Source organism: Caretta caretta, chromosome 1 (genome assembly GCF_965140235.1).
Source record: "Caretta caretta isolate rCarCar2 chromosome 1, rCarCar1.hap1, whole genome shotgun sequence".
Lineage (NCBI taxonomy): Eukaryota > Metazoa > Chordata > Testudines > Cheloniidae > Caretta > Caretta caretta.
Window position 1 is genome coordinate 194,512,098 of NC_134206.1, and position 71,938 is coordinate 194,584,035.

At 41.6% G+C, this 71,938-nt stretch overlaps 2 protein-coding genes across 3 annotated transcripts; both read left to right on the top strand.

The window, feature by feature from the left end:
• Positions 1-1,225: 1,225 nt before the first annotated feature.
• On the top strand, positions 1,226-12,152 carry SH2D1B (SH2 domain containing 1B). Its single transcript, XM_048870813.2, has 4 exons — positions 1,226-1,523; positions 4,534-4,597; positions 6,356-6,515; positions 9,763-12,152. The coding sequence occupies exons 1-4, from the start codon at positions 1,390-1,392 to the stop codon at positions 9,798-9,800; spliced, it is 396 nt and encodes a 131-aa protein (XP_048726770.1). The 5' UTR covers positions 1,226-1,389; the 3' UTR covers positions 9,801-12,152.
• Positions 12,153-17,943: 5,791 nt separating this feature from the next.
• On the top strand, positions 17,944-56,508 carry CIP2A (cellular inhibitor of PP2A). 2 transcript variants are annotated; one of them, XM_075118335.1, is made up of 21 exons: positions 17,944-18,227; positions 23,903-24,050; positions 25,784-25,896; positions 29,231-29,325; positions 29,978-30,074; positions 31,703-31,825; positions 31,996-32,141; positions 32,712-32,787; positions 34,716-34,943; positions 35,561-35,720; positions 38,559-38,700; positions 39,564-39,663; positions 43,576-43,694; positions 44,345-44,537; positions 46,647-46,721; positions 46,827-46,937; positions 47,903-48,099; positions 49,361-49,474; positions 52,286-52,368; positions 52,969-53,108; positions 54,211-56,508. In XM_075118335.1, the coding sequence occupies exons 1-21, from the start codon at positions 18,207-18,209 to the stop codon at positions 54,379-54,381; spliced, it is 2,652 nt and encodes an 883-aa protein (XP_074974436.1). In that variant the 5' UTR covers positions 17,944-18,206; the 3' UTR covers positions 54,382-56,508. The 2 variants fall into 2 exon arrangements, with proteins under 2 accessions (XP_074974436.1, XP_048726666.1); XM_048870709.2 differs by lacking the exon at positions 17,944-18,227 and adding an exon at positions 18,357-18,641.
• The last annotated feature ends 15,430 nt before the right edge of the window (positions 56,509-71,938 follow it).

Consider the following 71,938-nt stretch of genomic DNA (forward strand, 5'->3'; position numbering starts at 1 on the left):
TGCTGGAGCTCGTTTGCGATTCTGGGACTGCGTGATCACCTGTGCTGCTGAGCTCACCACTCTGACCAAACAGGAAATGAAATTCAAAAGTTCCCGGTGCTTTTTCTGTGTACCGGCTAGTGCATCGGAGTTGCAAGTGCTGTCCAGAGCGGTCACATTGGAGCACTCTGAGATAGCTCCCGGAGGCCAATACCATCGAATTGCACAGTGCTGCGTCTACACTACCCCAAATTAGACCCAGGAAGGTCGATTTTAGCACTACTCCCCTCATCAGGGAGGAGTACAGCAGTCCATTTTAAGAGCCCTTTAGGTCGGCAGAATGGGGTTGGTTGTGTAGACGCATTCATTATAAAATTGACATAACGTGGCTAAAATCGACCTAACCTCGTAGTGTAGACCAAGCCTTAGTCTCTTTGCTTTAGTAGTCCTAGATTCCTCCTCTGGGTTTCCCTTCTTCATCCCAATCTAATCCCTCCTTTGCCACACCCCCAAGTCTGCCTCTTGTCCCCTCTGCATTCAACTCAGAATGCTTCCTCCTTCTCCATGCTACCTGGGCAGTAAAAGGGAGACCACTGAGAGCACAGGAAAGACAAGCTCACTGCTCTCAGTTCTGCTGCTTCCGTGGCTGGGAGTAGCAATTCCAATGAAAGTTCTGCTCTGTCTCTGCATCCCTGGGCTGGCACATGCTCAGTACAGACTGAATCTTGGGCAAATTTAGCTGTCAAACTCTAAATAGTCTTTGCTGAGCATGCGTGAATTGTAACATTTTTCAAAGAGTTATAATTTGGCCAAATTTGAGTAGATTTTCTTGGGGACAGCAGAAGGGACATCCTTGACAGCAGAGCAACCCACCGCCCAGCCAAATTTCACATTCCATGTTCTAAATCTTGGCCGCACTCCAGCTGCTCCACAAAATGGTTGTGTACAATTTTTAACATGGGTAAAACATGTTTTTCTCTAATTTTGTTCTCAAATAGTTGAGCACTGTTTGCTGATACTTCCTCCTCCCCGCCCTCCCCCAAGCCTGAGGTGCACACTTGACAGGGAAAATATCAGCCCAATAGATTAAACTTTGCTATGAGCATTGGAAAACAAGGTCTTATAAGGAAGCATTGGGGGATGGGGCCTATTTCAGGTAAACTATTGGCCATTTCGCACTTCCTGTGTTAATCATATTCATTTGCTCTCTGTTGGCTAGAAAAGCTTTCCAGAATGGTCAGTAACAACCACACAGATGAACCCACTGACATACTCAATGCTTCAAGAAAAACTTCTCCTAGCACCACAGTTTCAGTTTCAACATCCTCTAGACAACTTCATTTTCATGCCAGACTGCTGAATTCACCTGGAATCAGTTATAAAGACAAGGGGTCTGGTTGCTGTTCTTCCATGGAGTTCCCATTTTATCATGGAAACATAACAAAAAAAACCTGTGAAGAATTACTAAGCAAGAAAGGCAAGGATGGCAGCTTTTTATTACGAGAGAGCGAGAGCATGACAGGAGCCTTGTGTCTTTGTGTTTTGTAAGTATTGTACTTTAAAATTGCATTAATTTTAAGACAATCACAAGTGGAAGTTATTACATCCTTAAAGGTGAATAAGTAGCAAATGTGAAAGTGATCTCACAGGCCAGAAACTTAAATAAGTTGCATAGCCCTAGTTAGCGTACAAAATATTTCTGCAGAGGAAAGGGGCACACATTGCCTCTGGCATAGGAGGGAGTGAAGACTTTGGGCATGGAAGGGGTGGGGGGTAAACATGTCTTGCATGAGGGAGGTGGCAGTAGTTAGGAGTCCCTGAAATTGAAAAGGTTGGAAGGGTGGCACACAGCATGCTTTGCATACAGTTGGCATAGTAATATGTTAAAGACCAAGTCCCATATACATCTCTAGCTGCAATCCAGCCCAATCAGATATACCCCAGGTTAAAGTGGCTGGCTCATTACCACACGTGGAATCCCCATGGGCAGCACAAGCTTTAGGGTTCTGGATAGGTTTGGACAGCCCATGTTAAAGCTCGTGCTGCCACAGCTTCATTGTTCCAGGACCTGAGCTAGCTAAATTAAAGCTAGCTTCGGTATGTCTGCTCCATCCGCAGTCGCACCAAGTGACTGCACTACAGACCGGCTCTTAGCTGTGCTGCTTCTGCAGAGGAACAAGAAGAAGATTACTTTGCACTAAGATAAGCAAATTTGGATCCTAAAACTAACTGAACAGAACTTGCATGCGAAGAAAGTGCTATTTTTACATAATCACATTTAACCAGCCTTTGTTTTTAAAACATGACTTGAAGCAACAACATCAGACAAACAGATGTCTGCTTCCAGGGTCTGAAAACTCTAGATTGATAAATTAGGATTGTTAAACAAATAAAGCAATTCATCACGAGATTAAAAATAAATCGCAATTAATCACCGGTGTAATTGCACTGTTAAACAATAATAGAATACCATTTATTTAAATATTTTTGGATGTTTTCTACATTTTCAAATATATTAATTTCAATTACAAAGTGTACAGTGCTCACTTTATATTATTATTTTTATTTCAAATATCTGTACTGTTAAAAAGACAAAAGAAATAGTATTTTTCAATTCACCTCCTACAATTACTGTAGTGCAATCTCTTTATCATGAAAGTACAACTCACAGATGTAGAATCTTTTATTTTTTTACAGAACTACACTCAAAAATAAAACAAAGTAAAACTTTATAGCCGACAAATCCACTCAGTCCTACTTCTTATTCAGCCAATCGCTAAGACAAACAAGTTTGTTTGTATTTACAGGAGATAATGATGTCCACATCTTATTTACAATGTCACCTGAAAGTCAAAACAGATGTTCACATGGCACTTTTGTAGCCAGCATTACAAGGTATTTATGTGCCAGATATGCTAAATATTTGTATGCTCCTTCATGCTTCCATGCTGATGATGCTCATTTAAAAAAGTGTTAATTAAATTTGTGACTGAACTCCTTGAGAGGAGAATTGTATGACTCCTGCTCCATGGTTTCACCTGCATTATGCCATGCATTTCATGTTATAGCAGTCTCAGATGATGGCCCAGCATATGTTGTTCGATTTAAGAACACTTTCGTTGCAGATTTGACAAAACTCAAAGAAGGTACCAGTGTGAGATTTCTAAGGATAGCTACAGCACTAGACCCCAGGTTTAAGAATCTGAAGTGCCTTCCAAAATCTGAGAGGGATTGAGGTGTGGAGCATGCTTTCAGAAGTCTTAAAAGAGCAACACTCCATTGCAGAAACTACAGAACCCGAACCACCAAAAAAAGAAAATCAACCTTCTGTTGGTGGCATCTGACTCAGGTGGAAAAAAAAAACAAAACGTGCATCAGTCCGCACTGCTTTGGATCGTTATTGAGCAGAACCTGTCATCAGCATGGATGCATGTCCTCTGGAATGGTGGTTGAAGCATGAAGGGGCATATGAATGTTTAGAATATCTGGCACGTATATATTCTGCAACACCAGCTACAAAAGTGCCATGTGAACGCCTGTTCTCACTTTCAGGGGACGTAAATAAGAAGTGGGCAGCATTATATCCTGTAATGTAAACAAACTTGTTTGTCTTAGCGATTGGTTGAACAACATTTAGGACTCAGTAGACTTGTAGGCTCTAAAGTTTTACATTGTTTTATTTTTGAGTGCAGTTATGTAAAAAAATTAAAAAATTCTACATTTGTAAGTTTCACTGTCATGATAAAGATTGCACTACGGTACTTGCATGAGGTGAATTGAAAAATACTGTTTCTTTTATCTTTTTACAGTGCAAATATCTGTAATCAAAAATAATATAAAGTGAGCATTGTATACTTTGTATTCTGTATTGTAATTGAAATAAATATATTTGAAAATGTAGAAAATATCAAAAAAAATATAATAAATTTAAATTGGTATTCTATTATTATTTAACAGTGCGATTAAAATTGTGTTTAATTGTAATTAATTTTTTAATCAAGTTAATTTGTTTTGATTTAATTGCTTGAGTTAACTGCGATTAATTGACAGCCCTAATATAAATCAAATGTAAAAGTGAATGTGTGCCCAAAACTCTCCAGTATCCTTCTTTCAATGGTAGCGCTTGAAGACAAGTGTTTATAAATGCACACAATACACTTTAAAAAGGTAAATGGACACTATTTCTGTTTTTAGGTACTCCTAAAATTTTTTTTTTTTTTTTTTTTTTTAGATTTAGGCTGCAGAGTTAGCTTTGGGGTATCTAACTTCACTAATTAAGTGGCTAAGCATTTTCTAAAATAGCTGTTTGTGCAAGTGACATACTTTGTACTTTAGAAGAGATGTAAATGGTATGTAATTGTTGTTAGCAAAAAATGTAATGACAGACATTTCCTGAGATTGGCTCCCTGGGGTTTTAGTCATTTATTGTTTTAGCTTGGTTTACATTTAAAAAAAAATACTTCCACCAAAAGGTTTAGATGTAGTGGTGTCTAGCCATTGTTGTTCCTTGAATGTTGATTAAAAAACAGTTTATGAAAGGGTATCTCTTCACAGCTTTGAACAGCTCATCTACACTTATCGAATCTTCAGGGAACATGAAGGTTACTTTAGGATTCAGGTAAAAAATTTCATTTCATCTGCAAGAGAAAATATTGTTTAATGTCATTTTCTGATTAAAAAATCATATACATAAAATCTCACCTTCACAAGGTATTTTCATACCTGCATTCTACCTCACACAACCCTTAACAACACTTTCTCTCATTACCCATTAGCTTGGAAGTAACACACTACTGCTATCTCCACAGTAATTTCTTTGTATCCATAATTTATTGCATGGCTTGCCCATAGCTACTGATTTGATCATGTCTTTTTGACAACATAAAATCTATCTCTTGAGTATCTACTCACATATTTTTTTTCGTCCTTTTTCTGATGGAATCCGCTTCCATTTCACCAAAGACATTGCTGGGTCCTGTGTACAAACACCTTGTGCTTCTGAATGTTCAGGGGTTTTGAATTTTGGAATTAGTCCTTTCCTTTTAAAAAGATCTGTATATAATATTTTTGTGCGACTGTAATGCTCCGAGAGGTGCTTTTGAGCATTACTGATTTGGGCTGGATTTCTAAGCAAGGGCATTCTGCTTTATTTATTTTATTTTATTTTGTTGCCTTCCTCTATAGCACAGGGTATAGACTGCTTGCTAGGATCATCTGGGGATATCTCACCAAACTAATTCCCTGGCATTCCAGGGGCATCAGGTATTGGTGGTGGGTATTTGAGTGGAATTTTGATGGCCTGTGTTTATTCATTGAGAAAAAGTTTCCGTCCTTTATGGTTGCAGAGCAAAGCTTGCAGACAAACTGTTCAACCTAAAGACTATGATGTCAGAAGACAAAAAGAACTCAAAAGTACTCCTTTTAAGCCAATCTCCTGATTTTGGAACACTCAGAATTGGCATTACAGCATATCCTTTTTTATAGAGGGATAACTTCCAAGCCTTATCTTTCCCACCACAACTCTCAAAAGCCTTCTCACCTCGATCACAGCAGCCTGGGCCCTCAATCACAGGCATGACACCTCCGGAGTGTCTCAGTGCTGTTTACAAGGCTGGGCAGAGGAGACTGCTATACACCCAGTTGAATGTGAGGGATGGTGTTTGGAACGTGAACTTTGATTCACTAAGGCTTTGTCTACACTACCACTTTTGTCTATAAAACTTTTGTCAGTCAGAGGTGTGAAAAAACCACTCCCCGGACCAACTTAAGTTTCACCGGCAAAAGTGCTGGTGTGGACAGTGCTACGCTGGCAGGAGAGGCTCTTCTGTCAACATAGCTAACGCCGCTTGTTGCGGGTGGTTTAATTATGCCTGCAGGAGAACTGCTGTTCTGGGGAAGCAACAAAAACATTTAGAACAGGGTGGGTCAGATTAACTATTTGAGAGATTCAGGCAAGGTGTACCCTAGAAAGTTTCCCTGGCATAAAAATGTCAGCTAAGAGTGTGATTTCTTTCTCTCTCTCTCTCTCTCTTTTCTTTTCTTTTTTTTTTTTTAACGATATTTCTTGACTGATCAAGTTGTCAAGAGCAAATGGGACAAATGCCCACTTTTGTGAAAAAAGCGGGGTGTGGAGGAATATGCGTGGAGGTGAGTGACAATGCCAGCCCCATGCAGGGGGTAGGCAGGACTCGGGCAGGGGGGCAGGCAGTGCTTGGGCAAGCAGTGACGCCAGCCCTGTGCAGGGAGTCGGGGAGCTCAGGCAAGTGGCTTGGGCCAGCCCCACGCTAGGTGGTGTCCCGTTTTCCCTTTGGGAAATATGGTCACCCTATGGATGAAACATACATGCAGTGGCAACGCTTTTTTCACTTTCTTTCAGACTTCTGAAGATGCTCCACAACGGGTCTTCAAAACAATAAATGATTTGATATACGCATATGAAAAGCCAAATCAAGGACTCATCATCAACCTTCGCTACCCAGTAAGGAGACTGAAGTCCCCAAGGAAAGCCAAGGTAGAGATGGATGAAGTTTATGATGGTAAGAGGTTTATTTCTGTCTTTTTAGCCTAGTGCTGGATTGACCGTTCTGAGAATGAATCCCTTCTGTTTCTCTTCAGTGCACAGAGAGCCCAGACAGCAGTTCTATACATTTCCTACTCAGTCCTTACCACTGTGTTTCAATAACGCTTTAAATCACATTTAAGAGAGAGAAGGGAGCTCTGTCAGCCTTTCTTAGCCTGCCAATCAAGGTACCCATTAGTAACAAGATAATGGCTACTCTCAGAATAGGTGTCCGCATCACAATGAACAGGCATGTGAAAATCAATTCGGCCTACTGCCGATGGGTAAAACTGAGACACAGAAAGGTTTGAGAATTCATCTAAACTCTCCTAGCATGTCACGGTGAGAGTCAGGAGTGATACTCAGAATTCTTGCCTCCGATGCACCCTCCGGATGGTTATAATCTTAAGTACTACCAACACAGGCTGGATCTGAACCCATGAGTTAGAGGCAAAATATTTCGCATCCCTGAATCACTGAGTCCCCTATACTTGATTTTAAACTTTCTTTTTATTTCAAGATGAAAAGCAAAAATTACATATTCTGCCTAAGTGATCAAAAACCTACCAGTGACATTAGCTAAATAGCCCCCTAACGAAAATGGGGACAAAGACATACTTAATGACTTTGATGGAGTTGGGATTTGACCCGTAATGTTTTAAGATTTAAAAAATATAAACATTGCCAGTATGCATTACTTTAGTATGGTTATTTACAATATAGTTCCTATAAGGTGCTGAGTCCACTGATTTCAGTGAGAGATCGAGTCCTAAATTACCTTCATACCAAAAATGGCACAAACTAAATTATCTTTGAGGGCCTAGGGGAGAAAATATAAACTAACTTCAAACTCATAGTTTTTTTGTTTTGCCTTGTGTTCTAACATCATAAGTAGTCTTAAATCCAAACTGTCCTAAAAATAAAAATTGGGGGAGGAAGTATTGTCCAGTGGTTAGGGCGCTGTCCTGGAATTTGTAAGTCTCAAGGTCAATCCTTGCTTTGCCATAGTCATCTTCTGTGAAGCTGGGCAACTCACTTTGTTTCTGTCTCAATTCCCCAATTATAAAATGTGCCTAATACTTCACCAAGGTGTTTAGGATAAATACATTAAAAATTGTGAGGCTTTCAGATATAGTATACTTTGATTGTAGTCATGTGTCTTTACTGTAACATGCCCTTGGTTTTGTTCGGATGAATTTAGTAAGAGTGGTAACTGTTAACCCGGACAGTGCTGTTGACACAGAGCAAAAGACTTTAAGAACTGCTGAATAATGCTTAATTGCTGAGTTAATCAGGCAGTGTGAGCTGTCATTAGAAACCGTTTCTCCATTAGAACTGCTTACCCATAAGAGTAAGTGCTTATACCAGCAAAAGTGTAGGAATCATGTATGCATGACGCAAGAGTCCTCACTTAGGAACAGTGGCTATACGAGTGTAGACTCAAGTTTCCAATCCTCTGCGTGAGTTACACCTCTTGTAGGTAGCCTGGAGCCCTGAATGGCAATCTTTGAAATAGCTCCTAATTAAAGGTGAACTGACATTTTATGTTTAAATGGCCCAGTTTTTAAGGTTCCAGATCATTAGTGCAACACCTGGGTAGACTTAAAATGACAAGTACATGCTAATAGTTAACTGAAATATATTTTTACCTGAGTCCCCCAGTAAGAGCTAAGCCCTATCCCTGGCATCTAAAGCGGTGTAAGGAATGACGCTCTTGCACTGCTTTAGAGCCTTGTCTACATTGGCACCGTGCACCTGTTTTTCAGCAATGGTGCAGCTACCCTGATTCGAACAATGGTTTAAAAAACTTAGACATCTTCAGCACAGCATCAAGAAGACTTGCTCCAGGAATCCCTTGAGCCCTATGCCTACTAGTGTTCACCATGTTGCTGGTGCCAGTGCATCTACACCATAGCCAACAATAAAGGGTAGTAAAGTTGCAGCCTTGTTTATACTAGCAGGTTTTCTTAAGCCTCCCCACAATTGCCGATAGCTGGTAGCCATGGTGGGATCACTAGGGTAGATCAGTTGCCATCTAGACCTGCTCTGAGCTGAGGTGAAAGGCATTGAGCAGGGCTCCTGGCATGGTGGCTACAGTGCTGGTCTAAACTAGAGTTCTCATCCTTGCTAGCACGCGGGGAGCTCTACTGGCAGGAGAGTAATGGTGGGAGATTTTAAGAAAAAGGCTAATCTAAAACATGCTGTAGTATCTGATGCTGAAGCTGCATCGGCTCTTGCAGGAGAAAGACTGAACCCTGAACTTGGCTTGTGGCCCGGCAAATACGTGTAGGGATTTGTCACAACACTTTGGGATTGGAAACGTAGTTTGTATTTATTTTTATACCATTTTTGTTCCTTTCTACATAAAGCTCCACTTTGCAGCAGCCTTGGCTCCCGTGTAATGCTACTGAGTTGCACAGATGAGTCGAGGTTAAAGAATAATGTTTGTTTGCCACTGGATACCTTGAGAGGCCACTGGTGCCTCTTAAAGAAAACCGCAATATCCTTTTGCCAGCTATCTGCCTAAGCTCTACAAGTAGCTGGGCCTCTACTAAACTTCCTTTCTCTTGCAAAATTTGAATGTGTGATAGTAATATACGAAATGTTCAGTGCAGATAGCAGCTTGAAAGGACATCTAAGCTAATGGAGAGGGAGATGAGGGTCTTAAGACCTCAAATCTCATCCTTGTCCCCAGCTAAATACAGAAGTTAGTTAGCATTACATTTATTATTCTCAGAGAAAAGGAGTCTTAGGTTCTCTTGCCCTACAGTTTACAATTGTCTCTCTATTTGGAACTATTGTACGTAGTGGAAGGATATGTTGTAGCATTGGCCATCAGATCCACTGACCTGTCTTGTAAACTGTTTCCACTCAGAAGCAGTTGATTATTTCTTGCTATGAGGCATTCCTAACTGTACTTCATGGACATGATAGTTCAAGAACTGAGCTGTCAGGTTCTGGAGGAGAACAATGCAGGATCTCTTCAGCTTGAGTTTCAGGCAATTTCACTCAGATCAATGGCAAAGGAGTGGTCTTGGGGGCCAAATCTGCAAGACCCTAGTCCTAACTGGAGTCATATATAATTGGTGTCCAGAACATTGAATGATTCCATCTCAAAAACCAAAATAAAATGTGTTATTTTACAACAAGCTCCTCTTTCCTCCCCCTAGAAGATCATTGGAATGTACAAATGACGACATACTGTTATGCTGCTTTCTTTACAGAAATTGAAGATGGAGATTATGTTGATGTCTTACCTTAAATCATCTGGGACCTGGTTTTTGTCAGAGGCCACCTCTTATCCTGGCCCCCATCTCAGCAGATCAAATGTAAAAAGCTTGCTTTCAGAACTTGTCCTTGCACATGCCACATCTGCTGACTGGGCATTCTCATCAGTGGACTTGTGCCTCTGAAATTCACTCTCCTGGGCAGCGCATCCAAGTAACAGACTTGTACTCTTTGGGACACAATCCAAGTTATATTTATTTTATTCATTATTAGAATAACTTATTTTTATTTTTAATTTGTTATTTTCCTTTTTGCTAACTGAAGTTCTAGCTGCCCCGGTCTGCAGCCTGTTAGAAAATAGTAAGGTAAATATGTTAATTGCATATGGGTAGATCAAATGGTAATGGCAGAGCTGAAATCTACTATGATACAAACTCTATAGACTCCACAGAATGTTAAAACCATGTTTTGTTGTGTTTTCATACTTTGTGCAAAAGACATTAGTTTTGTCTCATTTTCAGCTAACTGAATGGTGTATTCAATCAGAATCTTTACTGTCTTGAAGGAATAATATCATCCTGTAGCACTGATACAATCCAAGGCTGCTGACAAAAAAGCATTGAAAGTAGCAGCAACTGAAAATAGAGAATATACTATACAGTGTAAATAAATGACCTGGACTGTTTTCATATCTATAAATGGTAGTGTTGAAGATTTACTTTGGGACTGCAAGTTTTACACAGATACTTTTAGGAACAGTTTAATTTTTTTATATTTAATATTTGTTGCATGCATTTGACACAGCAAACAAATGGCTCTGTGGTGTCTATATTTCTTTTTTCTAACAAGAGTTGGCTTTAAAGAATTAAACCAGGGATCTGCTTATTGTATAGTTTTGTTCTGAAGGTCACTGCTTGGGGAAGTGGTATGTCTAATGGTTACCTGCCAGAAAGAGAACTCAGGACTATTGACTGGCAGAACTAAGAACGGAGAATGGATTGTTCTGTGACCTCTGGCAAGTCATATAACCTTGCTGTGTGCATTCCACATCTGTAAAATGAAGATACAGAAGCACGACAAAAATTGTTTCTTTAATGTTTGTAAAGGGCCTTGAGATCTTCAGGTAACATGCCATAGAATTGTGAAGTATCACTCTCGGCTCATTGTAAATTTAAAGTGCTGGTGATTCCACATGTTGGAATCAGAGGGTATTTGTAGTGTTATGATGCAAATAGGTGTTTAAATTAATCCGTAGACTTCCAGGTTGATTAGTGTAGACGGCCAAAACATTGATTTGTTTGAGAAAGTAAGTGGTTGCCGAAGGGGAGAAAAAAACTGTTCCGTATTGTAGGGAAAATCTTACTTTAAAGAAATATAGGGATTAATGCTTTTATATTAGCAGAGCTCCAGCAGCCTGCTCCACATTCTATCATCAGATTGCTACAGCACTGAGGTAGCACATCAGTGTACACACTCACTATAGCAAAAGGAAGGATTTTCCTATCACTGTAGTTAATCCACCTCCAGGAGAGGCAGTAGCTACGTTGGCAGAAGAATTATCCCATCAACCTAACGCTGTCTACGCCAGGGATTAGGTCATCTTGTTGGCCAAAAGCCTAATGGGAAGAAATTGTTTCAAGTAAAATTGTACTTTATTTTGCTTATTTTGCCTTATACTTTATTTTGCTAGCCTTAAATTAGTAAAAAAAAATTGTAGCCTCAAATTAAAACCACAAGCCCAAATTGTTCTGAGTTTATTCTTTACTAATTGTGTTAATAACTGTTTTTAGAAGGATAAAAATTGTATGGCTGTAATTGCCTTATTTACTGTTTGGTGTGAGCGAAGAATATATGGTAATTAACTAAGAAAGAACAGTCAGCTAGGCCAGATGGTCAAGAAGGGAGTGGAGGAGTCGAGAGGCACCAACTTTTACCCAGATGGCAAATTAACAACCCTAAAGCAAAGGCATACACCCCAAGAACAAGATAAAGAGTGAAGCCAGAGGGACAAGATAAGAAACAGCTGCGAATAACTCCCAGTAACAACCCAAATAATGCTAATTAAAGCAACCTTGAACAGGGCATACACAGCAAGGTCCAAAGACTTGTATGGGAACTTATTACTATAAAAAAAAGAGTGTATTGCCATGGGACTTTGGGTTCGTTCTGCATCAACATCAGATCTTCGAACGTGTTCGTCAGAACACAGCGCCCCCTCCCTCGTGTGCAGTTTCAGCCGACCATTGGAACTGACTGAGCAACACGAAGGACTGGTAACTATATAATCTAGCTGCAGAACCTTTGGTGGGGGAGGTGTGTGTAAATGGAAGCATATACTAATTTTAATGCTTTAACTGTACTCTCAATAAATGCGGCATATTGCCTTATCCCCTTTTTAAAAATTCTGTGTGCTTCTTATAAGCATAACAATCTTAACTATGTCACTCAGGAGTGTGGATTTTTCACTCCCCTGAGTGACGTAACTGGATCAACCTAACTTTTTAGTATCGACCCCACCTAAGTGCCAGCAGTGTTCAGGTTTCCAGATTACAGTATGCTACATCATTAGACTAAGCTCCACAAGAAGCTGTGTTCAATTCTCGATGGCTTGAAGAATAGGTCAGCCAACTACATATCCTTTGGAAGAACATGTGAGAGAACGAGGGACTCAATCTGCTGCAGCTGGAAGTAATAAGTACAGTAGATGTCAGTAGAAGCACAGAGCAGTCAGCACATTGCAGGATCGGGTCCTAAAAGAGGGGAGAGGGTAGGGAGTATAAAGATAAATTGAGCCAAAATACCCACCTGTACCCATATAGGACCCACTGGAATAGGCAGTAGTTGTTCTTTCAGCAGCGTGTGGGATTATTGGCAGGGGGAGGAATACATAGTCAGATGTCTTATTTCTAGATAATTCACGGGCCTTGAGCATCAGGAAAATGAGCCCAAGTTTCTAATACCTACATGCAAGAGGTTAAGGCCCGACCATGGTCTGTGTTATGCAGGAGGTCAGACTAGATGATAACAGTGGCCTGAAAATCAAGGAAATAATGAGTGGGGTATTAATTCTATAAAGGTTTCAGGGAAAGCTCATGACTGTATATATCAGAGGCAGCTTTATGCCAGTATCCTAGGCAGGTATTGCATTACATGTATGTTTAAAAATCGAAACAGCAAAAGAGCATCCATTTTTCTTGAAAATGATCTGAATAAAGTTCACTAAGTTAGCTCACTAACTTCACTCCTGCAGAAATCTTTGCTAGGTGTTTTCTAATGAACATATTAGGTCAGCACAGGCCATGCACACTGAATGAGAAAAACATTGTTGAAAATAAGGTTTAATTCTGGGGAAAGACTCTAGCTTGAAAGTCACAGAGAATGAGTCACTCTCTTTTCTTGACTTTTAAATAGTGTTAGAAACAGTACAGCACAGGAAACCACAAGTTTCTCCACCTCTCTTCTCCAATATACTTTAACTGTAACTTGGAAGGGCCACTTGTGAATCAAAATTGTAATATGATTTCCTGTTCAGCTTTTAGCCAATGCCGAGACTCTCAGTGTGCCAGTCACTATCAATGAAGTGATGTTGTTTTTCTGAGATAAACACTTATTCTCTAGACCAGAGCATTTCATGCTGGCTATTGAACAACTGTAGGATGGTAATGACTGTTGGTTACTACCAACCTGGGCTGGATTTGAATAGGTGACCTAAAGACGAAGGGCTTTTGTTTGTTCTTCTACTACCAGTGCTTAAAGAGTGCTGGGTCACAGGCCCAGCAAATAATATTGCTACAGCTTGAGCCAGTTAGCTGAGGGATGCAGACTTCAGCCCTGCCTGAGGGAAAAACCTTGCTGATTTCATTGTCTGCCTGCCCTCCCAAGGAAGAGCAAGGAATCAGAACTGCTGTGGGAAGGAGGAAAAAGATCTGCCTGGCTCCTCTCAGGAGCCAAAGTGGCTCTCACAGGAAGGGAGAGACGGAGCAGAAAGAGGAAGCAGCTCCTTAAGATGGCTCTGCTCCCTCCTTCCCTCCTGTGAGCAAGAGGATGGCTCTACTGTTCCTCCCCCCTCCTCTCCCTGCTGAACCCAGCCTGGAAGAGGTACAGGGGTATGACATTTCAGGGAGCAATCCAGACCAGTGAGGGGCTGTGTCACCCTTGCCCGGCAACCTGTGGTGCCTCACAATGCTTTGTAGCTGTAGCTCCCACCTAGGCCACTCACAAACAGCAGGCAGGTCACATCCTGAGAGTCTGTGTATAGCTGTAGCCTGCCAGCCACATGTTAGTCCCACTCTGGTTTTCACCAGCTTTGATTACTACTTACAGAGTGATCCCAACATATCCCCAGTCCCGAATTTTCATCCAAAACATGTATTCTGCACTGTCCAGCCCCCTCCTCACCAGTCCAGATATATTAGGTCTGTTGCCCCTCTTAGGGGATCAGTATACAACAGTTTGCTACCCTAACTGGAGTTACCCACACAATTCAGTTTAAATACAACACTGGATTACTTTTGATTAAAGAATAAAAAAGTTTATTTAATTACACAGACAGAGGTTTGAGTGAATACAAGTATAAGGCATTAAAGTCTGAAATGGTTACAAAAGAAATAAAGATAAAACTCTTCCTAGTACTAAAATTTAACAAACTAGACTTGATTCAAGGTGAAATCTCTTACCACACATTCCCAGTAACGTGGCTGATCAAATTCTCAGGCCAGGATCTCCCCAAGTCCAAAGGCTGTTTCTTTTGTCATCTTGGATGAAGGAGAGAGAGATGGACAGGGAGAGATAACTACGGGTGTTTTTGCCCCTCACTTTTATAGTTCAGTAACCCTTTGAAATGCATTTGCCTGATAAAGTTCCTTCCCGCTGTGAGGACAGCAGCAAGGTGTCTTGTTGTGAAAAGGTTTCATGCTGTTGTTTGATAAGCTGTAGATCTGTTTGTTCCCACTCCCCTTCTTTACCAAAGAATGGCCACTTGACAGGTGATGGCCCATCAGCTTTGATGACACCTGGCTAGAGGTGTCAGTTTGTCCTTTGTGTTTGAGAACCAGGCTTACCCACTCCTTAGACGTGTCTGATAAATGCACTTCAGTCATGAGTTCAGAGCACGTTCATAACTTTACATCTAATGTTGCTGTATACATCTCACCATGATATTATTGACCAGCACATTTAGTTTTTGAAATGATATCTCAAAAGGCATATTTTCACAAAGATTAGTACAACAGTGTGTAGGGTGTGAAAACCGGGGTGTATTCTGTCACAAGGGGATCCTGTTGCAGCCCATGTAGGCCTGGGAGAGGAGGTGATGAGCTCCAGGAGAAGCAGAGGTGGAGAACGCAGAATTGATATGGAGCTGGAGGGTGGTAGAACAGATTTCACTTTTATTTCTGTAGGAAAAGCCCTCCCTCCTGCCCCTCCCACATGCACTTTTTTTTTGGGGGGGGGGTGTAGTTTTTTGGATAGTTTTTGTTAAAATTAGCTAAATTTCAAAACGAAATGCTGTTTCTCAATGAAAAGCTGAAACATTTAGTTTCAAAATGGCCAAACAAAATGGTTCATTTCCAAATGGCTGAAATGAACTGTTTTGACTCTTGAAAGGTTTCTTTATTATTTTTTTTTCCAGCTGAAGCTATTTGCAAACTTGGGCCAAATTCAATGAATCATTTCAGAGCCCTGAAAAATGGATTTTTGGCAAAATTAACCATTTGCCTAAAAATTTTACCTAGCTGTAATTTTCATTTCCCCTTATCCAGCACAGGCTGAGAAACAACATAACAGAGCCAAATAAGCCTAATTTTACATTTACTCACTATTGGTTTTAACGTTTTGGAAGTCTGAGGAAAAAAAATCTTGTTCTCTCACAATTTATCTAGGAAAAATGCGTCTTCTGATACATAGGAATTGCCAGACTGCATCAAATTGAGATCCATCTACTCCAGTACACTGCCTCTCATAGTGTTCAGTACCAGATGCTTCAGAGTAAGTTATAAGAACCCCACAGTAGGCAGACGTAATGCATTTTAAATGAGGATTAAAAATATGACAAGATTCGGTTTAAAACCCTCTAAATTGCTTGGAGTCAACCTTAAGGACAACCCAGGATCTTTTGAAAACTGTTTGTAGCCATAGGAACTAGCAGTTATTTGTGGTGATTACTTAGCCCACACTGCTTGATAGTCTAATGACCCAATGTGGAATATAATGTAAAATAGAGTTGAAGTGAAAGATGATAGTGGAGGGAGCTCTGATTGTGCCAATTTCTTCAGCCTCCAGAAGGATTTCTGATTTCAATTTCTTAAGTATTTCTAACTCAGTAATCAAAGTGAGAACACCAGGTGTGTACATAAAGTAAATTAGAATCTAAAATTAGGGATGTCTTTCCTAATGAGGAACAGTTTAGAGATGATTAACTGTTTCATAATAACACCATCTGATCCTTCCTTGTAAGCCTATCTCTTACAGAGCATTCAGCAAGCCTACAGTTGTGGGACGATATAGGGCAGGGCCAGAACATTTTGTCTGCAGCTGAACTGCAGAGCTGGTGAGTTTCCACAACAACAACTGACCATAATTAAGAGATCATCCCAAAGTAAACCTTTTAAATCGATTAACAAATGTTCCATATTGGATTAAACTACACTATCATTTTCACTGGAAAGGCTTTTGATGCCAGAGGCAAACTCTTCCATGTGCAGCTCAAGCAAGGACTAGAACCTATCAAAGATTTATTAGCTTTTTCTTGAGGGATTCTGGCAAACTTCCTATCAACCGTATTACACACAAACTATTAAAAATGTTAGGTAGAAAATTCAAGCATGCAGAGATTAGCAAATGATAGATTTATGGTTGCCTGTACAGCCTTAATTCTGCTCCCCTTATGGATTCATCTGTGCACTGAATGAAGCAGGAGAGTAGTGGGAAAAAAATATATAATCGTGTAATTAAAACCTTTATCACTGTGTGTGTGCATATATACGCATGCAGTGGTGAAAATAAGCTTGCACTTGCATTTCCTAATTTTTGAGTACTTGATTCTGAAACAATGTTTATTATTTTTGTATTTGCTTTTTTATAAAAAAAGTAAAACTAAATTTTGTGTTCAACTTTAACAACTAATTTCTCCTTAGGAGTCATAGAAGGATTTGAGCCTTAAACCATCACTATTCTAGTACAGACTGCTATCATATGAGTTAAAAGGTTAACAAAAAACATTTAATCCAAAGAGAAGGCTGTTTTTCTAGAGGGTAGGACAGGAGGGATGGGTTACTATCTTGAGAAAATTGTAGGGGTGAAACCCATGGCAGCCTGTTTTCCACTGTCTTCTGCCCCTTGATTTAAATCAGGAGAGGTCCTGTCCCTTGTATTAGCTGAGCTCTCCCCCTTCTGGCCTAACATGTTGCTACCCACTCTCCTGCCTATCACACTTTCCCTATGGACTCATTCTACTGTGCTGTACATTTGAAGGACATAAAGTGTCAAGACGTGGTATCTTTTATTGGCCCAACCTCTATTGGTGCAAAAAAGATGCTTTCATGCTCTCACAAAGCAGAAGATGACATAAAGAAGAGCTGTGAGTGGCTCAAAGGTTTGTCTCTCAACAACAGCACTTGGTCCAATAAACAATATTACTTCACCCACCTTGTCTCTCTAATATTGTCAGATCAACACCCCAACAACTCTGCATACAGAAAGCATTATGCTGGTTTTCAGATGCCTACAGCCCACAATGCTTTACTCAGGATGCAAAATTATACCGTGGTCTCACTGCCCGGGATACTTTCTGTCAGTGCTACTTTCACGTGCCATAGAGCAGGTGTCATGTTAACTGGCCAGGGCAGGTGGCCCACGCTAGGGGCCAGGGACACTTAGAGCTCATGTAGCCTCTGCAGCCCGTGGGCAGTATCCTGCCCTGTTAAGTGGCTGGGCTGCGCCAAGGACACATGTCGGGACGCTTGCTGTCTCATGGCGATGGGGGCTGGGGACACTGGCTCCAGGGGCGGGGCAGGCAGGCAGGCAGGCGCATCTGCCCTGCCATGTGGCTGGAGCAGAGGGGGTTGCACTGAGGCGCGCCCAGCTGCCGGCTACCCTGCTCCCTCCCATAGTGAGGGAACTAGGGGTCCAGCTGCCCCCCCCCTCGGGGGCTTGACGTGGTCCCTGTCACATACAGGGTTTGCAGTTTGGTTCAATGCCTCTCAGCTCCCCCAGGATACACACTGTGCCAGCCCCGCTGCCAGCCGGGCACTGGGCCACCCGCCCAGCAAGGACAAAGCACCGAGCAGCTGCCTGGTCTCGCCGCCTGCCGAGCGCACCCCCACAGAGCGATGGCGGGCGCCCCAAGCACCGAACGTGGTAGACCCCCCACAAAGCGACGGCGGACGCCACGCTCCCTGGGCTTCCGGCATGCACCAGGGCGAAGCTCTCTCTACACAGAGCAATGGCGGCCTCCCTTCCCACGGTACCGTACACCGGCATGGGCAGCGGGCGGGACCCTATCCCCACAGAGCGATGGCGGCCGCCGTTCCCAGCATGCACCAGCAGGAGCCTGACTCCGCCCCGCCCGCTGGGCCGAGCTCCCAGGATGCCCGCGCAGAGGGGCCCCCTCCCACAGCGCCATGGCCAGCGCCTCCGCTCGCGCCGGTCCCGTCATGCACCGCGCGGGGGCGGGCTGGTTCTCCGGGGTTCGGACGCTCGCGGAGCTAAGATGGCGGCGCGGGCGCCAAATACGATTGCGAGCCGGCTGCGCGCGTGAGGCGCCGCGCGGGGCGGGATGGACGCCTCGGCCTGTATGAAGTCCCTGCTGCTGGCCGCCGCCCAGTACCGGGCCGCCAAGAGCCCAGCGCACGCGGCGCTGCTGCAGCGCAGTCTGGAGGTGAGCGCGCGGTCAGCCCGGGAGAGACGGAGCCGGGCACCGCGCAGCTCCCTGCGTCACACCCCTCGTCGGGCTGGGGGCTGCTCCTAGCCCGCCTCCTTGGTCTCTCTCTGCTCGGCGGGTGGGGAGTTACTGTGGGGTCCTAGAATACTGGGTGGGTGTTTCCTTAAAGCCTCAGCTCCGGGAGTCCCGGGATGAGCGTGTGGGGGGGCGGCTTTTTTTTTTTTTTTTTTAAATCCGTGTTAAGCTTGGAAAAGTCAGTTTACCCTGTTGCTCGTTTGGACCTTTTCACACAGGAATAGAGAAAAGGAAAAATACTTTAAAAATATGCCTTTATGAAACAAAACAGTGGCAACTGTCAGGGAGCCTAAAAGGCAGGTATACGCTTGAGACTTTTTAACTTATTGAATTGGTCAAAGCTTCAGGATGACTGTCCTTGGAAGATATGCTAATACTTTCGTGCTGTCATTTAATAATCATATTCTGCATTTATGTAGTCTCTTATGCACGCCAAAGCACTTCTTAGTTTGATCTACAGATAATACAATGGGGTCATTTCATAACTAGAAATTGTAAATATTAACAAACAAAGCCGTGGGGTGAGACTTGAATGAAGCAATTTCCTTAGAAATTGCTGGAATCTATTTTATAACATGTGTCTTTACAGTTAAAATGTGGTTCTAGCCTCCTTCCCCAGCGCTGTGGATCGGGTTAAAAAAATCTAAATACATGTTAAAACTAGGACTGTCAAGCGATTAAAAAAATTAATTGCGTGATTAAACAATACAGTAACTTCTCACTTAACGTTGTAAATGTGTTCCTAGAAAATGCGACTGCAAGTGGAAACGATGTTAAGCGAATCCAATTTCTCCATAAGAATGATTATAAACAGGGGGGTTAGGTTCCAGGGAAATTTTTTTTTTTTGCAATAGTTGGGCGGTGCCCCCGCCTTACCCCACACAGACACAACCCACTGGCACTGGAGACAATGAGGCAGGCAAGGAGGCTGAAGGTGCTGTAGGCTAGGAGAAGCACATTGCTCAGCAGCAGTGGCAGCTTCCCCTACTCTGCAAGCACCAGTGGCAGGGGGCTCAACCCTCAGCTTGCCCACTCCACCCCTTCCACCAAACCCCCACCCTTAACCTGCCTATTCTTCCCCCTCCCCCCTTACTCTGCATGCTGCTTCCTCCCTCCTGCCCACGGCAATCAGCTGGCTTGCGACATTCAGGGGGCAGGAAGGTGGGGGGAGAAGGGACTAGGCGCGCAGCCTCCCCCCTTCCTCCCCTGGCTTCTGCCCTCGGCAATCAGCTGGTTTGTGGCGTTGGGAAGGGAGGGGGAGTCTGTGCATTCATTCCTCGCTCCTCCCTGCTCTCTCCTGAACGCTGCAAGCCAGCTGATTGCCGCGGGTAGGAGAAGGGGGAAGGCGCTGATCTGTGGGGTCTGCCGGCGGGCGGGAGGTGCTGTGGGGGACGCAAAGGGGAGCTGATGGGGGGCTGCCAGCTGTGGACAAAGCAGGCAGCCAAACAACATTATAGCGAAGTATTGCACAACTTTAAATGGAGCATGTTCTATAATTGAGCAGGCACGTAAGATCAGAACAACGTTAAGCGAGAGAACGTTGAGTGGGGAGTTACTGTAATAGATTATTTAAATATGATTTATTATATTAAATGCTGTTTAAGAATTAAATATTTTTGGATTACAACAATACAAAGTGTACAATGCTCACTTTATATTATAATGTTTGATTACAAGTATTTAGTCTGTAAAAAAACAAAAGAAATAGTATTTTTCAATTCACCTAACATAAGTACTGTAGTGCAATCTCTTTATCATGAAATTTGAACTTACAAATGTAGAATTATGTACAAAAAAACCTACATTCAAAAACCAAACAACGTAAAATTTTAGAGCCTGCAAGTCCACTCAGTCCTATTTCTTGTTCAGCCAATCGCTCAGACAGACAAGTTTGTTTACATTTCCAGGAGATAATGCTACCTGCTTCTTGTTTACAATGTCACCTGAAGAACAGGTATTCTGATGGTACTGTTGTAGCCGGAGTCGCAAGATGTTTACGTGCCAGATGTGCTAAAGATTTATGTCCCTTCTTGCTTCAACCACCATTCCGGAGGACATGCGTCCAGGCTGATGATGGGTTCTGCTTGATAACAATCCAAAGCAGTGCAGATTGACGCATATTCATTTTCATTATCTAAGTCAGATGCCACCAGCAGAGGGTTGATTTTCTTTTTTGGTGGTTCCATCAGAACACCTCTCTGGTTCTGTAGTTTCCTCATCGGAGTGTTGATCTTTTAAGACTTCTGAAAGTATGCGCCACGCCTCGTCCCTCTCAGATTTTAGAAGGCACTTCAGAGTCTTAAACCTTGGGTCGAGTGCTGTAGCTATCTTTAGAAATCTCACATTGGTACCTTCTTTGCGTTTTGTGAAATCTGCAGTGAAGGTGTTCTTAAAATGAACATCATGTCATCATCTGAGTCGCCTATAATATGAAATATATGGCAGAAACGGAGCCGTTTCTCCTCCAAGGAGAATTCTCCCCCAAGGAGTTCAGTCACAAATTTAATTAATGCATTTTTTTTTTAACAAGCGTCATCAGCGTGGAAGTATGTCCTCTGGAATGGTGGCCGAAGCATGAAGGGGTATATGAATGTTTAGCCTATCTGGCACGTAAATAAGTTGCAATGCCAGCCACAAAAGTGCCATGCAAATGCCTGTTCTCACTTTCTGGTGATCTTGTAATTTAGAAGAGGGCAGCATTAGCTCCGATAAATGTAAAACATTTGTTTGAGCGATTGGCTGAACAAGAAGTAGGACTGAGTGCACTTGTAGGCTCTAAAATTTTACATTGTTTGTTTGGTTTTTGAAAGCAGTTACGTAACAAAAAAAAATCTACATTTGTAAGTTGCACTTTCACGATAGAGATTGCACTACAGGACTTGTATGAGGTGAATTGAAAAATACTATTTCTCTTTATCATTTTTACAGTACAAATATTTGTAATAAATAACTGAATTCAAAGAGTAAATTATGAGACAGAATACAATATATATGAAAATGTAGAAAAATATCCAAAATATTTAATGAGTTTCAATTGATATTCTATTGTTAAACAGCGCAATTAAAACTGATTAATCATGATTAATTTTTTTAATTGTGATCAGTTTTTTAGTTAATTGTGTGAGTTAACTGCGATTGACAGCCCTAGTTAAAACTCTAAGCAACCTTGTTTTCCCAAAATGCACTTGATGTAGAATTATATACAAAAAAACCTGCATTCAAAAATAAAACAATGTAAAATTTTAGAGCCTGCAAGTCCACTCAGCCCTATTTCTTGTTTCAGCCAATCGCTCAGTCTACTGGTGCGAGTTATGAGTGGTACATGAATGTTTTACAGCTGAAATTGTCAGTTGCATAACTTTCAAAATATGCTCAAATGAAGATAATTAATTTAATATTTTAATGAGTCTGTCTGTAGCTTTTCCATGTTCGTTCATTTTTGTTTTTCATTGTCTATAGCAACCAACTGTAGACATAACTGCTGTAATTTTTTTGTTGTCTATTGTATATACTAGTTCTAGCAAGCTATTCCATGGTATAGGCCGTAGAGTTAAAATGAGATTAATTCCAGCGTGTTTTAATTAATTTGATGGTTCTACATAAAAGAAAACAAGTCTTTCTTTGACAACCACTAATTTGGAGTTGAAGAAATAGAGTTCAGTCTTTCTGCCTTGCATTCTTTAATACAACAGATAAGTTCTTTGTGAATGATATTTCATATCTTTGTACAGAATAATTCCTTTTTATTGAAATCTGTGTCTTACTGTGAATTAGTCTATCATATTTAATTGGGAACTAATTTTCAAACATTCTGTTTAAACAATACATTTCCAGGCTATGTAAAACCAATATTTTTTTTATCCTAAAAGATATATAAACTGGTGGGTAACTTACCTGATGCTGTATGTTTCTTATGTACAAATACAGACTTGTAGTATTTTTGTATTTATAAACTAGTAATGATTTGTGTTCACGCTGCAGCAGCTGTTAACTTAAAATCAATTCCCAGTGGTATAATTGGTAGAGCTGTGTACAAAGTAAACCAACTGTTAATTATGAGTCCGAAACAGAAGAAATGTATGTTTTTCAAATATAAAGGGGACACATACAGTACAGTAACTCCCCACTTAATGTCCTCTCGCTTAACGGTGTTTCGATCTTGCGTCCCTACTCAATTACAGAACATGCTCCATTTAAAGTTGTGCAATGCTTTGCTATAATGTTGTTTGGCTGCCTGCTTTGTCCACAGCTGACAGCCCCCCATTGGCTCCCCTATGCCCCCCCCCCCACAGCATCTCCCAGCCGCTGGTAGACCCCGCGGATCAGCGCCTTCCCCTTCCTCCTCCTGCCCATGGCAATCAGCTGGCTTGTGGCGTTCGGGGGGGGGGGGGGGGGAGAGCGAGGACTTGGCACGCAGGCTCCCCCTGCCTCCCGAACGCTGCAAACCAGCTGATTGCTGCGGGGAGGAAGGGGGGAGGCTGCGCGCCGTGTCCGCCCTCCACCCTCCTGCCCCCTGAACGTCGCAAGCCAGCTGATTGCCTGGGCGGGAGTGAGGGGGGAGGAGTGAGGATGCTGCGTGCGGAGTAAAGGAGGGGGGAAGAAGAGAAGGGTTAAGAGTGGGGGCTTGGGGAAGGGGTGGAGTGGGCGGGCAGAGGGTTGAGCCCCCTGCCCCTGGTGCTTGCAGAATAGGGGAAGCTGCTGCTGAGCAACGTGCTTCTCCTAGCCTACAGCACCTTCAGCCTCCTTGCCTGCCTCATTGTCTCCAATGCCAGTGGGCTGTGACTGTGTGGGGTAAGGCGGGGGCACCTCTCAACTATAGTACTGTACTGTATGGCAAAAAAAAAAATTTCCTGGAACCTAACCCCCCTGTTTATATTCATTCTTATGGGGAAATTGGATTCACTTAACATCGTTTCACTTAAAGTTGCATTTTTCAGGAACAGAACTACAATGTGAAGTGAGGAGTTACTGTAATGAAAAACATGGTTCCAGAGTTTACAAATTCAACAAAAGTGGGTTAAAAGAGGCAAGCGAAAGTATCTGTGTGCTATCAAGGATGCCACTGGTGTTGGCAGTATATTGCATTGAACTGAAAATACAACTCCCCTCTGAATCTTGTGCAGAACTGAGACAAATATTGTTGCAGTTATATAATACTTATTTAATTTAAAATGTGTTTTTAGGTTATCTCTGGATTGAAGCTAACAAGATTGTTTGCATCAAACCAAATACTGCCAAGTGAATGTCTGAGCTGTTTAGCGGAGCTCATTGAGGACCCAAATATAAGTCCATGTCTAATCCTGTCTGTGATTACTTTGCTGTCACAACTAGGTAAGTTGTTCACATCTTTAATTTTTCTTTTGGGGAATTAAAGCTAAATTTTCAAAGATTGTTAATAAGTCTTAAAACAGTTGGAATCTGTGACAGGTTGCATTTGCAAGTGAGTTATCCGCTATACTATCTGTGTAAATTGCATTGATTTGAGGGATGGGGAATAATTAACTATGTACTGTAACAAAATTAAGTATTTAGTTTTCTAATATCTTATTCCTGGCAATGTGTAATATCTTGCATTCTATGGGAGCACAGAAATTGCCAAACTGAATCAGAAAATATATCCATCTGGTTTAGTATTGTCTCTAATATGGCCCATACCAGATGTTTCAGAGAACTACGTAAAAGCTCCTGTGCTTGACAGCTATCTAATACCCCAGTGGTTCTCAAACTTTTGTTCTGGTGACCCCTTTCACATAGTATGTCTCTGAGTGTGACACCACCCCCCCCCTTATAAATTAAAAACACTTTTAAATATATTTAACACCATTATAAATGTTTGATGCAAGGCAGGGTTTGAGGTGGACGCTGACAGCTCGCAACCCTCCATGTAATGACCTCCCCCCAGTTTGAGAACCCCTGTAATACACCCATAGGAGAAGTTTGTTCCTCAATCCATATAGTTCGTGGTTGTCTTCTCTCTCTCCCCATCAACCTAGCTTGTGTAACTGAATGACACTTGCAGTATTCATTTTCTTTGACAGCTGCTTTCCCTTTGAGATTCTTTCACAGTGCAATTAGCAGAAGTGTCTGAGATAAAAGAGAGGGTTGCTGGCAGGGCATTTGTTATGGGGCTGCACATTTGGAACTTGCTTCTGCTCTTTAACAGACTCCGGGTGATTCAAGCCAATCTCCAGGGCATGCTTGAAGGATGATCTTTGCTTTCTGGCATCTAGCCCATAAAAGTTGGGAAATGAAAGAGGTTGCAGGGCATTTGAAGGGGGCTGGTTGTCTTAGGTTTATTACATCTGGTTGTATGTTGGTATGATACGGGATAGTTGGAGTCTGTTTTAAATCTTTTTTTTTTTTTTTGTAAAGGATTTTAATGGGTTCCTAGAGCTTGAAACAGTTTTTTTTAAAATGTGTAGCAGTAACCTAGACAAAATGCCTGTTTTAAGCCTATTAAGTTATATTCTGTGTCATGTGATCTGAGGGTGATGGGTCATGGTTAGAGGTAGATTTGAGACTGGATAGTTTGCAATGGCAGTGATCACCTTTGTAAAAGTCTGCTTGTTTACTCACTAGAGTGAAGAGTAGTTGTATCTTGCCGTGTGTTTGATCTGTGAGTAAACTTAGTTTTAAACCCACCCCCCCCCCCCCCGCGCGCATCTTGGTTGAAGAACTACAGGTAGATTTTTGTGCACAGGCTAATAAAGCTGCTTGACAGTTTTGTGCAGCTGGCCTATAATACTTCAAGAGGGTTTTTTAGTCAGGGTGGAATGGTCCTTACAACATCATGTGGAGTAAGTGGAAGTGTTCCCGTGTTGCATTTAGGCAGAAGGTAGTCTGGAACAAGCAGAGAGAAGTTTTGACTTGCTCATGGTCACAGAGCATGTACAAAGTTTAAAAGCTGGTTTAAAAAAAAATACATACACACAACAACAACAAAACTAGGGATAGAGCTCAGAGTTACTGGTTCCCAATTCAGTGCTCAGACTGCTAGCTAATGCTGCTTTTATTATTAACTGCAATTGTGCAGGACAACATTAACAAATGACTTTACACTGTAGTTTTGGACAAAGAGACCAGAGAAGCTCTTCAGAATACTTATAATTTGACTAGCGTGCTGGCAGGAGTGGTTCACCGAAGCTCTACAAATCCTAATGATCCAGTATTGTTACAGGTAAGACAAAATAATGCTTAATATTTTATCTGTATCATAGAGTTAATTCTTCTGAAGAGTCTGTTCTCAAACATTTATAACAAAACCAAAAATGCTATATTTTTAATAAGCAGGGATCCCTAATAGAAATCATGCATTTTAGGAAACTCAAGGTCAGGAATTCTCACAAAAAATGTTTTGGTGGCCTTAGCGTGCAGCCACCAACTTTTGATGGTGGCTGCTCTGACAATTTTTCTTAAAATACTTAACTTGAGGAAAAACAAATATGCACATATACATGTCCAAATCACAATTTATTTAAGTAGGGTTTTTTGCTGTCTCAATAATAAAAAATAATGTACAATTGTCTCTTCTTTACTGGACATAAACAGAATAGAAACAAAATAAGGTGCTTTGCATGGTCTAATCTTTTTTGTTTTGTTTTGTTTTATTCCTTTTTTTAGACTTGCTAGCTAGTACAGACGCTCCCTGGGTTACACCTTGCGTAACTCAAATTTTGCGTAAGTCGGAAACGTATACCCAACAGTTACGGAGCCCAAAAAACCCTCCTATTTCTAGCTTACGGAACTTTTCTCGTAAGTGTGAATTTGCGTAAGTTGGGTCTTGCGTAACCTGGGGAGCATCTGTAAGTCTACTGCTGTGAGAAAAGGAGTACTTGTGGCACCTTAGAGACTAACCAATTTATTTACAGCTCACGAAAGCTTATGCTCAAATAAATTGGTTAGTCTCTAAGGTGCCACAAGTACTCCTTTTCTTTTTGCAAATACAGACTAACACGGCTGTTACTCTGAAACCTGTCTACTGCTGTGAAAACTGATACTTGTATGTTTGCTAATATCACTTTAAACAGCAGACTTACTATATAGCTCGGAGGCAGTGAAGAGTGATGATAACAAATATCACTTTTCACAGCAGACTTACTCAGCCCTAGCACGAGCCGGGCAATAAATTAAGCCCTGGATAGAAAGGTGGGTAGGGAGGCAGTGGGGGCCAGGGGTGATGGAGGGCTGAGGGAAGTGGCAGGGGCCAGGAACATTTGGGGGGTTGGTGAGCCTGCAGCCTGAGCTTGAAGCCCTGCAGCCAGAGCCTGCCACCCACCACCCCAGGGTGGAAGCCCATGTCCCACTGCCCCTGGGAATGTGGGCAACTCACATCAGCTGCCTGCTCCTCTGGCGTTTGTGGCTCCAGAAAGGAAAAGCCACTTCTTCCCTTCCTCAATCGCTGTTCAGGAGGCTGTGGCTGCAAGAAGAGCCCTTGGTGGCCGCATTTGCGAAATGCTGCTCAAGGTGATCTCCCTGATATATAGAATCAAAGTATTTAAGTTGTATATTTTATTTACTGTCTCAAAGTTTTCTATATCATCATCATCGTAGTATCTAAGTGATGTACAAATGGTTTTAGGACTACTTTTCAGTATTTACTTATGGTAAACTGCTTATTTACTTTTATCTTGTGTTTTCACCTCGCTCTAATTTACAAAAACTATTAACTTAGAAATTGGCAATGTTTACTTCAAGAAATGAGTGAGGGGGGAGTGGGTTCATTTTCTATTATTTTGAAGCAAGTATTAGCTTTTGGGATATCACTCTTGATAGTCTGATATCTCTCTGCTGTCTTTCATATTTCCATCTTTAAATTTTTGTTACAGACCCTTTTAACCCCCCATCTCTTGCGGCACCCTTCATTTGTAGATCTCAAAGCACTTTACAAAGGAGACAGACCTCTCTATCCCTTTTCATAGATGGGAGAATGAATGATATAAATACCAATAGACAGTGATTCTCTGGTCAACTTATTTGTGTCTACTCTAACATCAGTCATTAATGAAAGGAAAACTGGCTTTTTCCCACTGAACGGTCTGCAGGTTACTTACAGCGTGTCCATGTTTTCGTTTTGCCATCTGTTCACTGCTGTTTGAAGGCGGAACCAGACCTATCAGACAAGGCAGAATGGGAATGGCTGTACTTTTTTAGACCCTGCCATATATGTTCTGCCACCAGCAGCTTCAGGCAGATCCTATTCATTCTTCTTAAAGCAGTCCTCCCCAGATTGATTTCACTGGTTCACTCTTTATTAACCCAGAGCATTTGGCAATGCTTTTTTTAATCCCTGTAGATTTTCTTTTAGCTGGTACTGGTCTCCCAGCTGTCACTTCACTGCCATCCTTGTTGTGTTGCAGCTCTCTCTTTCTTTATGGTAGAGAGAAAAGACAGACAAAAGAACAGGATCTGCCTACAATACTGCACTCCTTTGATGGTGTTTAGACAGGGATCTGCAGGGACCAGATTGAGTCACCATTGGAGCCCACCTCTTCTGATCTAAGGGGACTCTCCACAGGTCAGAGGGCCTGTGGGGGACTGTTAAGGCACTAGGCGACTGAAGCAGCTCATGGGTTTGTCTGGTGTCTAACATAGGAAAGCTTCTCTCAGTATGAAAATTCCCATTTAAAATAGCAGTGAAGTGTTGAGGGTAGTGGCAACCAGCATATTTATATTTTTCCCCACTTCCCTAACTTAGAATTTCTAAGTTAGGTTATGTATTTGGGTGATAACCTTGGCTATGCTATGTAAAGGTTTACAGTCAAATCTCAAATTAGCTACTTTGGGAAGTTGAGTGAGTTGAGTGAGTCACTGTCATTTCTCTGCACATAAAAAGGGGAATGGGGGCGTATTTATAGTACAGTTTGTAGGAAAATGTTTTTTCCCTGGGAAAATTTTTGTTGTAAACAGACATTTCCTATGGAAATTTTCCATTTTGACAAAAAAGCCATATTCCTTTGGGGGAAAAGCCTTCATGTTAAAAAAAAAATTATACTGTTCTTCTTAGTATGCATGTCTGCTTACAATATACTATTGCCGTTGTGGATTACATTTTGGAGGTCTCTAAATAGTTATATGGGATTTGTTTAAAAAAAAAATAAAAAAAATTCAGGAGCCCCACTGAAACCTAGTTAAATATAGAGAATCCCTCCACCTCATTGCAAGTTTATTGGCCAAGCTGTGTGGGAGAACTGGGCAACCTATTTCTAAGCAATTTGTATGTGTTTGTGAGCATTCAAATGTACTAATCCAAGATTGTTACCTTGCTTTCATTAATTAAGTAAAGATATGCTAGGTGAATATCCCACATGTATCAATACTACATTGTTTCTGTAATACCATAACTTTATACTTAATGAGATCTAAATGTGATCAAGTCTCAAAATTAACACTGCTTGTTCTTATGACTCATTAAACTGTAGAGAAGTATCCTCTAGTCTGAACACCAAATGTCCATGTTCTACAGTAGAATGCTGTGGGAAGGCTATATAATTGACTTCATTTTATTTCTTCAGAGTATTCAACTTCTGCAGAGATTAACCTACAATGTCAGAGTTTTCCAAGCCAGCACTAATACTGATGAATTGATTTTATTCCTAATGCGTCATATGTAAGTATGTGTCCAGTTTTCTTTTTGGGGAGGAAATCTTTAGCTAAACACATTTCTAAACTTTCTTTAATAGCTTCATTAATGTGTTATTTCACAAGCTTTGGATGTAGCATAAATTATGTAGTAATTGCTTCTAAATTACCAGACATTTGTCTCTTTCAAAATGCTATTGTTGCAAAGAATATTCAAAGATGGGGCATTTACTTATGATTTTCAACAACTGGTAGAGTTTAAGGAGAATTTGAGCTTTTTGAAGAAATAAGTCAAAAAAACTAAAATAGCAGAACACTTCTGCCTGTCATTTAGACTTATTTCACAATTTGAGCCACCAACTCTACAACAAGCTCTGTGCTGGCAGATCCCTGTGCCTGTGTAGAGCTCTAGTGACTTTAATACATGCACCTGAAGCCCGTTGCCGGTTCAGGACCATAGACATGAATGAACTGTCATATGATTGGTTTCACTTTTGTATTGTGGGTAGCTTTTCCATACTGAATATGCATTGCAAGTTTATAAATGTCCTTTTAATACATGACTGTAATTTGGATGGATGTTTATATATAGAAGGAGATTTCATTGAATTCTGAATATATAAATGAAGCTAAATGGCTGTAACCGTTAAATTCTTAAGTCCTGTGGAACTTTTTTTTAGTCAATCAACAGAAGATGAATTAACGATACCATGTTTGGGACTAATGGCAAATCTTTGTCGACACAATCTCTCTGTTCAAGCTCATATAAAATCTTTGGTAAGAAACTTCTCTGATTATGTATTTTCTCTTCTGGGGATAGAGGAAAGGAAGAGAGTAGTCAGAATCTGATCATTTGAGGACTTAGAGCTCCTTTTCACAGACATCCTGTTTCTCCCCATCCCTCATGCAGTGATGATTCCAACTTTCCCTCCAGAGCTTGCAGTCCCACTTTATCCCACTGATCGTTTTCCTCAATTTTAATGTGAAGCGCCTACTCTTAGAATGATAGAATATCAGGGTTGGAAGGGACCTCAGGAGGTCAGGCTCTTCTCTGTGCTTTGTCCACACCATTACCACCTAGTTCAGATTGCACGTACTGCTTCCACGCTTTGTTAGTGAAAGATTTAAGTTGAGGTCTGATTCTGACCCACCAGTTGAGATCTTGTGGGAGAAGCTAAATTTTGTCAGTGTAAAAGCATGGCATCTTCTTTATATCTTTAACATTAAAACATTCTCATGTTACTATTGTAGATGGATTTGGATAACCAGTGTTGATTTTTGGCATAACTTGAATACTTAAGGCTTTTGCCCATCTGAGAAGAAAGCAAAAATCACCCCTGATCTTGGTGTTGGATTCATGCCCTTATTCAGCATCGACACCAGTTTATTCAACAGTAGTGTACTTTCACTGTTATTCCCACCACTACACAAATTAATGTTAAGTGTGGTTTTTAGTTGAGTGATGAATTCACAGCAAAGTTGAAAAACTGTGGCATTTTATGGGGGGGGGAAAGACAGATTCCATGCCATTGGAATTAATCCAGGGGGCCAGATTAAAGTGAAAAGGGAAATCCACATCTCAGTTAGCTTCTCTGCAGACTGAAGCAGACATCATCCTGTTGCTTTACATTTGGCTTGTCTTGGTTGTTTTTAGATTTCTCTACTATGATATAGGCTCCAAACATATTTTTTAGTGAAAGCTGAGAATTTGGAGCATAATTATGTGCCATGAGGTGAAGTCTAGTGCTGCAGAATTAGAGTACACAGGATCCTACTTAAAAGCCTGGGGAGTAGTTAACACCCTTCAAGTTACTCCTGGTTCCTTAGGGCAAACTAAAGCTAAAATTTTCACCAAATATTCTCACCCTAATTAAGGGAATAAAATGGAAAAGTGAAATGTACCCTCAGCTTTTCCAAACTATTTAGGAGCATACATAGATATTTCCAGCATGTGGGGAAGTTAATCCTTCCATAGATGTCATTGAAAGTATACCTCCATTGTAACCCTGATATTTATAAAGAAAAAAATGTAGCTGAATTAGACAGGAATCGGGTGTCCATTTATGATAGCTATCTTTTATCTATAAAGACATATGTTCATGAAATGGCATTCCATTCATCTTGTAAAATGAGTGAAAATCCTTCCTCCCCTTTTTCTTTACCATTCAAGTTTGACTTAAAATTTCTGTTCTAGAGGATACTTTGCATACCAGTATGTGCCTTAAGTGGAAATCACATTTTGTATATTTCCCATGTAATTCACTGGCCTCTTTCTGGGTATCACCTTAGAATAGTTCTTAGGCTAGATTGAATCCTTGTTTATAAAACATTATTCCAGACAATTCTATCAATTATATTCTCATCAAAACTGTCAAATGCTAATGAGTTTCTCCTTTTTGCTATAGAATGACGTGAAGGGTTTCTATCGTACCTTGATCAGTTTCTTGGCCCATAGTAGTTTAACTATGGTCGTGTTTGCACTTTCGATATTATCAAGCCTGACTTTAAATGAAGAAGTTGGAGAAAAGGTAAGTAAATATTTCGGAGTCTTGTAATGAAAATCTCACTGAAATTTGTAAACTTTGAGTAAAACTATCGAGTAACCACAATGACTGAGTCGGTTGTTCTGATTGTTTTGACTAGTGGGAGATGATTTATTGGTGTTGTAGCATAAATAGCTCTCATTTCCTTTTATTAGCTCTTCCATGCCCGAAACATTCATCAGACATTTCAGTTAATATTCAACATTCTTGTAAACGGCGATGGCACACTGACAAGAAAATATTCTGTTGATCTACTCATGGATCTGCTGAAGAACCCCAAAATTGCAGATTATCTCACTAGGTATGACTTTGCTTTGTAAAATTAGCCAGTTGCAGTTTTAGACTCATCTTCAGATAATGATGAAAGAAGCTTAACATCCTGAGTTCCTATTTAAAAAAAGGTTTCGGAGTAGCAGCCCTATTAGTCTGTATTCGCAAAAAGAAAAGGAGTACTAGTGGCACCTTAGAGACTAACAAATTTATTTGAGCATAAACTTTTGTGAGCTACAGCATCTGATGAAGTGAGCTGTAGCTCACGAAAGCTTATGCTCAAATAAATTTGTTAGTCTCTAAGGTGCCACAAGTACTCCTTTTATTTAAAAAAAAAAAGTTTAGATAGAAACATAAAATACAAAAACAAGCTTCAGGAGAAAGTGATTTTTAAACTGTAGCTTAGTCTTTTTGAATATAGCAGTTACAAGATGGAGGATGTTTCCTTTGTCTTTTATTTCTTCCTATTGGCTTTTCATAACTATTCTAGGGATGTGGCTGGAAGAGGGCATTTTAATCAACTGCTGTTCATAAATGTTTAATCGAGTAACTACGTCATTGAAGTAAGAGCTTAGTTTACTTTTTCTCATTTATAATCTAGATATGAACACTTCACCTCATGCCTCAATCAAGTATTAGGCCTTCTTCATGGAAGGGATCCTGATTCATCATCAAAGGTATTTTACAGAGAGAGAAACTATGGAATCTAATTTACCAAGCATTTGGCCTAAATCAGGAGCTGCTAACTTCTAATACTGTCTCTAGATACTTTGCGGCCTTAACCAAATCTCTCTCACAGGTATTCAGTCCTGTTAAAATCAGTGGGAGTTGAAGGTGCTCAGTATATTCAGGGATCAGGCAATTAACCTCTGTGTCAATTTCACCGTTCATAAAATGAAATAATTCCTCTTGTTTTGAAGATTAATAGTCGTACAGCAACCTGGAAATGTTACAGGTTAAATATTTGCAGTTGTACCTTGCATATAATGTAAACTGAGCTATTTTTAAAGGTTTTTGTAAACCTTCCTAGAATGAATTTTACAACATGGCAGACGATAAATGCTAAAACATTTTAATGTGTTGGACATTGAGTCTACTAGTGAACAAAAAGATACATTCTCGATATGTGAAGGTTCCTAGAGATTCGTTATTTGAAATCTCTTTTGTGAATATGCACATTTTCATCCATTAATATCCTATTATATATACGTGTGCACTGCCAATAGGTTGCTGGGCAATAGTCTTATTGTTTAACATCCAGTGTGCATGGGCAAAGTATTTTTTTTTTTTTTTTTTTTAATAACCCTTATATCTTGGTCAAATTAGTGCGGTTTCCATCAGACCATTTAAAGGGATATCTACATCTTAGGGAATTTGAACCTGCTACCTTCAAAGAAAAATAATTGCCCTTAAAAGAGAGCAAGCATACCTAATTTATTTAATAGAATAATATTCTGAGAGAGCTGCAAGCAACCGAGTGATCTTTTGTAATGGATGATTCATTTTTAATGAAAAGGTGGATATTGATTTAAATTAGATTTTTTTATTTTAATAATTTTTTTAAATGTAATTTCAATTAAATTTGAATTTCACAACCTATTTTAAGGCCTAAACTGGCTAATCTATTAATTTAAATGACTTTAATACTCAAGCAGTACATGTTTGCTGCCAAAATTTTAGATAGCGACAAACTACTGTACTAGTGGAAGTCGCTGACTAAATATCTGGAATTAGAATTAGCTTGAAATCCTAAACCAGCTTTGACAGTGGTGGCTGCTTGTGCAGGTGTGAGAGAGTATTTTCTTCATTTCGTTTTATTCAGCTAGTTCAATTCAATGAGTAGCTCATTTAAAATTGAGAAACAGACTGGGATCTGAAAAAGCTTGTTTTCTCTTCGAATCTATGAATAAAAATCTGAGAGGATGAGGTCTGCTAGTTCTATAATCTTGAAGGACATTGTGACCAGGAAAAATCAGTTCAATTAACTTTACTACAGCTAATACTTATGTTTTAATATATCAGTTTTAAATGCAAAATATGTTTTGATAAACTTTTTTTCTTATGTATCCAGCACTTTAAGGTTAAAAAAATTATTAGCTTAAATAATTCAATTTAAATTTCTATTCAAGTGCAGCCTGACAAGTCACAAATTGAAGTTAATTTAGTCAATAAGAAATGCATTATTCACCATTTTCTAACATTAACGTAGCTTAAATTAAGAATCTGAATATATGAAATTGTTCAAATGTGTATAGTGCATCCTCTTAGTAGTAAAAAGTACCAAATTTAGTGTAAAGGCTATATTTAGTTGCAAATGTTTTTATGGTTAAATGCCAATGAAAATCAACTTTTGTTTATAATCTTGTTTTGCATTTGTACTTTAGTTATTTTCCTAATCAGTGACTTAAATCAAGATTTCCTGTTTGCTGTATTAAATCATAATTAAAATCAGTGATTTAAATCACTTTAAATCAATCCACCTTCATGGATATGCTGAGACAACCTCGGCAGTAGATGTCACTGTGCACAATTCTAATAAACAATGTATTTGCTTTATTTGCATGACTAAAATATTTAACTCCTCATGTACTTCTGATTTGTACAGGTCTTGGAATTACTACTTGCTTTTTGTTCAGTGACTGAACTGCGCCATGTTGTGCGTCAGACAATACTGGAGCCATCTGGTGTGCCAGTCTCTGGAAGTACCAGATTCACAGCCCGTTCTAAACCTTCAGAGCCATCTATTGTTTTAGTGCACTGGTTAAACCAGCCATTGGAAGGATCTGAAAACTGTTGTGTTCTAACTTTAGAATTGTTCAAGGAGATATTTGAGGTACCAAGACTGATTTTAGTGGTCACCTTGTATCTGAATTATATGTTATCCAATTCAGAAACATATGCACCTGTATTTTACCAATCATAAATGGGGTATCTCATATATGTTTTTATTTAGAAAGCAAAGTGTGATGATAAACCCTAAGTGTTATTGCTGTAATGTTTCTTTCTAGACTTCTGCATTTTGTAACCCGGTTTTCCACTTAAGAAGGCACTGTCAGTCTAGATCTTATATCTGATATACATTAAAATTGTTACCCAAATGCATAAAGTCTTGCATTTGGTTCTAAAATGTTTAGAATACAAAATTTCATCAAGAAATAATAAACAATTGTAGCTATTTTGAAGGACTTGCAGAAGTGTGGTGGTCTCTGCTGATTGTGTATAGTTAACAAGTCTTTCCTCAAATCTGATGATGCTGGTCAATAGTTTGAAAAGTAAATCTAAAAACAGCATGATCAGTTGGTGGCAGAGCTGGAGAGGCCCCTAGGCTTGGATGCATGAATGTCACTGGGACCAAGGTGAGGAAGTTAGTAGGCTGATCTAGGGATAAGAGTAGGTTGCACATCCTTGATTGGTGGTTTAAATACGGAATCTTTATGTGTTTTGCTGCAGGATGTTATTGATACCGGCAACAGCACTTCAGCTGAACGCTTTGTGGATCTTTTGCTCCCTGTCCTCCTTGATCACCTTCAGTTGCCAGAACAGAATCTGGATGAGCTATTAGCAAAGAAGAAATGTGAAAGAATAGTCAAAGTCATTGAAGTCATGCTAAATATCCTTATGCAAGTTATTCCTGTTGGCTGTATAACATGAGCTCTGTTCTTGTAGGATAGTATCAGTTGCTATTTTTTTAGATATAAAATCGCTTTTTTTTTCAAAGATATTAAGATGACCTGAAATTAATAGATCTTAATTAAAAGGAAACTTGAAAATTAAATTTTCCTTTTTTCTTGCAGCTTGGAATCTTTTAGGATGAAAAGTACTCTACTAGTTATTGTAACCAGTTGTGAGCTGGAGCCGGTTGGCACCGGTTCGCTGGAACCAGTTGTTAAGCCAGAAGTTGCGCCTTAGGCGCCGACTCAGTCTGTGCTCCAGGGCTGGAGCACCCATGGGGAAAATTTGTTGGGTCCAGAGCACCCACCAGCAGCTCACCTCCGCTCTGCCTCCGCCCCGAGTTATGCTCTGCCTCTCTCTGCTTCACCGCCCCCCCGGCTTCCCGCGTTCGCGCAGGAAGCCTGGGAGGGCTGAGAAACAAGCAGCGGCTTTGCTCTCACGCCCAAGGACAGGAGGTGAGCTGGGGCGGGGGGGCGTGAGGAGGGCTGTCTGGGCTGTAGCAGATAACCCAAGGGGGCGGGGCCACGCAGGGGAACCGCTTCCCACCGCAGCTCACCTCCGCCACCCTGGGCCTGAGCGCGAAGCCGCCGCCTACTTCTCAGCCCTCCCCGGCTTCCTGCGCAAACAGCTGATTCACAGGAAGCTGGGAGAAGCAGAGCAGGACGGCATATTCAGGGGAGGAGGCAGAGCGGAGGTGAGCTGGGACTGGGGGTGGGGAGCTGCTAGTGGGTGCTGTGCACCCACCAAATTTTCCCCGTGGGTGCCTAAGGTGCCACTTTTGATGTGATCAGTCGCTCCCCCTGCTCCCTCCCTAGCTATGCTGTCCCGCCCCTAGGAGCCAGAGGGACCTGCCGGATGCTTCCTGGGAGCCGCCCCAGTTAAGCACCGCTGGGACTCCCCACCTCGCTCCCCGGCAGGTCCTTCTGGCTCTTAGGGGTGGGGCGGAGTGGGCACCCACTACGGTGGCCCACGAGACCCTTCTGCCTGGTTCCAGGGGCAGTCAGGAGACAGGGCATGAGGGGTGGATGGGGTACGGGTCCTAGGGGGGGCCACGACCCCCTCGTGGCGTGAGGAGGGAATCGGTTGTTAAGATTTTGGCAGCTCATCACTGATTGTAACCAATATACAAAGATCACCTTATTTAACATTCAATACAGGTGCCTACAGAAATGTGGCAGGCAGTTGTTTAACAGCACATGGTACCACTACCCACAATTATGACAGAAAATAACCTTTTCTAGTTGAAACTGCAGGGGAAACTTAAGTAGCACATACTTGCTAGGTTGCTTTTGCAAAAAATCCATGGATTTTAGATGATCGGAAAAGGAGGATTATTTTCAGAGTAACAGCCGTGTTAGTCTGTCTTTGCAAAAAGAAAAGGAGTACTTGTGGCACCTTAGAGACTAACCAATTTATTTGAGCATGAGCTTTCGTGAGCTACAGCTCACTTCATCTGATGCATACCATGGAAACTGCAGTAGACATTATATACACACAGAGACCATGAAACAATACCCCCTCCCACCCCACTGTCCTGCTGGTAATAGCTTATCTAAAGTGATCATCAAGTTGGGCCATTTCCAGCACAAATCCAGGTTTTCTCACCCTCCGCCCCCCACACACAAACTCACTCTCCTGCTGGTAATAGCCCATCCAAAGTGACCACTCTCTTCACAATGTGTATGATAATCAAGGTGGGCCATTTCCTGCACAAATCCAGGTTCTCTCACAAACCTGGATTTGTGCAGGAAATGGCCCACCTTGATTATCATACACATTGTGAAGAGAGTGGTCACTTTGGATGGGCTATTACCAGCAGGAGAGTGAGTTTGTGTGTGGGGGGCGGAGGGTGAGAAAACCTGGATTTGTGCTGGAAATGGCCCAACTTGATGATCACTTTAGATAAGCTATTACCAGCAGGACAGTGGGGTGGGAGGGGGTATTGTTTCATGGTCTCTGTGTGTATATAATGTCTACTGCAGTTTCCATGGTATGCATCAGATGAAGTGAGCTGTAGCTCACGAAAGCTCATGCTCAAATAAATTGGTTAGTCTCTAAGGTGCCACAAGTACTCCTTTTCTTTTTGCAAGGATTATTTTGTGATTAAGAACCTGCACTGCTGTTTGGGCAGTCTGTGTTCTGTTTCTGACACAGACTTGAGCAAGTCACTTGCTCCCTATCAGTGTCCCATCTATTTAAGAAAAAAAGGGGGGTAGCGGGGGCTATTATGCTATTTCACATCAGTGTTGAGGATAAAGTAATAACAATGTGGAATGGTCAGTTACTATGAGGAGCACCATAAAGCTTTCAATTCATGCATTTGTCAGTCCTCTTTTGTAAATTTGGAAAGATTACATCTACAGCATTAATGATCCATGTCCTGTGATGGGGGGGAGGGGTATTCTTTTGCATGAGCTCTAAAGTGAAGGGTGCCTTCTTTTCAGTCATCAGTTATTTCCTGTAGCATCTTGGTGTTCTTGGGAGATTCCCATCCAAGAACTGGCCTAGGCAAACTTTGCTTTGCTAGTGATTTGCAGCTTAATATGGTATGAGTTTAGGTTTCTTAAGTGCCAAAAAAAATTGTTTTGTTTTGGAGAGAGAAAAACAAACACAAGCTTACTCCCTTGTGTCTTTAAGGCGCTTCATTGTAATTGAGAAGTTGTGTTCACTTGTCAAGTGTCTCAAACATTTGATTTTTTTAATCTAATTCAGAAAGCTTTTAGTTTATTATAATGCATAAAAGAATAAATTAGTCTGCATCCTTAACTGAATTTACTGCTTTGTGGAGATGACCCGATGAAAATGCATGTCTCTAAGGCACTGACTGCAAGCAGATGCACATCTCTTATAGAACACCAATTTACGTGCAGTGGGATTGACATTGGCTTTGGGACAAAGGTAGTGGACTCTGAACTGTGGTGAGCATGCTAAAATCAAATTAGTCTAAAACCTAATTTACTCTGAAAATGAGGGTTATAAAGTACCAAAAAAAAACTATGCTTCTGTTCAGGCTAATTTTCTTGGCAATAGAGAGCAGCACTGAGAGAGCAGAATGATAGCTTTAGCTGTTCATTGAGTGTCTTTCTTAAATTGTTAGACCTTTTGTAGTTCTTTCAGGCTAAATTGGAATTCTGGTTTTATGGAAAAGCTAACCTAATATATACTAGTCCAACCTTAGTTATCAGTTTATATCCTAGGTGCCTTTAATGTTCAAGCCATCCATTCTTTTACATCTTGGGTTTAGACAACTGAACTTCAGAAATCTATTTGAAATTATTTTGTTAGAAACATTGAAAATACATGATTTCAGGGGGACCAAATGGGCTGGGGCATGGGAATGGGATCATCATACGTTTCACCATAATGTCACCAATCTGGATCTATCCCAAATGATTGGTGACCTGGAGTTCTCATTTGTCCTCTGTTAATTGGCTTATATGAAATGAATTTCTTATGTCAGCTTAAAGTTTTACAAATGTCTTCTGTAAAATCCTCCATTGTTGCTATTGGCTTCCTTATCATTGATCGAAGCAGAGAGACCATGGTGTGATGACTGAACTTTCTGCTAGATATAGTTGGTGCACATTACATGGTAGAATAGGGGAAGCCTGCATTGCTACCACCTGTTTCAGTTCTATTCAATCTCCATGTTTGCCATTGTATCATTAAATTCAAGTCAACCTTTTTTCTAAAAATAAAGCACATACTTTTGCTAAGTAAGTGTAAACTTATTCTCAGTGTATATTTCAGACTTTTCACTCCAATTTTATTTTGTTTAAAGCAAACTTGCTGCTGCTGTCATTTTGAAAACGCTTGATCTTATGAGCAGACTTAAACAGTTGGTGCCTAGTATGGAAGTCAGTTTCTACAAAATTCTTCAGGTAGGCTTTAAATGATTTACAGAGAATCATTAAGAAAGTGAGTGTATATTATATCACCCTTGATTTGATTCTGAATGTGTTTCCAGTATAAATCTTAAGTGTCCATAACACATTGAAGAACCTATCCAGGGAGCTGAGATTCCTCATGTTTCTTGTTCAGTCCAAATGGTTTTTTTGTTTGTTTAAAATATTTAGTTTTTGAAGTTTTGAGCCTTTTATTCCAGTGATGTATGTTAAGATATACTTAAATATAGCATTTATGATCAACTACAGCAATAGTATTAGGGTTGAAATTTAAAATGTCCTAAACTCAGAAAATTATTTTGCTTCCTATATCATGTAGCTGGCTCGGATGATTGGTTACTAGGAAATGAAACTTTTCACCTCTTGTCTGAATCCAGTTTAGCTGTTTTGTTCGTATGGTACAATATCAGTCATTACTGACAAGTCAAATGAATAGTATTCAGTACGCTTTCATGTGGACAAGGGTTCACAGTGCAAAAACCATCATAATGCCTGTATTTTGCACCCTTTTTTGCAAATGCAAGGACACTCAACTTCCTTCTAGTTCTCATTGGGTGACCATCTAAAACAAGATTTGTGTAGCTTTCAGGAGGGTGGATGACTTAAGCTATTCTAGGTATGCTTCTGGCATGATCAGGTTAAACCCTTTCACCACATGACCCGTCATGCTCAAAGTAAAGCACGTGCTTAATGGATTGCAGGTTTGGGGCATTAGTCTTCCCTCTGCTATCCAGGCCAGATGGGAGGAAGACTAGTATTTAGATACGTCAGATGATTTTACGCTCAGGGACAATAATAGAATCATAGAATCATAGAATATAAGGGTTGGAAGGGACCCCAGAAGGTCATCTAGTCCAACCCCCTGCTCAAAGCAGGACCAATTCCCAGTTAAATCATCCCAGCCAGGGCTTTGTCAAGCCTGACCTTAAAAACCTCTAAGGAAGGAGATTCTACCACCTCCCTAGGTAACGCATTCCAGTGTTTCACCACCCTCATAGTGAAAAAGTTTTTCCTAATATCCAATCTAAACCTCCCCCACTGTAACTTGAGACCATTACTCCTCGTTCTGTCATCTGATACCATTGAGAACAGTCTAGAGCCATCCTCTTTGGAACCCCCTTTCAGGTAGTTGAAAACAGCTATCAAATCCCCCCTCATTCTTCTCTTCTGCAGGCTAAACAATCCCAGCTCCCTCAGCCTCTCCTCATAACTCATATGTTCCAGACCCCTAATCATTTTTGTTGCCCTTCGCTGGACTCTCTCCAATTTATCCACATCCTTCTTGAAGTGTGGGGCCCAAAACTGGACACAGTACTCCAGATGAGGCCTCACCAATGTCGAATAGAGGGGAACGATCACGTCCCTCGATCTGCTCGCTATGCCCCTACTTATACATCCCAAAATGCCATTGGCCTTCTTGGCAACAAGGGCACACTGCTGACTCATATCCAGCTTCTCGTCCACTGTCACCCCTAGGTCCTTTTCCGCAGAACTGCTGCCTAGCCATTCGGTCCCTAGTCTGTAGCTGTGCATTGGGTTCTTCCGTCCTAAGTGCAGGACCCTGCACTTATCCTTATTGAACCTCATCAGATTTCTTTTGGCCCAATCCTCCAATTTGTCTAGGTCCCTCTGTATCCTATCCCTCCCCTCCAGCGTATCTACCACTCCTCCCAGTTTAGTATCATCCGCAAATTTGCTGAGAGTGCAATCCACACCATCCTCCAGATCATTTATGAAGATATTGAACAAAACCGGCCCCAGGACCGACCCTTGGGGCACACCACTTGATACCGGCTGCCAACTAGACATGGAGCCATTGATAACTACCCGTTGAGCCCGACAATCTAGCCAGCTTTCTACCCACCTTGTAGTGCATTCATCCAGCCCATACTTCCTTAACTTGCTGACAAGAATACTGTGGGAGACCGTGTCAAAAGCTTTGCTAAAGTCAAGAAACAATACATCCACTGCTTTCCCTTCATCCACAGAACCAGTAATCTCATCATAGAAGGCGATTAGATTAGTCAGGCATGACCTTCCCTTGGTGAATCCATGCTGGCTGTTCCTGATCACTTTCCTCTCATGCAAGTGCTTAAGGATTGATTCTTTGAGGACCTGCTCCATGATTTTTCCAGGGACTGAAGTGAGGCTCACTGGCCTGTAGTTCCCAGGATCCTCCTTCTTCCCTTTTTTAAAGATTGGCACTACATTAGCCTTTTTCCAGTCATCCGGGACTTCCCCGGTTCGCCACGAGTTTTCAAAGATAATGGCCAATGGCTCTGCAATCACAGCCGCCAGTTCCTTCAGCACTCTCGGATGCAACTCGTCCGGCCCCATGGACTTGTGCACGTCCAGCTTTTCTAAAAAGTCCCTAACCACCTCTATCTCCACAGAGGGCTGGCCATCTCTTCCCCATTTTGTGATGCCCAGCGTAGCAGTCTGGGAGCTGACCTTGTTAGTGAAAACAGAGGCAAAAAAAGCATTGAGTACATTAGCTTTTTCCACATCCTCTGTCACTAGTTTGCCTCCCTCATTCAGTAAGGGGCCCACACATTCCTTGGCTTTCTTCTTGTTGCCAACATACCTGAAGAAACCCTTCTTGTTACTCTTGACATCTCTGGCTAGCTGCAGCTCCAGGTGCGTTTTGGCCCTCCTGATAACATTCCTACATGCCCTAGCAATATTTTTATACTCTTCCCTGGTCATATGTCCAACCTTCCACTTCTTGTAAGCTTCTTTTTTATGTTTAAGATCCGCTAAGATTTCACCATTAAGCCAAGCTGGTCGCCTGCCATATTTACTATTCTTTCGACTCATCGGGATGGTTTGTCCCTGTAACCTCAACAGGGATTCCTTGAAATACAGCCAGCTCTCCTGGACTCCTTTCCCCTTCAAGTTAGTCCCCCAGGGGATCCTGGCCATCCGTTCCCTGAGGGAGTCGAAGTCTGCTTTCCTGAAGTCCAGGGTCCGTATCGTGCTGCTTACCTTTCTTCCCTGTGTCAGGATCCTGAACTCAACCAACTCATGGTCACTGCCCCCCAGATTCCCATCCACTTTTGCTTCCCCCACTAATTCTACCCGGTTTGTGAGCAGCAGGTCAAGAAAAGCGCCCCCCCTAGTTGGCTCCTCGAGCACTTGCGCCAGGAAATTGTCCCCTACGCTTTCCAAAAACTTCCTGGATTGTCTATGCACCGCTGTATTGCTTTCCCAGCAGATATCAGGAAAATTAAAGTCACCCATGAGAATCAGGGCATGCGATCCAGCAGCTTCCGTGAGCTGCCGGAAGAAAGCCTCATCTACCTCATCCCCCTGGTCCGGTGGTCTATAGCAGACTCCCACCACTACATCACTCTTGTTGCACACACTTCTAAACTTAATCCAGAGACACTCAGGTTTTTCTGCAGTTTCGTACCGGAGCTCTGAGCAGTCATACTGCTCCCTTACATACAGTGCTACTCCCCCACCTTTTCTGCCCTGCCTGTCCTTCCTGAACAGTTTATAACCATCCATGACAGTACTCCAGTCATGTGAGTTATCCCACCAAGTCTCTGTTATTCCAATCACGTCATAGTTCCTTGACATCACCACTCACCACTCACAATAACACTCACTCGTTACACATTATCTGATCTGAATGCTTCTATTACATAATTCTGTGCAGATAATGTACAGAATCCTGAAAGCAAGTCTTGCAGATTTGTAAAAGGTCATTGCTCTGGTTAACTAAATGGGTTTTCAGAAAATTGCAAGTATGTGTGGATACATAATTTTTTTTTTTTTAAGGGTAACTGAAATTTAAAAATTTATATCTATTCACATTGGCTTTGGTCTGTTGCAATATCTGGATTCTTAGTTGATTATAAATTGACGTAAGTGGTTTCTGCCCAGGATCAACGTTTGATTACACCTATGGCTTTTGCTTTAACATCAGACCACAGAGAACAAGTACAGGCTGGACTTAGAATACTGTTTGAGGCAGCACCATTACCAGACTTCCCTGCCATAGTGTGAGTTTCTTGTGTGTGGTAAGGGGGTAATAATGTGGTGTCTTTCACTTTCCTTACTTTAGTCTGAGTGACTTGTGTAAAGTCTGTGTTTGAATCTTTTTCATTAGGACTATTAATGTTCCAAATGTTTGAGTAATTGTTACCTTCTTCAAAACGTTTTCTCTGCTCTCATAGTTGAATCTTTCTTCTCATCACCCCCAATGCTGGTCTGTCATGCATGCTGGGCCACATTCACAGTTCTCGGAGAGGTTTAAAGTCCAATAACTCAAACTATCAAAGCTAGAAACAGATGTTGTGCCATTTGAGAGGAGTTGGAAATATCATTTCCAATAGGATATGGCACTTGTTTCTAGATATAGTAGATAATGAGTTATGGAACCTTAAAATACACACAGTGATTGTAGAGAAAATCTGCTATGAGTGAATGATCAGCCTCTGTTTTTTTAGCATTTCTCCTTTTTTATATCTCGAAATACTTCATGCACATATCTAACTGAAGTACCTAATTCAGTATGATAGTACAAGAAGGGTTGATATGTTTTTGAAGTGTAGTCTGTAATTGTTGTAGACGTATAAAATCATTGTCTCCTGCCTTCACATTAACATTCTTTCCAGGTTCTATTGCTTACTTCATTTATCTTGTTATATAGGCTTGGTGAAAGCATTGCAGCAAATAATGCTTACAGACAACAAGAGACAGAGCATGCACCAAAAAAAATCCATGTGCAGTCATCCATTACTAGTGTTATGTCCATGAAGTGCTCTACTTCTTACCCTTCAAATGATGATGCAACAACTTCGAACATTCAAGAGCTTATACAGAAACTTCAGTCTGGACTGGAGGTTAATACTATTTAATATTTCTGGTAGGATAACTACTAACATTCTTAGTATTTACAGAAGGGGTGTAGCACCTGAAACTTTTAGACTACGGTGTATACGTTGACAAATGTAAACTCAAACACCTCACCTGAACTCAATCGTATGCTATTACATTCTCAGGCAGAAGGCCAAATAAAGAGGATCCCTGTTGTGTCCAGAAAGGTCAACAGTCTGGTCTGTCAGACTTTCATAGTTCAGAAACTTTACCCTGAGAGCGTATTGCTTACCTTTACCTAGCTTTCAGACATGGGGACTTAGCAGATGTGTCCCAGAAGATCTAAGCTATTGCAATGATAAGAGAGAGAGAAGTTTTTTATAGAAAGACACTCCCTGGGGGGCAGATGACATTCTGGCGTATAGGATCAGGGATAATCACCCATCTTTTAGATACTTGTATGTGCCCTCCAAACACGGTAGTATTTTGAGCACCTCCTTATCTTGATATTTGATAGCATCCCTAGGGAAGTCGTTTTACAACAGTGGAAATCTTGCTTCCCTCCGATATAGTGTGCATCGTAAGTTGATGAATAACTTTATTACACTATCATTCCTTTTATTTGAATTTTCTAAAGCATGTCACCATAGTGTCTAGGCACCAAATGCAGAATTTGTTGCATTAAGTTAACTGTGGTTTCTCCAACACAAAGGAACTCCAAATACAGAAACAGTTCCTGCAACCCAGACCATAAGATGAACTTCTGACAGAAAGAAAGCTTATTGGCATATACCTAGCGATGCACTTAACTCTTCTGATCAGAGGAGTTGTTCCTTCCAGGAGGGAATGACTTTTTATAGTTTGATCTTTTGTTCCATGAACATCAAACACTTCAGCCTTAAATGTTTAACACAAGCTACAGAAGAAAAGTGGACACTGTAGAATATGCCATCTTGTTGTAATGTAGTTTAAGTTCTTCACGTGAAGAAGCTAAATAAATTAAATACAAGATGTGCAGAAAACCGAATATTGCAAGTCATGTTTTGTTATTGACTTGTTTGTACATTTAAATAAAATTCTAGATGAAAGTACTTATGCCACGTGATCCTTCAGCTTTGTAACAACAACAGCGGTAGGGTCCAAGACAATACAGAGAGAGCTGAAAAACATACAAATGGGGGAAAAGAATAGATATCTAATCTCCTTCTGCAGTCGGGAATTTTGAACTAATTTTTCCCTGTGTAGGAGCTGGTACTGTTCTGAAAACAAGATGTTAGTAAACTACCACTGGATGACATTTATCTTCTGTAGTGAAAAGCACAAACAGCTGGGCTCACTTGCACAGCATCATCCATCAGCCTACACTGAACGGTCTCCCCAGAACTGGCACTGGCACCTCCCCGAGCACTATCGTCATGGAAAGTTTTTTTTGTTTTTTTTTTAATCCCCAGCCCACCCATGGAAGACTCTCTCCTCAATTACCTACTTAACTGAATATATACAAATGTAAATGTTTACACAAGTATTCATTTGAGTAAACATATAAGCCCTATATTGTGCCATAAAGGTCAGTAAATTCTTTAGCATACTAAAGAATCTTAATGAAGGATGGAGGAGACATTTCACAAAAACTTTCTCTGATTATTTTCATCAAAATATTCTGACCTATCTCTGTCAAGCTCAATGAAGTCTGAGATTAGGTTTTTGGCCATAATGCCCTGCCACTAGTCTTGCAGAACTGAAATACCATTTGTCAGGAGGAACATTTAAGCTTCCCACACCCAACCGAACCAGTAGGTTTACTGTAGTAGCCAGCAATATGTACGTAATGAGTTTTTCCTCATTTTTGGAGTCACACTAACTTATCATGATAGCTGATGTTATGATTGTCCCTTTATTGGGTAAATTTTATTCAGTAATTCCAATACTTTCCTACATTAAACTGAACAGGATTGAGCTATAATCAAGTTGATGCAGCAAGGCTTTGAAGGCAGAGTAGCTGCCAGCCTGTGGGCTTATTTAATTAATATCCTCTCATCAACATCTATAAAATGAATGACTGTTCATCCAGAAGCTACAAATTAGACTATTTATCTTCAGGCTGTTGAATTCTACTACTCTAACTTCTCCCACAGATGAAGGAACCAATCACTGATGTGAGGATGTCTGACATAATGGATGTCTACGAACAGAAACTAGCGGCATTAGCCGTGAGTATAAATGAACATGTGTATTTACGTGACTGTAGAGTATGTGTACTTACTATGAAAGATAAAATTAAGGAAATAGCGCTACTAATCTTTCTTAATCTTTAGTCCAAAGAAACCAGGTTACAAGATCTGTTGGAGGCAAAGGCACTAGCGCTTGCTCAGGCTGATAGGCTAATTGCCCAGTACCGTTGTCAGAGAGTCCAAGCTGAATCTGAGGTGAGTATGAACAACCACACTCTAGAAGGAAGAGGTGGAAGATACTTATAAGGTCATCTAGTCCAAACCTCAGTGTTCTCTCATGGAGGCCCCAGTGCAGAATGGTTCTCTACATGAGTATTAAGATAATCTTTGTGTTTAGTTTTTAAAAGAAACTCAAGTTCTAAGATTACCACTTTTGTGGAAAATATTCTAATCTAGTGTCACTGCTAAATTTTTCTGATACTTACTGTAAATATTCTTTTAGTTTCATCCCCTTCTCTCTATAAGGAACTTGAGCCTCCATATTTGACATTTTTGCCCTTTAGGTATGACCTTATGTCATTTTTGAAGCTCTCCCTTCCTCCACTGTTTAGCTAAATTATGTATATGACCTTTTGTTGACATAGCTATCTAGTGTTAATGCCCCATTAATGGCTGGTCTTTCAGAACAGCCTCAATAATCTCCCCCATCTACGCAACAAGATTTACTGTACTAGTGTTACTGTTTGTTTTATAACACTATTCTAGAGTACTGTACTTCTAAGTACAGTACTAAAATGTTAGGGGTTTGCACACAGCCCTAGAACCTTTTCCTGTTTATGTGCAAGCTAACAGCTAGTCTGTGCTTTCAAATGAAGCTTAAGCCACAAGTGTAAGCACTTCAGATACTTTTTAAAAGAGTATCTAAACTTTTTTTTTTTTTTGGTTTATTTTTAAGGTCACAAATGACTACTGTATCTGAGTGTAAAATAACTGATTCGGTCATCATTTGCCAAAACTTTAGACATGCTTAAAACTTGCTATCTAATTTTAAATATAGTGCACTGACCATGGAGCATTTGATCATACAGGTTTTTGTGGATAATTTAGCAGTAGGGTAAATTCTAATTCCATGTAAAATTCCCCGTTGTTTTGAGTGAGATAAGTAACATAGCATAGATTAAGCATGTAAAGGAGTCTGTGTATTTGCTTTTTGCTAAAAGGCAAGGACGCTTGCTGCAATGTTGAAGGATGCAGAGCGAAAAAATGAAGAACTAGATGTATTGCTGAAAGCTCAGCATGTAGAATCTGAACGGGCGCAGAATGACATAGAGCAGCTCTTTCAACATAATAGGAAGTTACAAACAGTGGCTGAAGAATATGAGATACTGAAAAGATCCTCCATTGATCTTCTGCAGAAGTAAGAACTTAAAATCTATCTGCACTACTTGTTTACTAACCCAAAACGGAAAATTTTTGGATAGGTAACAGATTAAAAGAGAAAATAGGTTTACACAGGCCTTTCTTAAAGGACCTACTTTGACCTGATTAGTCCTTTCAGCCAAGGAATGCTGGTTAGAGCTCTGTTTTGAATCCAGTAAGTGCCCAATTTAGCTGAAGCAGAAGAAGGGCTTTGAGGCGTTCAAAGCACTGTTTTTTTCTAGGCTAATCGTATTGCAGGACAGTGTGTTAAAACACTCTGTATATAGGTTTTAAGTGGGTCACTGCTAATGTAGTTGAATTTTATTTGTTCTTGGATCAAATTAATCCTGTGTTTGAAAAAGTTTGTAACTTGAACAGAATATAGAAATTGATGGATGAAGGTGCAGATTCCAAAGCTATTAAGTTAAGAAATGGGTGAGGATGATTTGAGTAATGAAGATTTCCATGTAAAGAAAGAATGGAACTAGTTTGTTGAGTGGACATGATAGGTGTACAAAATTAATGGCTGAAAAGGGCAAATAGAGTGCTCCTACTTGCCTGTCCTTATAATACAAGAATAAAGGGACACTTAGTGAAATAAAGGCAACAACTTTAAAGCGAATACAAAAAAACTAGGCTAAGAGGTTGGTGGGATTCAAAAAAGGAATGCACTTGTTTGGATGAGACCATTCGGAGTTAGATTAGATGATCAAAAATTTTCTAAAGAATAAAAACCTTTGTACTTTAGGCAGAGACTAACTTCTACCAGATACTCCTTAAGAAGGAACGTCTCCTATGTGCAGATAATCTCGTAATTGTCCATTATGGGAATTCTTGACTTCCTCTGAAGCATTGGTCTGGCCTCTGTCAGACAAGCTACTTCCAGCTACTGGTCTGATTATGTATAACTCGCTACATTTGTGTGAACCACCTGATTGTGGTGAACTTTGTCTGAAAGAAACGTGTAGTCTCAATCCAATGCTTAATCTTAATAAACAGTCAGTGATAATGTGTAAGGGTTCCAATGAGGATTGAGGTTAAGATGAAAGTTGCTGTTTGCTTTTTATATTTTATGCACTGCAGGTTTTTTAATAATTTTTTTTTTGCCAAAAGTGGGCATAACTATGTTTTGCTTGGAAGTGGAGTGGAAAAATAGCTCATTGGATGTCAAAAGTATTTTTTCTTTCATGACACAGTAAACCTTTTAAAAAGTTTACTTAGGCTTCTTAACCATAACCCATTAACTAACTTACTTTTAGGCATGAAACCACTGAAAGACAATATAAAGATCTGCAGATTACATGTAATTCACTAAATAAACAAGCTGAGGCCATGAAAAAGCTGAATGAATCGCTCAAGCAACAGAATGACAAGTAAGTTCATTTTTTTTAAAAGCAAATTAAAGGGAAACCATCAAGTCACATCAATACTGATTGTTTAAGTGTCTGTGGTTTCAAGTATCACCTGAGGTGTGAGGGGGGGGAGACTTCTCCATTTTGCTTTAATTAGTTACTCTCACCTGTTTCCCCTGTGTAATCGGTTTCTTCTGGTTTTGTTTCTGGTCTTACACACAAACAGGAAGAGAACTTGAGGTCATGTATAATACCTGAGACTACTTACAGCATATTTTATGGAACTTAGTAGGTTTCAAGATTCCCTTCTAATGTACAACGATTCTCTCTACTCACGTAGAATATTGCTTTTGTCAGCAGATGGGGTCAAAAGTTTTGCTAATTAATGCCCTCTCGTTAGAGGGTATCTTAAATCCATGCCAGAGTTTATTGAAATTTACGATCATTTAACTACCGTGGGCCAAATTTCAATCCTTGATGACGCAGGCAACTTTCTATTAAAGTCCAGCAGGAGTTGTTTGATTAATATATGTGGCTAAATTTGACAGTCTTTATTAGCTGGTAGTAGTTAAGGCAGAAAAGAACTTGACTCTTAAACTCTCTCTTCTACAGTTGTAGAGCTTCTAACTTGTTCATCACTTACCTTTATAGCAGGGGTCTTCTGTACAACTTGAAGTAATGGTGGTAGATGGCTGTCCTTGATTGCAGGGAGTCAACCTATAATCACTACTGTAATTCAATATATAATTCACTTTTGCTGCATTTCAGTCTCCTCCTGTGATGTAGGACTTGAAACATGTTCAAACATCATTTATTTATTTAACTTCTTCTCTTCACAAGCACAGGTGTACATCCATACTCCTATACCAAATGAGCAAGAATTCTGAGTTTTGTTTTTCATTCATCTTTCCTAATCCTCCAGCTTACCACCTGACCCAGGTTTTTGAGGATAGAAATTACAGTTTGGTGCAAATTGGTGGTCTGACAAGAGCGGGGCAGGGCAGGAAAATTTATATTTCACTACAGCAGCTGAGGGAAGAGGCTTCCTGGTTGTAAATAACTAAAATATCAGTTAGAAACAAGAAAAATAATTTTTTTTTTTAAAGGCTGGTACTCTTCTTCAAAATGACAGTCAGGCCAGATCAAACAAGTTCACTTTATAAGTAAAATGCTTGATTTTTTTTCTAGCTGCCAGCCCTGGAGGTCAAGCTGCATTATTCCTGGCTCTTGTATTGCCAGTAGTAAAAATTCTGCAATCAGAGTTTAGTTAACAAGTCTGATTCATGAGGCAGACTGGAATGCCATTCACATTCTTATAGTTTGTGTCTTCAGCATTAATAAGTGTAAAAATGTGTATTAGCAATCAGATATTACTCCATACACCAGGAAGCTGTTCTGTGTTTCACATGGCCGTTTTCAGATTGTCTATTGGGATAGTGCCTAGGGACCCTAGTGTAATAGGTACTGTGAAATAAATAAGTCCACTTCCCTTCACTCCCCATCCGCCACCCTGCGAGTTTCCAGTTAGGATTTAGACAATAGGCAACAGGTGAATAACAGACAAACTAGAGGGAGGACAAAGTGACCCACATTAGTGCATTTGCATAAGTTAGTGGTCACAGTGATAGAGTCGAACTAAACTTAAATTCTAACCATTTAAAATTTGTAACTTAAGCAATTAATACCTTAAAGTGTAGATGTGCTACCAGCAAAAAAGATTGTCTAGGACAGTGGTTCTCAACCTTTCCAGACTACTGTACCCCTTTCAGGAGTCTGATTTGTCTTGTGTACCCCAAGTTTCACCTCAATTGAAAACTACTTGCTTAAAAAATCAGACAAAAAAATACAAAAGTGTCATAGCACGCTGTGACTGAAAAAGTACGTACTTTCACATTTTGTCTGTGTGAAATTTTAGTTCGTACTGACTTTGCTAGTGCTTTTTATGTAGCCTGTTGTAAAACTAGGAAAATATCTAGATGCTAATGTACCACCTGGATGACCTCTGCATACCCCTATGGTAGGAGTACTCAAACTGGGGGTCGGGACCCCTCAGGGGGGTCACAAGGCTCTTACATGGGGGGTCGCGAGCTCTCAGCCTCCACCCTAAACCCCGCTTTGCCTCCAGCATTTATAATGGTGTTAAATATATAAAAAGTGTTTTTAATTTATAAGAGGGTCACACTCAGAAGCTTGCTGTATGAAAGGGGTCACCAGTACAAAATTTGAGAACCACTGCCCTACGGGTATGCATACCCCTGGTTGAGAACCACAGGTCTAGTATATTTGGTCCTCCTAATGGATGAATAGAATTGTACTGGAAACTTTGCACAGTAGTTGCAGAAGACACTTTTTTTTTCTTGAGACAGATTTTTCTAATTTGCTCAATATGGGATAGTGTAATATTAGTAAATCTAAAACACTAGATAAATGGGTTTTTAGAGTTTTAGTAGGATGGTTGGGCTCATTTCCTTGGTAATATCAAGAATGCTTTACTGCTTGTAGTTGGGGGGACTGATTCTCCAGGATTCAAGCTCTAGGAAGGAATGAGGTTTCTTAGGATATGGAGTTTCTACTGTGTGTTTGACAGAGGGAAGGAAATAAAACTTGAATACTATATTTTTTCAACCAAATAAGGAATCAAAATAATATATTTGTATAGCACAGAATTAAAGGTGCACTTTAGCCTGCCTGGTTTAAAAAGAACTTTCGTGACCGTGCAAAGCAATGCTGCACAAGTTATTCTAGCTTGTTGCTGCAAAGAGATAGAGACATGAATCTTGCATCTGTCTATCTTTGAAATATCTGGTAATCGGGATTTTATTCCAATTTCAGAACTGTTGCACAATTGATGGAAACAGAAGATCATAGAAAAGAATTACTGAAACAGCTACAGGATAGAGACAGTAAAATATCAAGTAAGTCACTGTCTGATTTTGTAAATCTTGTGCTATCCATACTGGATAGAATTAACTGGATTTAAATAGACTTTTCGGTGAATTTCTTAGTTCTGTGGGCAGCTACCTTTTTGCTAAATAGATTATAAGGCTCAAAATGCACTTCTCTGGCTGCCTTCTGCTCCTGAAAAGCCTGTAACTTTTAGTCAAAACATAGACTTAAATATTTGTAAACTAAAAAATGAGGAATTGTTTTAAGGACAGATGGGAAAGTCCAAGGAAGTTTAAAAGTCTGCCAAACCTACACTTAAACCATTGCATTTTACATGCTGTCAAAAACCATAGCTGCTTCCTTGAAAACTTTCTTTTTAGAACAAGTTCACTAAAAAGTTTTTTTGCTAAACTACAAATTAGACATTAGATTAGATAGATCATAATTTTCAAAGTCTTCAGTGAATATGAAAAGTCTGTAGCTTCCTACTAAAATTTTGTAGTAGATGGCAGTACTGGGTAATTTATATGAGCAGCCCTGGTGTGTGTAAAACTTAAACATACTGGGAGTTTTACTAGTAATTGGACGAATTAAAACTTGCTAACTGACTCTAACAAATCTTTCAAAAGGCTTACAACAAAAAATAAAGCTTCTGGAAGAAAAACTGAAAGCCCGACAGAAAGAAAAAATAGATATGGAAGAAACTATTGACATTCTCAGAAAGGAATTAAGTAAAACAGAACAGGCAAGAAAAGAATTGAGCATTAAGGTAAGAATTTTTTTTGGCAGCCTACTGAAAACTATAAAAGCCAGAGTTAAAAAATAATTGCTAAAAATGAAAAATTGTATGAAAATGGTAGAAATAGCTAAAGTTAAGGCTGCCCCAATTTCTTATATAGTTAATTGAGTAAGGGACTTCTGAGATTTAAACCAGAGAGGTATGATTTGGGTTATCTGTGCTGTTAAGGCAATGAGCTTCTTGTTTGAGTTGGTGTAGGTCCACCCTGTCCAGTAAGTTATAGGAGATGTGCTTCTGGAAGCCACAATGTCTCCTGGAACTATCTAGCATGTTGAAGCATGCACATATGTTATACCAGGTTGTGAGAGAGTGCTGTATGTTCTTCTGCAATTACTGATGGGCTCTGTTGGTTAGTCTAGAAGACAGACATCTCTACTTTAGAGTTAGTTAGGGACCTGTCCTTGCACTGAGCACAACACGGGGTCTTACCCCGGTTGGAGGCTGTGGAGAAAGAGAGACTTTTTTGCACATTTTTTTTTTTGTGTGCTCTTGCAAGGGTTCAGCACAACTTGGTCTTTAAACTTTTTTAAATGGGGCTAATACTTACTCATCAGTGATGAGTATTGATATTTGTACAGAATTTTGAAGATGCAAATTACAGCATGTGCTTTTTACCAATAATAATATTCCATTCCCTGGAAATGCAGGCTAATTATCCAAAGAAACTAGTGTCTGCTACAAAACTGATAGTGCCCTTGTTCTTACACACAATTTGCCTCTCTAAGGGAAAAAAGCTAGTTTTTATTCAACCACAAACTTTTGTTTAGGGTTTAACTCAATGTCCTGACCATTAGGAAGATGACAGGACAACAAATAGCTATTTTTTAAAAAAAAATTAATGCCCAAATCATTTCTGAAGCATAACAGCACTAGTTATGAACAAAATGTATGTATGTGTGGGGGAAGACACATCCAAAACAAATCCCTTTGTTTTGAAACTGTGCCTTTGCTATTAAATATGTTGCTTAAATGTATTACATCAGTTACTTGAGCCTGTTACACATTAAGTGAAAGTGTTCTGTGATCTCTGTTGTGGAAGAGACTGTTGAACTGGATTTTGTTCATGTTGCAGGCATCTTCCCTCGAAGTTCAAAAGTCCCAACTGGAAGGACGTTTGGAAGAAAAGGAAGCCATAGTAAAACTGCAGCAAGAAGAGCTGAGCAAACATTCTCATATGATAGCAATGATTCACAGTTTAAGTGGTGGTAAACTAAATGCAGAAACTGTGAACCTCAGTTTATAGGGCTCTGTAGTATAAAGTTTGGTTTTGTGATATCTTGTACGTTTGTGTAAGTCTAAAGTTTATACACCATCTTGCTCAAATTTCGTAGCCCACTTGAAATTGACACAAGCGTAAACCATTGTTAATTGAAGAAAAACTTGATTGCTTGTTTTTAAAAAAACACTTTGGCTTGAAAAATCTGAGCCGTATTACAGAAGGTAGGCCTGCTGCTGCTTTAGTTGAGATTTAATGGCCAAATTCCCAGTGATTCCAGTGGAAGCAGGATAAAGCCCTGGTCTTGTTAATGTGACTAACTATCCCTTGACACCGGAATAAAAAGAGGAGAAAGAGTCCGCTCTTCTTGCTACCCATCCTATTACTGCCAGTGAGATATACTGAGACTTTCATTATGGAAGGGTTAAGTGCCACTTCTGTAAGTAGACTCAAAATAAGCAGTATGGAATTATACAGATGTCAGATATAGAAATATTAATGCAATATTGATTCCAAATGTCTAAGGTACAAATCTAGAAATAAAATGGAGTTGATAATGTGGATTAAAAGGTAGTATTTGTTGCAAGAGACCTATTTTACAGCGAGAACTGTATTTGACATAGCTTTAGTTGAAATTACATTAAGTATTAAAATTGAACTAATATTAGAAATGCCTCCACACATTTGTGAAAGGATGTGAATTTGAAAAAGAATGCATACTTGTCAAATTTCCAGAAAGTAGTGTCAATTAGAAAAGGTAGATTTATGGAATACTATACATCTCTTTATGCATCTTCAAATATCTGTTAAACTCCATCAGTACATTACTCTTAAATTTTACAGCACTTTCTTCTGATTCTTAGAGGTCTGCAATTAATTTGTCAGTTTTACCTGGCGCACACTAGCTTTTTCAGCATTGTCAACTGTGCATTGTATAAAGGATTTTATACTGTTTTAAACTTACAGTATAACTACTTTTGCCATTTTCATGTGAAGAACATTTTATACTTTTTATGTAAAAGACATGCTTTTTTCTGGGTCATGGGAACATTATTTTCCTTGTAATTTACCAACATTGGCTGTGACATGAATAACATGTCTACAACCTCAAATTTCAAGAATGGCTGTGTGCATTTTAGAAAAAAACATAGCAGCATTTTGAATGATGTAATGTGTATCACAATTGTATTATTACTGCCATTATTTTACTATTTATTTTGCACTGACCAGCCTTTAAGGTCTTGCCATAAGTGTAGATGCCTTATGTTTTTTCAGTTGTATTATGGGTCCATCTTTTTTAAATCTGCTCAACTGCAGAGTCTGAGCACAATCTTTTACATATTAGACACATTTGTAAACTCCAGCTGAATAGTGGCTATTTTAACTTGCTTATCAATTGTATATTTATTATAACTTGGTGTATCTTTTGGCTGTTGGCCAGTTTATAGATATCATTGGCCTCCACGACGGGAAGGGGAATAAAAAAAAGACTCCATATTTTGTTTGTGCTTCATATATACTATAATAGAAAGTGTTGGGCAACCTTAATTAGAGATACAGCTACTAGTCAATCTATAATAAATTCCAGCTTTGATGCATTTCCCGGACTTTGATAATGGGTGCTTTGGAAGGTAAATATTCTATTACCAGCTCAGTTGCTTGTCAGTTTTTTAGACTTGTATGCATCTATTGAGGAAATAGCCTGTTAGCTAAAATGTATAGTTCAGTGTAAGGGGTTAACAAGTTTGAGGGAATGTCATAAAATCATTTTACAGGCACAGGTATATTTTTGAAAAATCTTTCTCATGGGTGAAAAGTTAGTAAATATTTTCATCAGGCAAAAACTCCTTTATGTAAGGTAGTACTTAGTCAAAATATGAAGCATTTTACTAATTTTAACTGATAAATGTTGAGATGGCATTTTTCTCCCCTTTTAAAAATAGGCATTCTGATCACTGAATTGAGACTATTCAATAAAAATGTTTAATGGCCACAGCCAATTAGAAATGAATGTTTCAGGGTTTAGTATACAGAATCCACAAAGTTAGGCTCTCTATATAAATGTTTCTGTAGAAATGTACTACCCCAGTTTTACTTTGCTAGCTGAGCCTTATTAATACTCTGAACAAATGAATACATGGATGCATCAAACCACTTTGACTGAACTTGTGTATTGGTATTACTTGTAATTTGCATTCTCTGACCTGTAATACTGAATATTACCTAATGGAAATTACAAATAACTTAGGCATATTTTAAACAAAGCACTTTCTGCCAGTCATAATTAAATCCTGTTTTGGTGGGGGGGGATTTGAGATATTCAGGGCCTCTTTTGGTTTCAGCATTAATTACTTTATTATAATTAAGCATAGCTCCCCTTGACTTCAGTTGCAGGCATTGGTGCTTCTGCAAATCAGAACCCAAGAGCCTCAAGTTGTGCACCCAGAAAATAGTGACTCCTAGCAAAAAGTTTTGGTTTAAGGCACTTGTCTAGCATTACATATAGAAACTCTTATGGGAGAAGCAGGGATAGAATCCATTTCTCTAAGGCAACATTGAGATGCCTAAATTGAGACTTTCCTTTTTCTTTCTACAATCCCTTGCCTTGTTTATTACACACTTTCAACTTCTGCAACAAACGAGGCAAGGGTCCTACAGACAACAGCCTTCTTCACTACGCAACCCTGTGCACTGAATGAGGCAGGGGTCTTGTGTTTATAAAAAAAAAAAGGGGGGGGTATGTGAACATGTAATTAAAGACTATCATAATGCATACACACAAGGGGGAACTGGATTAAGTTTACACAGGCAACCTTAATTCTGGCACTTAACTTTTGAGTGCTTGGCCTTTCAACTTGAATGCTCTTAATATGGTAGGTCTCTTTAAAAACAAAAAAACAAATTCTATCAGATGGCATCAGATTCAGACCCACATGGATCACCAGCAGGGTTTGAAATCTTTAGAGCCACTGCAGGCTTCTGCCACTTGAGCTGAGCTAATAGTAATTGTAGAGCTTAGTAGGTTGTCATCCTATATATGGACCAGTATTCAAGGGGGATGAAACACTTTTTACCACAGGTATAGGGTGACTGCAGAAGAATGGTAACACTTGGGAATCTTTGGCCTGGTCTACGCTACGAGTTTAAGTCGAATTTAGCAGCGTTATCTCAATTTAACCCTGCACCCGTCCACACGACGAAGCCCTTTTTTCGACTTAAAGGGCTCTTGAAATCTATTTCTTTACTCCACCCCCAACGAGGGGATTAGCACTGAAATCAGTCATGCTGGGTCGAATTTGGGGTACTGTGGATGCAATTTGACACTATTGGCCTCCGGGAGCTATCCCAGAGTGCTCAGTTGTGACCGCTCTGGACAGCGCTCTCAACTCAGATGCACTGGCCAGGTATACAGGAAAAGGCCCGCAAACTTTTGAATCTCATTTCCTGTTTGGCCAGCATGGAGAGTTCACCTGCACAGGTCATCATGCAGAGCTCATCATCACAGGAGACCATGCAGTCCCAGAATTGCCAAAGAGCTCCAGCATGGACCGAATGGGAGGTACGGGATCTGTTCGCTGTATGGGGAGACAAATCTGTGCTGGCAGAACTCCATTCGAAAAGACAAAATGCCAAAATATTTGAAAAAATCTCCAATGGCATGAAGGACAGAGGCTATAACAGGGACCCGCAGCAGTGCCACGTGAAAATTAAGGGGCTCGGGCAAGCCTACCAAAAAAACAGAGAGGCAAATGGCTGGTCCGGTTCAGAGCCCCAGACATGCCGCTTCTATGATGAGCTGCATGCCATTCTAGGGATTGCAGCCACCACTACCGAACCCTGTGCTTTGACTCCATCCAAGGAGTGGGAGGCAACACGGAAGCGGGTTTTGGGGGCAAGGTGGAGAAGGTTGTAGATAGCTCACGGCAAGGAAGCGGAGAAACCGGTTTCCCCAACAGCCAGCATCTGTTTATCACCCTGGACCCAGTACCCCCAAAACCCACCCAAGATCCTGAAGGCGGAGAAGGGACCTCTGGTGAGTGTACCTTTGTAAATATTATACATGGTTTAAAAGCAAGCGTGTTTAATGATTGATTTGCCTTGGCATTCATGGCCAGTACAGCTACTGGAAAAGTCTGTTAACGTGTCTGGGGATGGAGCAGAAGTCCTCCAGGGACATATCCATAAAGCTCTCCTGGATGTACTCCCAAAGCCTTTGCAAAAGGTTTCTGGGGAGGGCAGCCTTATTCCATCCTCCATGGTAGGACACTTTACCACGCCAGGCCAGTAGCACATAATCGGGAATCATTGCAGAATAAAGCATTGCAGCGTATGGTCCCAGTGTTTGCTAGCATTTAAACATCTGTTTTTTATCTCACTGTTACCCTCAGGAGAGTGGTAATTATTCATGGTCACCTGGTTGAAATAGGGTGGTTTTAGTAAACTGACATTCAGAGGTGCCCATTCCTGCTGGGATTTTTGCCTGTGGCTGAACAGAAATCTTCCCCACTGTTAGCCACGCGGTGGGGGGAGGAGTGAAGCCATCATTCCAGAGAATTGTGTATGGGGGAGGGTAGTTAGTTGGGTTTCTGCTGCATGTGAACCCGGAAACCGCAGCCCCTCCTTTTAAATTACCAACCCATTTTTAATGGCCAACCCAACGGCTACTTCATATGGGAAATGAGGGTGCTGCTGTTTGAAACAATTCCCACATGTTACGAAGGTTAAAGAAGCCAAAAGACTGTGGCTTACCGTGGCTGCCTGCAAGCCGAATTCTGCTGCCCGCCCCTGCGTGAGTGATCTCTCACACCAAACCAGCACACCCTCAATAAGAGGCAAAATGCGACCTTGTAATGAAAGCACATGTGCTATGTAATGTTAACAGCAAGGTTTACCGTGAAAGGGTGTACCCATTGTTCTATAAAATGTGTCTTTTTAACTACCACTCTCCCCTTTTTTCCCCCTCCACCAGCTGCACATGTTTCTCCTTCCCAGAGGCTAGCAAAGATTAGAAGGCGAAAAAAACACACACGTGATATGTTCTCTGACCTCATTCTGTCCTCCCACAGTGACAGAGCACAGCAAAATAAGTGGAGGCAGACAATCTCAGAGTGCAGGAAAACACAATATGACCGCGAGGAGAGGTGGCGGTCTGAAGATGGTAGGTGGCGTCAGCTTGCTGAAAGAAGGCAGGAGTCAATGCTCAGGCTGCTGGAGGCTCAAATTCATGCTCCAGTGTATGGTTGAGCTGCAGGAAAGGCAGCAGGAGCATAGACCACCCCTACAGCTCCTGTGTAACTAACTTCCCTCCTCCCCAAGTTTCATAGCCTTCTCACCCAAGAACGCGGGGTGGGCCCCTCCAGCCACCCAGCCACTCCACCCTAGAGGATTGCCCAAGCAACAGAAGGCTGGCATTCAATACGTTTTAAAGTGCTGTGTGGCCTTGTCTTTCCCTCCTCCACCACCCCTCCCAGGCTACCTGGGCAGTTATCCCCCTATTTGTGTGATGAATAAATAAAGAATTCATGAATGTGAAGCAACAATGACTTTATTGCCTCTGCAAGCGGTGATCAAAGGTGGGAGGGGAGGGCGGTTGGCTTACAGGAAAGTAGAGTGAGCCCGGGGGAGGTTTCCATCAAGGAGAAACAAACAGAACTTTCACACCGTAGCCTGGCCATTCCTGAAACTGGTTTTCAAAGCTTCTCTGATGCCCACCATGCCCTCCTGTACTCTTCTAACCGCCCTGGTGTCTGGCTGTGCATAATCAGCAGCCAGGTAATTTGCCTCAACCTTCCACCCTGCCATAAATGTCTTCCCTCTTCCTCTCACAGATACTGTGGAGCGCACAGCAAGCAGTAATAACAATGGGAGTATTGGTTTTGCTGAGGTCTAAGCGAGTCAGTAAACTGCGCCAGCGCGCCTTTAAACGTCCAAATGCACATTCTACCACCATTCTGCACTTGCTCAGCCTGTAGTTGAACAGCTCCTGACTCCTGTCCAGGCTTCATGAGCCATGGCATTAAGGGGTAGGCTGGGTCCCCAAGGATAACTATAGGCATTTCAACATCCCCAATGGTTACTTTCCAGACCAGAAAATAAGTCCCTTGCTGCAGCTGTTGAAACAGACCAGAGTTCCTGAAGATGCAAGCGTCATGTCCCTTTCCCGGCCATCCCACGTTGAAGTAGGTGAAACATCCCTTGTGATCCACCAGTGCTTGCAGCACCATTGAAAAGTACCCCTTTCAGTTTATGTACTCGGCGGCTTGGTGCTCCGGTGCCAAGATAGGGATATGGGTTCCATCTGTGGCCACACTACAGTTAGGGAATCCCATTGCAGCAAAGCCATCCACTATGACCTGCACATTTCCCAGAGTCTTACCCTTGATATCAGCAGCTCAGTGATAGTGTTGGCTACTTGCATCACAGCAGCCCCCACTGTAGATTTTCCCACTCCAAATTGATTCCCGACTGACTGGTAGCTGTCTGGCGTTGCAAGCTTCCACGGGGCTATTGCCACTCGCTTCTCAACTGTGAGGGCTGCTCTCATCTTGGTATTCTTGTGCTTCAGGGCAGGGGAAAGCAAGTCACAAAGTTCCATGAAAGTGCCCTTACGCATGTGAAAGTTTTGCAGCCACTGGGAATCATCCCAGACCTTCAACTCTATGCGGTCCCACAACTCTGTGCTTGTTTCCAGAACGCCCAGAATCGGCATTCCCCGCCGTGAACCTGCCCAATTGGCACCATGATGTGCACATTGCAGGGGCCCGTACTTTGTGAGACGTCTATGTCCATGTCCTCATCACTCTCATCACCACGCTGCAGTCGCCTCCTCCTCACCTGGTTTTGCTTTTCTTTCGGGTTATGGTTCTGCATATCCTGCTGGATAATACATGCGTGGTTTATAGTGCTCATAATTGCTGAGGTGATCTGAGTGGGCTTCACGTTCCCAGTGCTATGGCGTCTGCGCTGAAAAAAGGTGCAAAACGATTGTCTGCTGTTGCTCTGATGGAGGAAGGGGCGGCTGACAATGTGGCTTACAGGGTTGGCTTGCAGGGAATTAAAATCAACGAAGTGGGTGGCTTTGAATCAAGGAGAAACAGAATGGCCCCCTCAAGGATAGAACTCAGAACCCTGGGTTTAGCAGGCCGTTGATTTCACGGAGGGAGGGAGAAAGAGAGGAGAAAATGAATACAGAACAAATCCGGTCTATTTCTTGTTTTGATCCACTTCATCTATTTTTATACATCTTAGGCTGGTAGCAGAGGGTGCAGTACGACTGCTGGCCATTGTCATCTCCTGGGTGCTCGGCAGAAGATGGTGCAGTACGACTGCCGGCAGGACTGAATTGCCATGAGACGAAACTTAAAAGGGAAATGACCTGGCTGAGTCACTCCCATGTTTGCCCAGGCGCCCCGACCGACCTCTCCGAGGTCAGCTAAAAGAGCACCCTGGAGTACGGCCTCCATGCTTGCTGTGCTATGGCATCTGCACGGTTAACCCAGGAAAAAAGGCGCGAATTGATTGTCTGTTGTTGCTTTCATGGAGGGAGAGAAGGGGGGCCTGACGACATGTACCCAGAACCACCTGCGACAATGTTTTTGCCCCATCAGGCATTGGGATTTCTACCCAGAATTCAAATGGGTGGCGGAGACTGCAGGGACTGTGGGATAGCTACCCACAATGCAATGCTCTGGAAGTCGACAATTGCCTCAGTACTGTGGATGCACTCCGCCAACTAAATGCACTTAGAACATTTGTGTGGGGACACACACAATCGACTGCATAAAAATGCTTTCTACAAAACCGACTTCTATAAATTCTACCTAATTTCGTAGTGTAGACATAGCCTTAGATTCCATTCCAGGCTTCATAGGAGAGGATTCTGTTAATGAGCAAAGGTCTTCCTAGTTCCCCCATGTTTGACCCCCCCCCCCCTTCTGTCCTGTTCCTTCCAATCTATCTCTGCCAGGTTCTGTCTTCCCCGCCCCTGTTCTTCATTCCCATCTCCATTTCCCATCCCAGTCTTCCTGCCCATTAAGTCCTAATCTTTTCCTTTCAGACTATACCAGTCCTGCCCCTCGAACTCCTTACTGGCTCCTCATCTGCTCTGTCTCCCTATTCTCACTTTGGCCTCTATTAGCAACTGGTCGCAGTTCCAATGTCCCTCCGAGGGATCCTCATCCAATTTCAATGACCTCACTCTTTGGCTCCTTTGTCCCAATTCTCTGCCTGCCTCTTAACATCTTACTTCTTCAAGTACCATCCCTATGGGTGCTCCTTGGTAGGTGTCTGCGTCCCTGCGTCCCTGATCAGAGAACTTCAGTAACCATGTCTGTCGGGCCCACACATGCGTAGTCTCTGCTTGTGCTGCACCATGAGGATAGGCAGCGCGCGCAGGCTAATCATCTTCAGTCCCTTCTCAACCGCATCTGGCTAGAGTCAGAGCCCGAGCTGTCCATTTGCGGATCTTTAACTTTCTTACATTTGCTAAATTTTAGCTTCCTTTGAAATGTCTTTTGTTTCTTTCCTCATTCTAAATGTTTAGTTGGCTGTGCCTTACAAAAAAAAAAGAAGAAAGGACTTTGTTCTTTTGTCAAGTCCTCAGTGTGGGGAATCCCCCTGGACAAGGGTATGCCCAGCTCTCCGGGCTTCAAGAATTGCCACATTTGCAGCACAGCTGTCCTGGTCATGAACAAGCACTCCCAGTGCATCTGCTGCCTCAGTAAGGGCCACATCCAGCAGAAGTGATCCCTCTGCCAGCAGTTTTGCCTGAACCCACAAGGACAGAGAGCTTTGCCAGAAAAACATCTTTATGGAGGCAGCTCTCCGACCCCAGCCTTCCCCTCAACCTTCGACTTTGAAGGAGAGTGGGTTGAAGAAACGGCCTGGGGACTCCTCTCACGAGTCAAAAAAGTAGGTGGGAAGTCCCCTCAGCAAGCCCACAAGTAGCCAAAAGCGATCGCCATCTCACTCGGTATCCTCTACACTGCTGGCACCAGACCACAATTGGGCACCTATAAGTCATGGCAATTGTTTGATAGGCCCATGAACCCTTTGGGTATGAGCACATTATCTACAGTGTCAAGAGAGAAGGGCGAAGGCCCTAGGACACTCCCTGTAGGCGAGTTGACATCAATACTGCCAGTGATAATAGACCACCTGGCACCTGAGAACCCAGTACAGATGAGGTCTCCATCTCCCCCGACATTGGGACACTCAGTACCAGTGGGATTCCATCAAGCCAGTAACCTAAGCATGATGGAGGCACCCAACTCTCCACCAATCGGTACCGAGATCATGGCACTAAGCCATTGCTGGGTATGGCGTATATCCCTGCAATCATGCCATGCCTCCCCACTATCAAGTGAGGGATTAGACAGTGAGCCAGATGGGGTTTCACAGTACTCCTCCCAAGATCCATATGGGACAGACTATCCACAGGGTCCACGATTGTACCAGCAGATGGCACCACTACCATCTTGGTAAAGCCACTGATGGACACCTCCACCAGGCCATATGCCACCATAATGGCCAAACTGGGACCCCTGGGTTGCACACAGACAACCTGCCTCATGAGCTTCAAGCATTAACCAACAACCCTCCAGGCATGCTTCCTCAGATTCAGCAGCGAGGCAGATGACTTCCCCCTGTGTCAGAAGCTGGCGAAAATAGCGGATACCCTCCACATACCATTGGAGGTCGAAAACATGCACCACCAGCTCATCGACATCCTCCATTCTTTGTTGTCCTCAAAAATCATCCTCCCAATCAATAAGGCAATCTTAGACCTAGCTAAAACGGTGTGGCAAACCCTGGCATTGGTAGCGCCAATGCGCAAGCAGCAGACAAGAAATAGTATGTCGCTGCAAAGGAATCAGCATTCCTTTTCTCCCACCCGCCATCCAATCCATTGTGGTGGATGCTGTAAACTCTCATGGCTGACAACATCCTTTCAGAGCAATGCCTTACGACAGAGACTGGAAGTGCCTCGATCTCTTTGGTAGGAAGGCGTATTCCTCAGCCGTCTTACAATTTCATATTGCCAAAATATAACCACATGAATTACAATAAGTTAGGTGATTTTGACAAGCTGCTGGAGAGTTCTTAGGAATCGTTTACGGTCATCATCCAGGAAGGACAACTGGTGGTAAAAACATTGTTACACTTGGCCCTTGATGACGCTGACACAGCTGCCAGATCCATCTCCATGGCTGGATGGCTCCACAGCCACCATGTCCACGGCTGGATGGCTCCACAGCCACCATGGAGCCACCTGTCAGGATTCTCAAAGGAGGTGCAGACCACAGTAGAGGACCTCCCCTTTGAGGGTGTGAAACTCTTTGTGGAGGAGACAGACTCCTCTCCACACCTTGAAGGCTTCCAAGGCTACTCTCAGGTCACTGGGAATCTACACACTGGGGCAGTAGAGATGTTTTAGCACCCAGTCCTAGCACGGGTCCCATTCGTCTCAATTTCCATCTAGTGCCACTATGAGCCCCAAAGGAAAGAAGATAAAATTTGTAAACTTCCAGTTCTCAATCTTCGTCCCTGCCCCTAAACACAACTTTTGACAGGCAGATTGAGGCACCACAAGACCCCTCCCCACTACTGTCTGTGACCATGCACCATTTAGCTGTGTTCTGCAGAGCCTGGGAGTGCAAAGCATCAGACAGAGGGGTTCTAGAGATTATTCTATCCAGATACTGGATCCATTTCACCTCTCTACCCCTTCCACAACACTCTTCTCCATCCCCCTTCAGGGTTCCTTCTCATGAGAGTTTACTATGTCAGGAGTTTGGAGCTGTAGAATCGGTACCTCAACATCTGCAAAGCAAGGAGTTCTACTCTAATTACTCCCTAAGACCCAAAAGAAAGAGAGTTTGGAGACCTATTCTGGACCTCAGAGCTCTCAACAAGTTTGTCAAAGCTCAAAATTTCAAGATGGTCACTTGATCAATGATCATTCCATCATTTTGTCCCTCGACCTAGTGGATGCCTACTTTCCTATTTCAATACTACTGTCTCCCTGACAATTTCTCAGATTTATTCTGGGACACGACCATTACCAACACAGAGTCTTCCTCTTTGGACTTCTGTCAGCCCCAAGCATATTTTCCAAAGTTTTCTGTGGTAGCCACTCATCTATGATCACAAGGGATAATGATCTACCCTTACATGGACAATTGTCTTCTCAGAGCCCGGTCACTCCAGGAGGCTTGTTGAGCTATCGATTTCACAATATGGTTGTTCACAGATCTAGGCCTTCAGATCAACATCCAAAAGTTGACCATCATGCCCATGCAATACCTGGACTTCAAAGGGGTCGACCTAGCTGCACTACAGGCCAAAGTCTTCCTACATCAAGACCGGTTCCTATCCCTGGTCTCACTCAGATGCAGCTCAATACAGTCCTCAAATACTGGCCAGACCCCACCTCCAACTCTTGGGGCATATGGTGGCAAGCACAGCTTTGATACTGCGTGCCAGACTACACAGGCAACGCCTACAGCTATGGTTCAGTTTGTTTTACAGACCAAACAGAGACAGTTTGGATAAACCCCTATCACTGCCTACCAGGATCAAAAACTCCTTGGACTGGTGGAAGAACCCAGCCAATGCATGCAAAGGGATTCCCTTCTCGCAGGCGCCGTCGTCGCTCCTTACCACCGACACATTGCTTATAGGATCGGGAGGTGCATTTAAATGGCCTCATGATGCAAGACAGATGGTCACCGGGGAGATATCCCTGCACATCAATCTCCTCGAATTGAGAGCAGTTAGGAATGGCTGCACTCATTTCCTTCCTCAGATAGCAGGTCACGTACAAAGATCCTAATGGACAATATAGCCTGTATGTACTACATCAACCAGCAGGGAGTGGCCAGGTCACCCTCCATATGTGTGGAAGTGATTAGGGTATGGAACTGGTGCATCTCTCACAATGTCACCTTGTCCGTGACTTACCTCCCGGGCACACAGAACTTGATGGCAGACAAGCTCAGTCGCAAATTCCCGCATGACCACGAGTGGGAAATGCATTCACCCGTACTTCACGACTTGCTCTCAGGGTGGGAAACACCGTCCACAGACCTGTTCACCACTTACCAGAACAAGAAGTGTCCATGATACTGCTCCAAGGCAGGGATGGGACAGCACTCTGAGGTTGATGTTTTCTTCCCCTGGTTCAAGAACCTTCTTTCTGCCTTCCCTCCATTTCCTCTTCTGTTGAAGGGCCTGCTAAAGATTAAGATCTCACGTAATCCTGATTGCTCCTACTTGACCAAGCCAGACCTGGTATCCTTACCTGATGCAGCTCGCGATGTGCCTGCTGATTTCCCTTCTGACCACTCCTCACCTCCTCTCACAGGACAAAGGATGTACCCTTGTCAAGGTTCCTTCCCCACTCTGAACTCTAGGGTTCAGATGTGGGGACCTGCATGAAAGACCACCTAAGCTTATTCTTACCAGCTTAGGTTAAAAACTTCCTCAAGGTACAAACTTTGTTTTGTCCTTGAACCCTATGCTACCACCACCAAGGCTGTTAAACAAAGAACAGGGAAAGAGCCCACTTGGAGACGTCTTCCCCCCAAAATATCCCCCCAAGCCCTACACCCCCTGTCCTGGGAAAGGCTTGATAAACATCCTCACCAATTTGTATCGGTGAGCACAGACCCAAACCCTTGGATCTTAAGAACAATGAAAAAGCAATCAGGATCTTAAAAGAAGAATTTTAATTAAAGAAAAAGTAAAAGAATCACCTCTGTAAAATCAGGATGGTAAATACCTTACAGGGTAATCAGATTCAAAACATAGAGAATCCCTCTAGGCAAAACCTTAAGTTACAAAAAGACACAAAAACAGGAATATACATTCCATTCAGCACAGCTTATTTACCAGCCATTTAAACAAAAGGAAATCTCTAGCATTTCTAGCTAGATTGCTTACTAACTTTTTACAGGAGTTCTGAAGAGCATTCCTGACCTGGTCCCGGCAAAAGCATCATACAGACAGACAGAGACCGTTTGTTCCCTTACCCCCCCCCCCCCCCACGCTCCAACTTTGAAAGTAACTTGTCTCCTCATTGGTCATTTTGGTCAGGTGCCAGCGAGGTTATCTTAGCTTCTTAACCCTTTACAGGTGAAAGGGTTTTGCCCCTGGCCAGGAGGGATTTTATAGTTCTGTATACAGAAAGGTAGTTACCCTTCCCTTTATATTTATCAGAACCCTGCATCCCAACTTGGGGATTGTCTGTGTCAAATCATGGCTCCTACATGGTTCCAGAACCTAGAAAGCTCATGCTGAAGGGAAGTGCAAGAAGTTTTGTTACACAGTAGAAAGTCTTCCATGCAATGCACTTACCTGCAGAAGTGGTCCAGGTTTCAGATTTGGTGCATGTCCCAACAAATCTCTCCAGTGTCAGCAACTTTTCCACATATTCTGGAACATGCTCTGACCCTTAAAAAATCAGACTTATCCCTGAGCTTTCTCAGGGTCCACCTAGCAGTCATCACAGTGTTTCACCAACCCATGGAGGGATACTCAGTACTATCACACTCACCCACGAAAAGGTTTTTAAGGGAATAACAAACCTCTTCCCTCAACCTCAGCTTCCTACCCCATCATGGGACCTAAACCTGGTACCGAAAGGGCTGACCAGGTCCACCTTTGAACCTGTAGCCACCTGTTCACTCACTATCAATGAAAAGAGCCTTTCTGATAGCAGTTACCTTGAATAGAAGAATAGGGAAGGTAGCAGCTCTGATGGCACATCCCCTGTATGCAGTATTCTTCCCTGGCAAGGTTACGCTCAGGCTTCATCCAAAGTTCATTCCTAAGGTAACCTCCTCTTTTCACATGAAACTTTTCACAATCCACCTTCCCATCTTCTACCCCAAGCCTCACCAAGACAATAGGGAGATCATACTAGGAGAGCCCTACAATTCTACCTCAATAGGACAAGAGCCTTCAGGATGTCCCCTAAAGTGTTCCTCTCTATGGAGGAAAGATCTAAGGGTTCAGCAATATCAGTCCAAAGACTCTCTAAGTGAGTCTCAAATTGCATCCGACAGTGCTACCAAATTCGTAACATGATCCCTCCAGACTCGATCCCTACACATTCCACAAGACTGATCTCCTCATCTGTCACCTTCTTTAATGATGTCTGTATCTCAGAGATCTGCAGAGCAGCGACATGGGCATCAGCCCACACCTTTACAGAACACTCTGCAATGATTGGGGTGACGCTGTCTTTGATGCCATCTTTGGCCCCACGGTTCTGTCATCTGTGAGTGACCCAATGCCGAAGTCCCAGCCCTCCAGAAGGGCTACTGCTCAGGAGTCACCGACAATGGAGCACCCAATAGGGACACTACTCAAAGAAGAAGTTACTCACTTTGTGGAGTAACAATGGCTCTTTGAGATGTGTCCCCCTCTGGGTACTCCACAACCGCCCTCCTCCCCTCTACTTCAGAGTTCTCATTTATGATTCTGCGGTAGAGAAGAAACTGAGGATGGTTAGCCCATGCGTGCTGGCTAGACTCATGGTGCAGCACAAGAAGAGACAGCACCTGCACGGGCCTGACAGACACTGCTACTGAAGTATTCTGATCAGCAGCACAGGGATGCAGACACACCTACAATGGAGCACCCATGGGGACACGCATCTCAAAGAACCATTGTTAGTGCACAAGGTGAGTAACTTCTTCCTTTTCAGCTAACCCACTGGTCCTAGTCTCCTTACTCAGCCAGTCCTAGTCTTTCCAGTTCCTCATCCAATCTGTCGGCTCCCTGTCTGTCTCCCTTCTCCTGGGTTTCAGTTTTATGTGTGTCCCCCCTCCCCCACAGCTCCTTGGCCCAATCTACACCTCCCACACATCCAGCTCATCTTTGCTCTGCATTTGAATTGGGTAGTTTCCTCCTCCACAATGCCTGAGCCTGGCAGGAGGGTCTTTGAGAGCATAATCACAGGCTCCCTGCTCTCCATTTATGGTCTGGGACCCAAACCCACTATGGCCCAGAGTTGCAATTGTTGGGAAAGTCATGCTCAGCCCTGGCTGCCTGGGAATTTTTTAACTGAAATCAAATAAGTGTCCTTACTGAGCATGTGCAAACTAACTTTTTTTCCCTAAGGTTTTATAATTTAGGCAGATTTCTAAAGCCGCATCTCTAAAACAATGGCCAAAATTCAAGTCCTAGCTCCAAAGCATGGGGGGGAGGACGGGGCCACAAATTCTTTCCAAAGAAAAGGTCACCAGAAACAGCATAACTATTTTGGTTGAAATTTTTCAAAAAAATAAATTAGCCTGAGGCATATGCTGGAGCATAGGAAACTGCAGCCCAAACAGTTAAGTTTAGAAAATTTGTAATCAGCTGAAAACAGGGTCTTTATAATGAGATGCTGCCAGCTCTGCTTATACAAAGCAATGTATTGAATTGCTGACATTATTTACACTGTTCATATTTGTAACAGATGTTAATCTGAGTGTGTTGGCTAGTGATCTAAATATGTGGATAATCAGATCGATTTGGGAAAAGTCAAGAAAGGGAGATCTAAAGTTCTGTCAGATCAAAGCAGAGAATTGCAAAAGTTCACCTATAGCTTTCAGTAGTGAATGATCTTTGCAGTGCCAAGAGCTGAGTTAGCTATGTGCCAGGAGCCTTAGGGCTGCATATATTTTTTTCATTTAAATTGTACATAGGCTTTTAAGCTGAGATAAAAGCTTCTTTCCAGCTTGCTTTCTAGATCTTTCAGATGTCTGCATATGTTAGAGATGCAGGTTCGTCTGGTTAGATATTATCTTGGCTCGTTGAAATTTATAAGACTCTTGTTTCAAATAGTGCTTTTTTTAGGGAGGCCTCTTTGGACGTAGCAGTCGTCTAACATAACTGGATGACTAGAGCAATCTTAATAGGTTGACTCCGCTGAACGTGGTTGGTATCCATTTGAGCACTCTGTCAAGTCATTCTAGTGGACCTTTAGCCTCACTCATCTTCTGGTTCAGCTGAAATTGGGACTGCAAACAAGTTTAACGCTGATCAACAGTACAGATTTTAAAAGTGGGCCAAATTAATCTAGACATGCTTTGATACATCTAGTGGAATGTTCTGCTCTGTAGAAGGCACAAATTTGGCTCTCAGAGATCTGAACAAGTCCATTCCACTGATGCTGTCTGTGCAAAACTTAGTCATTGCAAACAAATGAGTGTACTTCCTTGTTCCCAGGTCAGTTGCAAAGAGAGGCCCTCTACTCCTTTGTAAGCTAAAACAGTCTCTTTCTGCCACCTAAAGAGAGAGTATTTTTAGGTATTTAAGTTGAGTGAAGAAAGCTCATTCAGCCTTGCAGAGTTACGTATAGAATGACTCTTCCATGCCTGGCTATTTCTGAAAGGCTGAGCAAAACTGAACATAACTTAACACATAGCAATTCCATCTTGCCAACTTCCTCTCACCAGTATTTTCCTGTTGCAGAGGGATACAGAAGCCAGGAGCAGTCTGCACGTAGTGTATCACAGATAACAGATTTCCTGGGGTCCTGATCTCCCATCTGGTCTGTGCGGGATGACTTTCTCGAAAATCTGATGTTTATCAGATGTGCATGTAATGCATGCTTAGTCATGTTCAAAATTAAATATTAGTTGGAACTTAACAGGATATATGTTTCTCTGCAGCTTTGGAAATACTCAACTAGTAGGCAGGGGAAGGGACATGGCCATGCCTCAGAGCCTGAGTGGTGGGTCTGGACTGCTCTGGTAACTGCAGGAAGAGTCCTGCAACCCTCTGAGGGAAGATGTAAATGTCAGAGAAGACACTGTCAGGTAACATGTTTTCCAGCCTTTATCTCCAACTTCTGTTATATTCATTTACAATGGAGATAAGCAAACTCTTTTGCTTGTTGATTTTGCATCACAGCATACACGTGTTAAGTCAATGGTTCTCGTACTCTCATTCCATGTAACCCTTCCAAAGAGAGACCCTCTACTGTCTAATTCTCTGCTACTTGCTTCCTAATGTGTGATTCATGAATTCATGAACTGATGTTTTCAGGAGAAGAATTGCTGTTAGGTTGAAAGTAACGTTTCTTTGCATTGTAAGTTGCCCTTATGAAATTGATTTGTGATGGGATCATTCGATTATATTAGAAGCTTTCTATTAGAATCAGTATTACACCTAAGTTTCCATTAGAAGGCTTGTATTAGAATGATGAGGAGGCTCCAGCCTTTACTAAAAAGGTAAATTGTGACCAGATACTTAACACCATTAATATTAAAAACAAGGGGGAAGAAATGCAAGCCAAAATGGGGAAAGACTAGGTTAATAGGGTAAAGAGGAACCAAGAGGATCCAAGGAATTAGAGGGCAATCAGCTTAACTTCGATGGTTGGATACATACTGGAACAAATTTATTAAACCATTGGTAAACATGTAGAGGATAATAAGGTGATAAGTAATAGCCAGAATGGATTTGTCAAGAACAAATCATGTCAAACCAACCTAATTTCCTTCTTTGGCGGCATTACTGGGCTGTTGGATAGTGAGGAAGCTGTAGACTTGATTTTAATAAAGCTTTTGACACAGTCCCATGTGACATT

Excerpts from the sequence above, each read along its gene's own strand:
- SH2D1B (XM_048870813.2), top strand. The coding sequence starts at position 1,390 with ATGGAGTTCCCATTTTATCATGGAAACATAACAAAAAAAACCTGTGAA. Across the intron at positions 1,524-4,533 it reads GCCTTGTGTCTTTGTGTTTT|CTTTGAACAGCTCATCTACA; the intron begins GTAAGTATTGTA and ends ATCTCTTCACAG. Across the intron at positions 4,598-6,355 it reads AAGGTTACTTTAGGATTCAG|ACTTCTGAAGATGCTCCACA; the intron begins GTAAAAAATTTC and ends ACTTTCTTTCAG.
- CIP2A (XM_048870709.2), top strand. The coding sequence starts at position 18,540 with ATGGACGCCTCGGCCTGTATGAAGTCCCTGCTGCTGGCCGCCGCCCAG. Across the intron at positions 31,826-31,995 it reads ATGAAGAAGTTGGAGAAAAG|CTCTTCCATGCCCGAAACAT; the intron begins GTAAGTAAATAT and ends TCCTTTTATTAG. Across the intron at positions 46,722-46,826 it reads AGAAACTAGCGGCATTAGCC|TCCAAAGAAACCAGGTTACA; the intron begins GTGAGTATAAAT and ends CTTAATCTTTAG.